Consider the following 72,089-nt stretch of genomic DNA (forward strand, 5'->3'; position numbering starts at 1 on the left):
CCAGGACCCTGGGATCATGACCTGAGCCGAAGGCAGACGCTTAACGAGTGAGCCACCCAGGCGCCCCGATCTTGTTTGTTTTTAATCTTAAATATGCAGGGACATGTATTAATAGGCAAGACACTAATAGTCTATTTCTTGAGATTTTGCCAGAAAGGAGATTTTCATTAAGGACAAATTGCACTATTTTGATACTATTGATTGGTCTCAGTTTAAGACTAAGTTGAAGCTCCCTTGTTCCTTTCAATTAAGCTGACAGCACTGTTCCAATAACTACAAAAGCCAGACATAAAGTGTAAAATTAAGATAAAAGCTGAGAAGTTGTAAAAAGATGTAAGTAATGTAGACAAAATTAACACAAATAGTGCAGGCCTACATAATGTAGACTGCCTTTAATGGCTTGTATTTTCCTTATTTGGTTACCTACAGAAGATAAACCTGACCTCATAAACCTCACAAGTAAGATCCACTGACTCATTCCATCACATCAAAAGGTCACTTTTTAGGAGCATTATTTTAAGTACTGCTTTTTTCTATTTTGGAAAAAATGCTGCAGAGTAAAATGAAAACTCATAATGCAAATTAAAGCAATCAAATAAGCAACCTCTCCCTAAGTTTATAGGAAAAATGTTTTATTTTTTGCATAATAATTTAGATTGACTTCATTCATTCTTTAAATTCATAAGATAATTGCTCAGTTCTTTTGGAAAGAAGTCAAATAAAAAAGTATTTATTGAAGAGGTTGAATACATATAATTGAATAATTCCATAATATGTAGGGGAAGACTGGATTGGGAAATAATCCCTATTATAAAATAATGCTTATTTTCTTGTAAGTAGAAAATATGCCTAGGCAGCTCTCCCTAGGAGAATACTGTAGTACCTAAAACACCAAAGAAAAATTGGGTTCATAGTTTAGATTGGTTCTTTTATACATAAATCATTAAAATTCTCATTCTAGTTAGCTAAATTCATGAGTTATTTTCCAAACAGGTACAATATGATAGGGCAGAAAGACCACTTAACTAGAAGGTTGCAGGTCTGTCTCTATGGAACAATCTTACCATAAGTGAATTGGGCACAGTTAGTTTATTGGGCAGAAGAGTAGTGAACAAGATAAACATAAACACTTAAATGATATTCTTATCTGTTGCCAAGTTGTTCTTTGGTTCCACGACTGAAAAAATAGCAACTTGGTATTTTGCCTATGACACATAATATGAATGGGCAAAAAGTTGAAGACTATGCGAGTATAGAAACAAGTTGTTATTAAGTCTACTATGATGGTATCATGGGAGAATAACTGTTGATCACGTTTAGTTAAAGAGATAGGAACAACATGAAACTGCTATATATTCTAACCCTCCAACTAAGAGATAGTCAACACCAATACAGCCATGTTTCTTAATAATTTTGATGCTATTCTCAGTTATTTTATCATTGTGTTTTACCTTTAGCCATTATTTATATTAGTCTTAATATTTTCAATACACTTCACAATTTCTCATTTAGTCTGTATTTGTTAAGGCAACAGGAAAATGGCAGTTCTCTCTCTGTATTCATGAGAAAACTATGCATAAGGATCATGAAGGAGCTTTGCATTAGAGCTGAACTAACTTGACTCAATTTCTTCTAGCCATTAAACAGTTTGGTGACCTAAAGAAGATATTTAATATCTCCCAGTTTCAGCTTCCTAAAATTCCAGGTGGGATTAATGCCAAATCTATTTCTAGAAGTTATCCTGAGTATACTGGGATACACTATATAAACTTTCGTAGAAAGAGTGAAGTATTACACAACAGAAGATCAAATTTATGTGAAGAAAATTAGCAAGGAAATCAGAACAAAACCATCAGGTTTTGACACTTTATGAAATATTTTCAAGGTTACTAATCTTTGGATCAGAATCTTATCATGTCAACACATATAAACTAAATTTTAAAGTGAAGATATTTCATAGAAGTGTAATTTGCATAGATAGCTCTGGACGGCCAGAGAAGGTGCTTTGCACGCATGTGTAGCAGTGAGGACTCAATCAACCAGAGTACTGAATGGCAACATTGAGAAAAAACCAGTATGTACTTAAGATAAACATGGCTTTCTCTCTTGTCCTCACAATGTCCTGCTGGTTATTTCTACATAGATGTAGTGATAGAGATGATGCCGATAAAAACAAGGATGCTTTTGAAAAATCAAAGTAAAACCCTATGCTGGGTCATTGCCAGTTCTTTTTTTTTTTTTCAGATTTATTTATTTATTTGAGAGAGAGAGAGTACAAGCAGGAGGGGCAGAGGGAGAGGAAGAGAGACTCTCAAGCTTACTCTGTGCTTAGTGTGGAGTCCCACATGGGGCTTGATCTCAGGACCATGAGACCACGACCTGAGCAGAAACCAAGAGTCAGACGTTGAACTGACTGCACCACCCAGACACCCTTAAAATATATGTAAAACAGGCTCTACTGTAATTAATGTCTACTACTGGAAATTTACTAAGACAAAAAAGTAGACTCTGCGTGTTTAACATGGAACAAAATTACCCCAAAACAATACTATTTAGGAGATTAATATGTGTTGTTGATGGAGAACACATTGTGATTACTAAAAATTAATATGTTTATTATGTTTTTGTATGTATGCTTCTTATGAATGTGAAATTAGACTAACCAGCTAACAGCTTGGTAAAGCTGTTGATAAATTATTATTGCTTAATTAAGTACAATTCTCAAAGGATTTTAATACAATTTGTTCAAAGCTCCATGTCAATTCTGTAACCATTTAAAGTGCCTTGATAGTAATAGTCCAAAGGTGAAAATAGAAAGCCCAATGCTGCGGTTGATTAATATGAGTAAGCCTGCTGTTATAAGTAGAGCCCTACTAAGAATATCTGATGAAGTAGTCAAGTTTCTTTGAAATTGGGTTCACCCATAAAGCTTTTGATTTTCAAAGAAAAATTTTTAATCATTTTTTAATTATACATATTTCCTTATATTACCTTAAAAAGCACATATTTCCATATGTAATAGTATTTGTGAATTTGTTTTACAGTATCTCTTTATACTGCTTTGGGAAGGAGACTCTCCCAAACATTTAATTCTTTTTCTTTTTCTTTTTTTTTTTAATGAGAGAGCACATGAGAGGGGTTAGGATCAGAGGGAGAAGCAGACTCCCTGCCGAGCAGGGAGCCCGATGCGGGACTCGATCCAGGGACTCGATCCAGGGACTCGATCCAGGGACTCCAGGACCATGACCTGAGCCGAAGGCAGTCGCTTAACCAACTGAGCCACCCAGGCGCCCTAATTGTTTTTCTTGTATGATGCCTCAGATGGTGTCCATCCTGTTACTTCATCATTTATTACACTTTGTTGTAATTTTGGGGAAGGGCTGTGTATTTGTTTCTTTTCTTTTAGACCCTGAGCTACTTTAAAGAGAAACTTTTATTCTTCTTTGCTTACTGTTAGTAATTTGTCTAGTGCCTAGAAACTGGAAGATGCTCAGTAATCTTTGAAATGTCTGCATGAATAAATGTATCAGGTACATATCTTTAACTTTTATAATAAATTAAGCCTATTTTCTGTTTTTCAAAAATGGTATTTCTTGAATGATTGAAGTTATTCAGTACTTTTACAGAGTTATCCAATGATGCTATATAAAATATCTCTCCTTTCTCTTCTCCCACTGTCCCTCTCTGCTTTCCATGTTAGAGGTATTTTCAAATGTCTGGTGTTCTTTGGATGTGCATTAATAATTAAACCTGGGACACAGAGGCTCTGTGTCCTACCCAAAAATGGGCTTCATTAAAGTTGATCCGTCAGTGAGCTATATATGCCATGGAAAGAGAATCTATTTTCTGGGGTTGTTCAATTCCTACCGAGAAGAATCTTCCAGTCTGTTTCAGAAGGCATTCTGGAAATAGTAAGGGGTAAGGGAACTGGGAAAACCAGGTTTTATTATGTAAATTTTGACTTAATCTTCCTGCATGGTGCCTTGCATCTCTTGTTTTCTGTACAGAACATCTCCGGTGTAATTTTCCTGGAGAATAAATCTCCAGTCTCTTTCCTGGAGTGAAGATAGAGAAATTATTGCCTGGCTATGATGTATGGTCATGGAACCTAGCCATAGCTTTCTGTTACGCTTACAAGACTTAACAACCAACACAACTGTTTTCAGTACTGTGCTTCATCCATCTCTAAGATGCCTTGTGCTCTCCAGTTCTGAGCCTTTCATGGGTGTGGAAGGGCCAGCCTCCAGTCATCTATCTGCTTTCAGTTTTCTCATCTTGTACTAAAATATGGAAATTTCATGTCTGCTTTCCTGTTGTTTTATTCCTTGTGGCTTATCGCCATTTTATTTCCTGTCATTTTAGCAGAGATGTTATGGATAAATGCACAAATACATGTGTTTAATTAACCTCTCAGAGTTAAAGGAGGATCTCTCTGTAAAATAGATAGGCAAATGTTTGGCACTGTTATATATTATTATATACTATACTATTTTACAATATGTTATTACAATATACAAAACTTATATGTCATTTTGCCCTTTTTATTGTCATGTTTTATTGCCTATTTGTCATAACTGAAACTGTCCATTTTTTAAGTTGATGGAATAATAATAAAGAATTATTTGTCCTCAGTTGCATATATTTTTCTTGTTCTTCTGCTTTTGGAGACTCCAATTTCTATTTGTCTCCTATTTTCTATACCTCTAGCTCTATTTTCCTTTCACTTTAACTTTCTTTTCTAAATGGTGATATCACAATGAGATAGTTATATTATTTGGTAATAATATACAGTTGGGTTTTAGATCAGTTGTTTTTGATTATTCTCTTTTCCCCTATGTTTTCTTCTATACAATGAAAAATATTTGCTATTCTATAACTGTTTGATATGTAATAGAAAAGTTTCTTTTGCCTACATCCTCCTGTAGAACCTAGAAACAATATTCTATTAAGTAACAACATTTAGACTATCCTATTGCTATAGTAGATAAATATAATAGAAATTTCAGTAGAATACAGCAAATTGGTAGTAATTGTCACTGAATGATGATGATTATACTACTTATTCTACTAAAAGCTACCATTTATGGAATCCAATACCATGCCAAGCAGAAACACACTATATGTACTGTACTGTAGTATTAAGAGAATGTATCAATGTACCTATTTCACAAATAGGGAAAATGAGGCTTAGAGAAGCTAAGTAACTTTAATAGGGTTAATCAGCTAGTAAGTGGCATGTATTGGATTGAATCCATTTTATGACTAATCCCAAAGAATGCTTTTCCTCTCAAAACACTATTATTAAAACACAGTTGTGTATATTGATTTAATTTTAAAGTCAAAGGTATTAAGAATGGTTTTGTGCTGCGATACAGTAAGTATTTTAAGGTCTGAGTTTTTGTTATATTATTGAGTTCTGGTTATTATTTGTTCTTATATATGGCACTTATATTATAATATACTTTATATTATTATAAAGTATGAGTTATTGTTATTATTATTTGATTATCTCTGAGGCAGTCCTACCAGCTTCAGCTCCAGCCTTTATCTTGTTGTTCAGTCCTGTCCCTAGGCCTCTTCTCTTCCTTTTATCCCTTCTCTGCTCCTTTGCTCTTTCACTAACACAAGCTCATACTTTATAGTCTTTTTTGTTTGACATTTTTATTGAGATACAATTCATATACCATAAAATTCACCCATATAAAGTCTACATTCAGTGGTTTTCAATATATTCAGAATTGTGCCACCATCACTATAATCAATCTTAGAACATATTCATCACCCCCAAAAGAAACGCCACATCTGGGGTGCTTGGGCGGTTCACTTGGTTAAGTGTCAGACTCCTGGTTTTGGCCAGGCCATGATCTCAGGGTCGTGGGATTGAGCCCTGAGCCAGGATCCATGTTCAGCCAAGAGTTTAATTGAGATTCTCCCTCTCTCTCTCTCTCTCCCCCTGTCCCTCCCCCCTCTCATGATCTCTCTCTTCACTCTCTTTCTGTCTCTAAAATAAATAAAAAATTCTTCTAAGAAAATGCCACATTCATAAGCCCTTACTCCTTATTTCCCCCATCCCACTCCCTTGTTCTAGGTAACCAGTAATCTATTTTCTAACTCTATAGATTTGCCTATTCCAAACATTCAATGTAAGTGGAATATACAATATGTGGTCTTTTGTGACTGACTTCTTTCACTTAACATTTTTTCCAAAGTTCATCCACGTTGCAACATGTATCAGTACTTCATTCCTTTTGATTGTAGAACAGTATTTCATTGCATGAGTTTACTACATTTTATTTATCCATTCATCAGGTGAAGACATCTGAGTTGTTTCCAGTTTTTAGCTGTTATAAATAATGATGCTATAAACACTCGTGTACAAGCATTTGCATAGTCATATGTTTTCGTTTCTTTCTAGATGTAGGAGAATTGCTGGCCATATGGTAATTCTACATTAACCTTTTCAGGACCTTCCAGATGCTTTTCCAAAGCATCTGCAGCATTTTCATTCAATATGAGGGTTCTAATTTCTCCATATCCTTGTCAACCCTAGTTATTATCTGCCTTTTTGATTATAACCAACCTACTGGGTACAATGTAGTACTTCATTGGAATTTTGATTTGCATTTTCCTAATGATTAATGGTGCTGAGCATATTTTCATGTGCTTATTAGCCATTTGTATATCTTTGGAGAAGTATTCATTCAGATCCTTTGCCAATTTTTATTTGTATTATTTGGTATTTTATTATTGAGTTGTAAGAGTTTTTATATATTTTAGATATAAGTTCCCTATCTGATGTATGATTTCTGAATATTTTCTCCCATTCTTTGGGTTGTTTTTTTAACTTTTTGGCTGGTATTCCCTAAAGTTTTAAATTTTGATAAAGTCCAAATTAAAAGACCTTTGACACTAACCCACATGAGCAATTTAACTCTCCAATAAATTGTGTATCACAATAAAACAAACAAATAAACAAACAAAAAACTCTTGCTGTTGGTGTCATATCTAAGAAGGCTTTATCTAATTCATGGTCTATGAAATTACTCCTCTATTTCTTACAGGAGTTTTAGGGTTGTAGCTCTTATAGTTAGGCATTTAATCCATTTTGATTAGTCTTTGTATATGGTGTGAGAAGAGAGTATACCTTCCTGTCTCCTCAATCAACATGAATATTTAACTAATTTTTGAACCAGAAAATGATTTAAAGTAAGGATGTTATTGTTCAAATATTAATCATTTAAGAAATTTTAGAGTGGGATACAAGAGAATATAATTTTGAATTTTTAGAAAACATGATTATAACTTCACAAGTGAAATAGCTACAGTTTCATTAGAATAAATTATTTCAGACTTGCTTTGATTTGTTTAATAAGATAACATTCAGCTAATTTTCTGAATAAAACATACAGAGAAACTCTTCTAAAGAGCAAAAACCCCACTAATTTCCAGTAAATTGCATATTACTAATTAAATAAAAACATAGCCATAAGATTTATTGAGTCATCCTTCATATAATACTATATAATTAAGAAAACATTTGATACACAGAGAAGTTGAATTTGTAGGACAATGTTTGTGATGAGCACGTACCATTTCAGATGATTAGCACATACCATTTCAATGGAAATATCAACCTTTTAATCTAGTCTGTGGCAACTACATACGCAATTTGGACTGATTTTAAATGAATGTAAAACTGCAGCGATGCTTTTCTATTTCAGACAAAAGTTATTTGCAATTAGCTTGAAGGCAAATAGCCATATCTTTGATATTCACCAGCTGCAGCATGGCTCTGACAGACTTCACCCCAGGTTTAATGTCTATATGATGCATATTAGAATTTAATAGGCAAGTATACACATAACCTTCCACACATTAATTTTTTATATGCATAATAATTTATACATAATAAAAGCCAAGAACACCCATTTAATATGGACAGTTTTAAAATTCATAATCATGTTAGCCATTAGGCAAATCAAAGTAGTCAATGAAAATCTGTCAAACTTTTGGATTAACTAAACTATTTACATATAAATTTGCATATGTATCTGATGATCATAATGATAAACTCAGGGGTAGTCATATACCTTCCAAAAATTTAGAGCATGATGAAATGGATTAATCACGTGCCAATGGATACCTGAGTTTAGTTTGACCTCTGTCACCCAGTTATATAGCTTTAAATCTTAGTTTGTTCTTCATTAAAATGAGGAGGGTAGATTCATTGTTCTCTAAGGTCTCATTCTGTTTTAAATTTTTATGATTCCATTCAATTTTCCATTACTTGACTGGTTTGTATTTGCATAGAATTATGATACTTATGGTGCTGTTTGTTTTCTCCTAATATTTGCCTTGCAACTAAAACAACTGCGCACTAGGAGGGCACTGTTCCATCAGTTTAACAAGTCTTTTCTTGTGTGGTTAAGAGTAATAGATTATGGGATTCTTTACAACTTTCTTTTTTTCCTATAAAAATTTAAATCTCTGAAAAGTAACTGCAAAAAAAAAGCTTCTCATTTGCACCTTTGACAAGGTTGTGGAGGTAGCTTGTTTTGAGAAGGAAAACGTTTATTTTTATCTATCATAGGCTCCTAGAGAGTTCAGAAGATGGTGTGAAACTTTCTTTACTTTTCCTATTGAGATTTTTCTTAGTTCAGTACTAGGTAGTCTAGGGGCCTTTTCTCAGTCTAAGCAATGACTCCCTTTTGTCAAACCTGGAAGGTTAATTAGAGGATTGGGCAATAAAATAAAGGATTTATAGGGAAAAGAAAATCCTTGCCTGCTTCATGCTATTTGGTACTGTTTAAAAAGATAGAAATATCATTCTGAGTATTATTTAAGGAGCTTTTAATGCCCCTATATAATTAAGATCCTTTCCATTATACTTTAACAATTATCAAAGACTATTTAATAGAATTCTGGTTTTATTTTAAACTTGAAAAGACACACCTAAATCAACTTAAACTTTTTTTTTTGTTTCTTTGTTTTCCAGAACTTTGGATGATGTTGCATTTCACTCTTGGACCTCTGGCTGCCATCCCAAACCTGACAATCTTTTGATAGCTTGAGTACTTCCTCTCTGTTCCTTTCCTTTTTTTTTTTTTTTCCTTGCATCCCCACTCCCTTTTCCCTTCCTTACTTGCTTCCATTTACTGTGAATATTTACTTTGTGGTTCATCCTTAATACAGTTAATATTTAAATAACTCAGCTTCTCCCTTTAAATTTCACATGGCTTTGCAGAAGTTAAAAATATGTAAGAAGAACAAACTAAGGCCAAGGTTAGTAAAGGAAGAACATATAGATCAGATTAATTTATGATGAGACAAGAACATAAAATGGGGAAAGATAATCTCTTCACTAAACAGTGTTGGAAAACAAGATAGCAACATGCAAAAGAATGAAATTAGACCCGTACCTTATACCATATACATAACTCAACTCAAAATGGATTAAAGACTTGAATGTAAGACTTGAAACCATAAAACTCCTAGAAGAAAACACAGGGGTTAAGTTCCTTGACGTGACTCTTGGTAATGATTATTTTGGGGGATTTGACACCAAAAGCAAAGGCAACAAAGCAAAAATAAACAAGTGAGACAATATTAAACTAAAATGTTCTACACAGCAAAGAAAACCATCAACAAAATGAAAAGGAATCTATAGCATGAGAGAAAATATTTGCAAATCATATATCTGATAAGGGGTTAATGTCCAAAATATATAAAGAACTCACACAGTTCATTAGCAAAAAATCAAATGATGTGATTAAAAAATGGAGAGGAAATGAAGATGTTTTTCCAAAGAAGACATACAAATGGTCAACAGGTACATGAAAAGATGTTCAACATCATGAATCATCAAGGAAATGCAAATCAAAACCACCATGAGATATCACCTCACACCTATTAGAATGGTATCAAAAAGACAAGAAATAAAGTGTTGGCAAGAATGAAGAGTAAAGGGAAAACTTGTGCAACATTGGTGAGAATGTAAATTGTTGCAGACACTATGGAAAATGATGTAGAGGTTCCTCAAAAAATTCAAAATAAAACCACCATATGAAAAGTGGGATTGCTGGCAATCCCACTTCTGGGTATATATCTGAAGGAAATGAAAAATAGGATCTTGAAGAGATATCTGCACTCGTATGTCTGTTGTAGCATTATTTACAACAGCAAGATATGGAAACAACCTAAGTGTCTGTGGATGGGTAAATGGATAAAGAAATTGTGACATATATACACAATGGAATATTATTCAGACATAAAAAAAGAAAGAAATCCTGCCATTTGCAACAACATGGATGGACCTTGATGGCATTATGCTAAGTGAAATAAGTCAAGCAGAGAAAGACAAGTATCACATGATTTCACTTATATGTGATAGAATCTGAAAAAGCTGAATTCATGGAAACAAACTAGAATGGTAGTTACCAGAGGTTACAGAGTGGGGGAAATGATCAAAGAGTGCAACTTTTTGAATAAGTTAAATAAGTTATAGGGATCTAGAGTTATTAGGCTACAGAGTTATTATGGTTAAGAATACTTAATATATACTTGAAAGTTGCTAAGAGAGTAAATCCTAAATGTTCTTACTACAAAAAAGAAATGGTAGCTATGTGACATGATGGAGATATTAGCTAATACTCTAGTGGCAATCACTTTGCCATATATAAGTGTATCAAATCAACATGTTGCACATCCTAAACTTACACAGTGTAAGTTACATCACAATAGAGCTGGAAAAAATAAATAAGAAGGACGTTAAAGACATGAGAGGATCACAACTACACATCATAAAATATATATTATTCAATATAATTTTAGTACTGAATGATGTTATGGCATTCAAGTTTTTGAAAATCCGTAATTCACATATGGCTTTAACTCATCCATTCATTTATTTATCCACCCATCCAATGTGTATTGCTTATCTGCTATGTCAGTTATTGTATCTGTATTGTAGTAAAATAGAGGAAATTGCAGTCCCTGCTCTTGAGGAGATTAGAGTTGTTACTACCTAAACTCCTTTTTTTAGCTAGAAAGTAAGGAAAAGCAAAATTGTATTGTCTAGATAATAGACTTTATTATGTACTCTGGCAGACATTGTTAGTTGTCTACCCCAAACCTGTCTTCTCCCTTTTTTTCTATGATTGTTCTTTGATTTTGTCTGAGACAACAGTGAGCACTACCCTTGGCAATGCATAATGTTTGGTTTAATCCAATTTCTAGAATACTGTTTTCTGCTTTCTTGATTTCTCTTGCAGCTAAGAGTGGCCAATGAGACCAAAATGATAGTATATGGAGGGACTTCTGCAAAGGCTTTTCCTTTCTTGAAATAAGGAACAGTGGTGGCCTGCATTTTTTGTCCCCATTTTTTTCTACCCTGAAAATAGACAGGTATCCGGACCTGAGGCAGGCATATTGCAATCATAATCATTATTCATGAGAAACAAATTAATACGCTAAAGATGGCACAGCAGAGAGATAGAAAGAGCAATTCCCTGCCAATGTTACTGAGCAGCTGACCCAACTACAGCTACTTCCTATTTTCAAACTTCTTATGTGAGAAAAATAAACCCCTATTAGTATAAATCATTATGTGGAACAAATTCCTAATAGATACACATATACAAAAGGATCAATAGGGATGTAACAGAGTTAACATATATTAGGGCCAACACTTACAGAACAAGTTTTGTATTCCTAACAACCATGTGAATTAAGTGAGTCGTTGGTAAGAGCTTAGAAATCATTATCACATTAATTTTTGGTTGTAATTGGATTTGAAATGTGGTACAAAATGTCAAGAATTTATTCTTAATAGAGGGTGTAATCTCTTCTGTAGAGGTCAATGGTAGTGTCTACACATTAACATTTTATTTCTTAATGTCTCCTCCCTCAGAACTAAAAACAAGTTTATCAACTAAGGATGAAAAAAGTTCTGTCACTTGAACTTTGAAGCTATTTGAGGTCTCTCTGAAATAGGATTTTCAAAAGTAAGCCATTTTATTCTTATTCACTGGGTCATGAACTATTCTTTGTTGATATGATTAGAGACATTTGGGGAAGAAAGAGCAGGAATGGTGATTGCAAGAGTGTGCTTAGCTGTATAAAGGGAAAGACCTGATTTGCATTTTAAATCATATTCTTTCATAGAGAATATTGGTTATGTGAGTCATTAGAGAACTCTTAACTATGGAACAGTTCTGATTTTATCATCAGTAGAAAGTATTCTATGAGATTTCTATATTTATTTATGCTTTGGGGAGACTAGTGGTCTATAACACTTAAGTTGTGGTGTTAACTCTGAAGTCTCATAACATAAGTACTTTCGCATTTTTGAAAGAGGTAACTGCAGATAAGCTGTTCCCATTTGGAGGGCCATTAGTCAGTGAAGATAGATGACAATGGTCATGGGTGTAGGTTGAATGCCTATGGAGTTGTTTGTATATTTATTTACAGCTATGATGGCAAGAAAGGTTAGTAAGAACTAGAAAGAAAACCTCACTATAACTTTGAAGTGTTTTATTTTATTTACTGACTCCTAAAGCCTCATGGAAATAAAGTGAGAACTAATTGAAGTTGATTGAAAATTCCTTTACCTGTGGAATATAGTCCTTTAAGTCAGGAATGCTCACTCCTGCTCTGGGAGCATCTGTTATTGACACACATTTGTTAAGCATGTAAATATTCCAGGCACTGTTCTCATCAGTGAACAGGTAATATGCACCACTGCTGGTTGCACACAGCTCAAGCTCGACAGGAAAAAGCACTTAAAAATAATCACAACATGGGTGCCTGGGTGGCTCAGTTGGTTGAGCCACTGCCTTCGGCTCAGGTCATGATCCTGGAGTCCCTGGATCGAGTCCCGCATCGGGCTCCCTGCTCGGCGGGGAGTCTGCTTCTCCCTCTGACCCTCCCCCCTCTCATGTGCTCTCTGTCTCTCTCATTCTCTGTCTCAAATACATAAATAAAATCTTTAAAAAAAAAAATAATCACAACAGTAAAATATAGGTGCGTGCGTGGCTCTGCAAGACCATGGAGCAGAGCCCCACACTCCATCTGGGGAGGCCAAAAATGGCCAACCACCTGCTTGTTTTCACACCCTCTTCATATTCAAGGCTGACTTCATCATTTGTGCTCTTGATTCAAACTTATCCCACCTCGTCTAGGACCTTGCAAGCATAATTACTGTTCCCCTTCTTATCTGTATTTTTAAATGTTTCTTTCTTGTGTTCTTTGTTCCAAAGCCTAAACATGATCATTATCATCTTACTATCAAAGACGGCCTGTGATTGGACACTCCACAACTAGTTACTCTTTCTGCCTGCTTCAAGACCATGCTTCTCAATGTTTCAGGCTACAGTGGAGGGATTTGCTTCCTTTCATTCCACTCAGTTTTCCACCTGGGCAATTTGAATTTTGCCTTGACCACTGACCTGAAACTGCTTTGTCCAAGGCAAGAAATGACTCACAGAGACTGTAAACTCCATGAAAGTATGTGTTTTATCTGCTTGCATTGTGTATCTCAGCACTCAGAACCCCACCTGATGCAAAGTCAGAGAGTGATAACGTTTGTGAATGAATGAGTGGTAACTTTTCTTACTTTCTGTGGTATTGCCAACACCTCTCCCATTCTCTTTTGGTCATTCTTTCCCTCTCTTTTTTTCTTTCTTTCTTTCCCTTTCCTTCCTCCATCCCTTCCTCCCCTCCACCCTTCTTCCTCCCCCTCCTCTTCCTCATTATTATTATTATTATTATCTATCTATCATCTAGCTTCTATCTATCTAAATTCCAGTAAGATTAATATACAGTGTTACAATAGTTTCAGGTATGCAATATAGTGATTCAACAATTTTATACATGTCTTCAACATGATTTGTGTACTCTTAATCCTCTTCACCTCTTTCACATATCCCCCCACCCACCTCCCCTCTGGTAACCATCACTTTGGTCTCTGTAGTTAAGAGTCTGTTTTTTGTCTCTTTCTTTGTTCTTTTGTTTTGTTTCTTAAGTTCCACATAATAAATGAAATGATATAGTAGTTGTCTTTCTCTGACTGACTTATTCACTTAACATTATACCCTTTAGGTCCATCCACGTTGTCTCAAATGGCAAGATTTCATTCTTTTTTATGGCTGAATAATATTCCACTGTATATATATGTACCACTTCTTTATCCATTCATCTATCAATGGACACTTAAGTTGCTTCCATATCTTGGGTATTGTAAATAATGCTGCAACAAACATAGGGGTGCATATATCTTTTTGAATTAGTGTTTTCATTTTCTTTGGGTAAATACCCAGTAATGGAATTACTGGATCATATGATAATTCTATTTTTAATTTTTTGAGGGACATCCATACTGTTTTCCACAGTAGCTACACCAGTTTGCATTACCAATAGTGCACGAGGGTTCCCTTTTCTCCACATCCACACCAACACCTGTTGTTTCTTGTGTTTTTGATTTTAGCCATTCTGGCATGTGTGAGGTGATATCTCATTGTGGTTTTGATTTGCATTTCCCTGCTAATGAGTGATTTGAGCAACTTTTCACGTGTCTGTGGGCCATCTGTATGTCTTTTTTGGAGAAATGTCTGTTCATGTCTTCTGCCCATTTTTAATTGGATTATTTATGGTTTTGGTGTTGAATTATATAAGTTCTTTATATATTTGGGATACTAACCCTTTACCAGATGTGTCATTTGCAAATGCCTTCTTCCATTCAGTAGGTTGCCTTTTAGTTTTGTTGATTGTTTCCTTTGCTGTGTAGAAGATTTTTATTTTAATTAAGTCCCAATAGTTTATTTTTGCTTTGCTTCCCTTGCCTCAGGAGACATGTCTAGAAAAATGTTACTACGGTTGATGTCAGAGAAATTATTTCCTCTTCTCTCTCTTAGGATTTTTATGGTTTCAGGTATCACATTTAAGCTCTTAATCTATTTTGAGTTTATTTTTGTGTATGGTGTAAGAAAGTAGTCCAGTTTTAATCTTTTGCATGTAAATATTGTTTACCCAACAAGATTTGTTGAAGAGACCATCTTTTTCCCATTGCATATTTTTACCTCCTTTGTCATAGATTAACTGACCATGTAACTGTGGGTTTATTTCTGGGTTTTCTATAGTGTTCTGTTGATCTGTGTATTTTTGTGCCAGTACCATTCTGTTTTGATTACTACAGCTTTGTAGTATATCTTGAAATCTGGGATTGTGATACCTGCAGCTTTGTTCTTCTTTTTCAAGGCTGCTTTGGCTCTTCAGGGTCTTTTGGGGTTCCATACAAATTTTAGGATTATTTTTTCTAGTTCTGTGAAAAATGCTATTGATATTTTGATAGGGATTACACTAAATCTGTAGAATGCTTAGGGTAATATGGACATTTTAACAATATTTGTTATTCTAATCCATAAGCATGGAATATCTATATACTTGTGTCATCTTCAATTTCTCTCATCAATGTTCTGTAGTTTTCAGAGTACAGGTCTTTCACCTCCTTGGGTAATTTTATTCCTAGGTATTTGATTATTACTGGTGCAATTATAAATGGGATTGTTTTCTTAATTTCTCTTTCTGCTTCTTCATTATTAGTGCACAGAAATGCAACAGATTTCTGTATATTGATTTTGTATCCTGCAACCTTACCTGAATTCATTTATCAGTTCTAGTAGTTTTTTGGTGGAATCTAGGGTTTTCTATATATAGTATGATGTCATCTGCAAATTGTGAAAAATGTCTTCATCCCCACCAGTTTGGATTCCTTTTATTTATTTTTCTTGCCTGATTGCTGTAGCTAGGACTTCCATTACTATGTTGAATAAAAGTGGTGAGAGTGGACATTCTTTTTTATTATTATTATTATTATGTTATGTTAATCAACATACATCACATTATTAGTTTTTGATGTAGTGTTCCATGATTCATTGTTTGCGTATAACACCCAGTGCTCCATGCAGTACGTGCCCTCTTTAATACCAGTCACCAGGCTAACCCATTCCCCTACTCCCCTCCCCTCTAGAATCCTCTTCTTGTCTTGTTCCTGACCTTAGGGGAAAAGCTCTCAGTTTTTTACTATTGAGTGTCATGTTAGCTGTGAGTTTTTCATATATGGCCTTTATTATGATGAGGTATGATCCCTCTAAACCTACTTTTGAGGGTTTTTATCATGAATGATTGTTGTACTTTCTCAAATGTTTTTTGTGCATTTACGGAAATGATCATATCGTTTTTATCCTTTCCTTGATGTGATGTGTCACATTGATTGATTTGCAAATATTAAACCACACTTGCATGCCTAGAATAAATCCCACTTGGTTATGGTGAATAATTTTTTTAATGCATTGTTGGATTCAGCTTTCTAATATTTTTTTGAGAATTTTTGCATCTAGGTTCATCAGAGGTGTTGGCTTATAGTTCTATCTTCTTTAAATGATGGGTAGAATTCACCTGCGAAGCCATCTGGTCCTGGATTTATGTTTGTTGGGAATTTTTTGATAACTGATTCAGTTTGTTCTAGTTTTCTGTTTCTTCCTGATTCACTTTGGGAGGTTATATGTTTCTAAGAACTCATCCATTTCTTCCTAGTTGTCCAATTTGTTGGCATATAATTTTTCATAATATTCTCTTATAGTCTTTTGTATTTCTGTAGTGTCAGTTGCTATTTCTCGTTTTTCATTTGTGATTTTATTTATTTGAGTCCTCCCTCTTTTTTTTGTTTTTGCTTTTTTTGTTTTTTGTTTTGTTGTTGTTGTTGATCTTTTCAAAGAACCAACTCCTGGTTTCACTGATATTTTCTATTTGTTGTTGTTGTTGTTTCTATTTCTTTTATTTCTGCCTTAATCTTTATTATGTTTTTCCTTCTGCTGGTTTTGGGTTTTCTTTGTTCTTCTTTCCCTAGCTCTTTTAGGCATAAGATTACGTTGTTTATTTGAGACTTTTCTTGCTTCTTGAGGTAGGCTTGTATTGCTATAAACTTCCTTCTCAGAACAGCTTTTGCTACTTCTAAAGATTTTGGACCATTGTGCTTTAATTTTCATTTGTCTCTCTTTTTATTTTTAAAGAATTTTTATTTGTCAGAGAGAGAGAGAGAGAGCACAAGCAGGGGAAGTGGCAGGCAGAGGGAGAAGAAGCCTCCCCATTGAGCAAGGAACCCAATGCGGAACTTGATCCCAGGAGCTTGGGATCGTGACCTGAGCCGAAGGCAGACGCTTAACCAACTGAGCCACGCAGGAGTCCCATTTGTCTATCTTTTTTTTAAATGTCCCCTTTGATTTCTTAGTTAACCCATTCACTGTTTAGTAGCATGTTATTTAACCTCCATGTATTTTTAAAAAAATATTTTACTTATTTGAGAGAGAGAGAGAGAGCACACAAGCAGGGGGAGCAGCAGGTAGAGGGAGAAGCAGGCTCCCCACTAAGCAAGGAGCCTGATATGGGACTCCATCCCAGGACCCTGGAATCATGACCTGAGCCAAAGACAGACACTTAACCAATTAAGCCACTGATGAGTATCTTTTTGCAAATCTAGGGAGTATCTTTATGATGATAACCTTAAATTCTTTATCTGGTATATTATTTATCTCTGTTTTGTCTAGCTCTCTTGCTGTGATTTTGTCCTCTTCTTTCATTTAGGACATACTCCTCTGTCTCCTCATTTTGACTAATTCCCTGTGTCTGTTTCTATGTGTTAGGAAGTCAGCCACATCTCCTGCTCTTGAAAGCGGTGGCCTTATGAAAAAGAGGTCCTATAGTGCCCTGCGTTTCAATGTCTCCTGTTCACAAGAACTCAGAGCTTCAGGAATGTCTCCTATGTGTGTTGCTTTTGCCTCAGTCCAATCATTTGTAATATTTCTAGGGGCATTGAGCTGCTTTTGCCTCAGTCCAATCATTTGCAATGGCTCTCTGGCTGTTGTGGGCAGGGTTTGGTCCCCCTCTTGTTAGTGGGCCATTCTGGAGCTGCCTTAGGCTTGAGTTGAGTCAGATGAGGCATTTGCCAGAGAGGCTGTAGCACCAAACTGCTAGACACTTTCCCTGTGTTGTCCCCTGAGAAGCTTTCATTGGTGAGCAGGGCCTGCAGTCAGACCAGATGTCTGCCACCAGCTCACTGCTGGGGCTGCAGTCAGACTGGTGTGTGTGGTTATCTTCCCCTGTCCCCATAATAGGAGTTCTTGTTGGGGCTTCTTGCACCATGCCAGGCTTATGGTACCACTTTGGACGGGTCTGGCCAAGGGCATATTGAAGGGGGGCAGATCTGCAGAAGCAGGTGGGGGAGGCATGTGCAGCATTAGCCAGGTTTGCTTGGGTTTGGTCTGGGAGGGAACTTGGAGCCGAGGCTTGGTTGGAGAGGATGTGTCTATAGGAGAGTGCAGGGGCAGGGCACACTGTTAGCAAGTTAGGTAGCCAGTGTTGTGGCTTGTGATTTTCAAATTCTTTCTACACACATGGCTTGAATGGTCTCTCTAAAACATAAAACTGGTGACATTATATCTCCAACTAAAATGTTTCAATGGCTCCAAGAGGGTGCTGTATCAGAAAATTTAACACTAACTCTGTCTCAGTGGTAAAGTAAATTGAGTGGATCATCTCACTAAAATTCAGGCTGTGTCTCATGCACTTTTTTACTGCTTTTCTTTTGATCCTCTCCTCTACTCCATTAGCTTCATTCTTAGGCTGACTTTGTTTAGCTGCAAATGAGACAAGGAGCTTCCTTCTTCAGAGGAAGGGTAGTTCCAGTCAGTTCTCATGAACTTTTAGAACATGGCTTTTAGCTTTGTGCTGATTGGGCCTTCTTTGAACAAATCCCTTAGGGAATTTCAGTACATTGACTCATTTAGACCTTGGTTAGTGTCTCTCACTGAACCAACCATAATAGCAAGGGGTGTGGAATGACCCTGATGGTTGAGATCGATCATGACCCACCTCTGAACTTGGACTGGAGTGAATCCCACTCAAACTACATAGCTGCCACATAATAGAGATGAGGTGGATGGGTGTAGGACAGGCAATCACAATGCCCCTAGAAATATCATAGGTCTTCTGTAAAGGGCATCCTGACTGCCTATCTATTTTTATCTCTTGTAGAATATTTGTCTGCACTGTCGTTACATGTTGATTTGACATTCCCTGAGCACATCAGTCTGTTTGCTACATCTGTACCTATAGTGACCTACTCTCTTTGCAGGGAATGCAAACTCCTATTATTTATTCAAAAGTAGGTAGAGGCATCACCTCCATGAAGCCATTTGTGATACCTCATTTCCTAGGTAGAATTTGTTGATTCCTTGCATACTTCTCCCTTCCCCTTTACCATATACCTGCCATATTGTGTGGCATTTATTGTTTTGCATGTTTAAATTGTAAGCTTTTGGGGGCAGAGAAGTTTTCTTGGTTGGGTTGCCTTGGAACCTCCAGTACTAGTACAATGTCTGGCACCATAGTGGACGGAGCTCATAAGAGCCATGAATAAGAAATGCCATTTCCTCTAAACACTTTGTGCATAAGTACCCAAAGAAGATAATGTTTTCCAGTGAAAAGCTTTCAAGTTTCAGGGTTCAAGTATATAATCGAGATCTGAAGAAAAGATCTACTTTTAGGTGAGGCAACAAAGACAGAAAAAAAATCTAAACTATTTTGGCAAATAAAGAAGAAAAGTCTATCTAAAACAGATGGAATCTTGGAATGAGTGGTTAGGAAGCTACTGATTTCTCACTCTCAGTTTCTCAGTTGTTGGGAAAGAACAAGAGAAATCCCAGTAAATGTTCTGGAGCTCAAGCTGACAGCAAATTTTCAGTAAGAAAATTGTGCAACAATGATCCTTACTTGTAGTAATAAATAAATATATTACCTCTATTTCTACTGGTAACCAAAGGCTTCTGATTCTCCTTATCTAAATGCTCTCATCTCCCTTGCCCCCAATACCAAGTAAGTCATTAGATCCCATCCACTCCTCCTTAGAACGGTTTCTCATATTTGTACTTGACAACCAAGGATCTCTGAAGGGATAGTAAAGACAGAAAGTAGTCTTTCTGCAGAGAAAGTAAATTATAAAAGGGGAGACGTTCTTAGAAAGGTATCGGGAGTCACAGGTGGACAAAGTAGGCAGGATTTTGGGTAGCAGTTAGAGTTTAAAGGGAAGAAAAGTAATAAATGTCTCATCAATAACTTCCTCAATTCACTGAAACCCTCTACTATTTATATCAAGAGAATAAGATCTTAGAATTTTTCCTGGAGAATGTAATATATCTATTTTCCATGGTATTTGAGAATTTGGGAAATATTATATTAGGAAGTCTAGAGCACTCCCTTCAAATTCTTATTGATGTCCTGCTGCTTACTGAAATGTAGTTTCTATGCAAAACGAACAAATCCACCACTACCAACAGAACTGGCATGTAGTCACTCCCCAAATGTCCTTTAGTGAGTGTTCACAAATAAAAACTAAGACGTGATCCATTTTAAAAAAATGCTTTTTTTTTTTTTATATATATATTTTATTTATTTGACAGAGAGAGACACAGCGAGAGAGGGAACACAAGCAGGGGGAGTGGGAGAGGGAGAAGCAGGCTTCCCGCCGAGCAGGGAGCCCGATGTGGGGCTTGATCCCAGGACCCTGGGATCATGACCTGAGCCGAAGGCAGACGCTTAACGACTGAGCCACCCAGGCGCCCCAAAAAAATGCTTTTGATTACATGCCTGGTTTGGTATTTTAGTTGGACATTTTTCAGCAAAATGATACAAAAATTACTTTGAGGTTCTGGAATTAAATCATGTACTCTTTATAAATATAATGAAAGAGTGGACACATAATTTCACCACTTTACTTTAGATGAAGAAATTGTTCTATTTCATACACTCAGGGAGCTAGGAAGACACAATTACAGTTCTCAATAATGAGGACCAAAAAATCATTAAAACAGGTGATTCCCTTAGTGGCTCTACCTAACGGACTGAGGAGGTGTGAGCGAAAAAATGCCTTCAGCTCTGTAAAAAGGATACTGCATAGAGATTATTAATAAGAACTTATCTTGCTACAAATGTTTAATAAAATAGTATTAGTTACCACTTTCAACATTGAAATTTTCCGTCTAAAAATAAATTTTTCTTGTGCTGCTGAGACAATCTGCAGGCAGGGAGCATCATTCAAATCTTTGCCTCTCCTCCTTACCAAGTCCATTTCCCCTTAACATGTCAGGGCTCAATCTGATCAATATACCCCTGAAATAGGAGTGAAAGCAGAGTTTAGGTCATTGTGATCTCAAAAGTTTTGCCATACCGGACAGTTTCTCAGATGTCACACTCATGGCAATTAGATGTTCTGTTTTAAGAAACATGATTATTAGCTTCTGAATGAATCTGAATAATCAGGAAGTAAAAATGAGATAATGGGCTCAAATGATGTGGCATACAATATCCATCTTTCTTCTTCTCCCCCCAGTTCCCCACCAAAGCTCCAACACAGTCCTTACACACTAATTTCATTCTTTGGCTATGTATCTGAAAAAAAAAATATCAGAATACACTTCATGCTTGGAGAATTAATTTGTGAAAATCTTTGTAGAGAGCCTTAGCTGGCTGTGAGCTGCAATAGTGCTTAGACCACATTGACTTCACTGTCAGGGACCTAACATATTCCAGAATCTCAGCTAGTGCTGGTGCTGTAGAACTGTCAATAGGAATCCCATTGTCGTTTAAAACAGCAGGGCTAGTGCTTAATAATAACTTGGAATACAAGTTGTTTCTACGAATAAATCTAATAATGTAGGGAATCTTATTGAAGATACAGTTGACCCTTGAACAACACAAGTTTGAATGGCACAGGTCCACTTAATGTGGATTTTTTTTTTAATAAATACAATATGGTACTGAAAATGCATTTTCTCTTATGATTTTTAAAAATTTTTTTATATTTTATTTTTTTTAAGATTTTTTTTTTATTTATTTGACGGAGACGCAGCAAGAGAGGACACAAGCAAGGGGAGTGGAAGAGGGAGAAGCAGGCTTCCTGTGGAGCAGGGAGCCCAATGCGGGGCTCGATGCCAGGACCCTGGGATCATGACCTGAGCCGAAGGCAGACGCTTAAAGACTGAGCCACCCAGGCACCCTCTTATGATTTTTTTTAAATAACATTTTCTTTTCTCTAGCTTACTTTATTGTAAAAATACAGTATATAACACATATAACATACTAAATATGTGTTAATTGACTGTGTATGTTATCAAGAAGTTTTCCAGTCAAAGGTAGGCTATTAGTAGTTAAGTTTTGGGGGAGTCAAAAGTTATACATGAATTTTGACTGTGTAGGGGTCAGTGCCCTTAACCCTTGTGTTCTTCAAGGGTCAACTGTATATTTAGATAGAGCCTTTGCCTAGGATAAACACATTTACTTATTTTTCACTTGAAAAGAAAAATAAAATTTGACCTATTTTTCTGATGTTATTTTTAAAAATAAGAGTTTATGTTTTTCAGATTTCAGAAGGATGTTGCCACATATCTGAAGCTCTAAATCTAAAAATCATGAGGCATGAATATTTTGACTATTCAGTATAACAGCACATTATGATATTTAATAACCTTAATAGTAATCCTGATTTATCAATATATGGTTAAATGTATTCTGAATATCTGTTAAAGAGGGTAAGAATATATGTAATGCATTTTTAAAAGATGATCCTTCCAAATCCTTAAAAAATAAATCTCAGTGCTCTTAAAAGGTATTTTAGTAATCCCACACGTTATTCAAAAAGACATTATTCTTTTAGAAATTTGAGGCATAGTAATGATCATTTAGTTCAAAGCCCTAATTTTTTAGGTCCAGGAATTTAAGTAACTTGCTGAAGCTTACACTGATAAAAAGTGATGGCATCTCAACTTATATCTAGATTTGTAGATTCCAAAGTCCAATTCATTTTCAGCACATCACATTGTATAGGCAAACCTGTTTTTTTTTTTTTTTCTCTTAGAGTCAGTAGCTTAGAGTCCCAAATAATAAATGATCAAAGAAAAATAATTTAAAAATTTCAATTGTATCATTAAAGATTTTAAGTGAAGCAAGGAAAAGAATTATCTGAACCTCTACTGTATGCTAGTAACTGTGCCAAATTTATGTAATTTGTCGACTTTGGTAATATTATCCATATTTTCAGAGATAAAACAAATCTAAAACACTGAAGTGTTCTAATTTTCTCGAGGTCATTCCATTGTTAAGTGGCACATCTGGAATTTGAAACCATGTCTTTCATAAAGACTGACTGCCAAACCTATATTCATGAATGGACACAATTAATGGTGACTTGCATTATGAGGAGTTTATGATGAGATATGAACAATCCTATGCTCTGGAGTTTAGTTTTCCAAATTTGTATCATATTTTCTGATGGAAGGAGTCTCATTGTAGGTAAAACTGCCCACTTAGTACTTATAAATCATGAATCAGCTATCTTTCTGGAAAGTTCCCCTAAGGAATTGAGAGTAGCCATTTTGAAAAGATCTCCACAATCTTCTGAGGGCTATATCAATTATCAGTTGAGTTTCCTTAAATACTTGAAGAAGGAAGGAAATTTAATGGCTTTTGCATAAGAAGTTCCATCAGGGCGTACATGTGAATCTTGGGAAGAAAGTATTGTTTACAATTGTATGAATCCCCCAAGTGGAAACAAAAGCAAAATTAAACTATTGAGTCCACACCTGCTTAGTGGGGAGTCTGCTTCTTCCCCCCTCCCCATGCTCTCCCTCTCTCTCTCAAATAAATAAATAAATAAAATATTTTTTTTTAAAAAAGAAGTGGTACATATATACAATGGAATATTACTCAGCCATAAAAAAGAAAGAAATCTTGCCATTTGAGACAATATGGATGGACCTAGGGTATAATGTTAAGTGAAATAAGTCAGTCAGAGAAAGCCAAATACCGTATAATTTCACTCATATGTTGAATTTAAGAACAAAGCCAATGAACAAAGAAAAATAGAGACAAACAAAAAACAGGCCCTTAAATATAGTGAACAAACTAGAGTTTGCCAGATGGAAGGTGGGGGGGGAGAGATAAGTGAATAGGTGAAGGGGATTAAGAGTACATTGATCATGATGAGCACTGGGTAATGTATAGAATGGTTGAATCATTTTATTGTACATCTGAAACTAATTAATTATACCTGAATTTTGAATAAAAACTTAAAAATTAAAAGAAATAATAATAATTATTATAATAATTATTATTATTTAATAAAAGACTCCTCCAGGTGGGACCTATGTTGGTCAGGGGACATACATTGACAGTGTTTCTAACAGCACCTCTCAGACAGCTGTTTTAGTTCCCAGTTCAGCCTGAATAGTTGAGTCTCATTCTTGTTTTTGGACAGACTGCCTGAAGGCAGTTTGGCTGATCTGTCTGGTTCTCACATGCCACCAGCTGGGGGATATTTATCTGTCCCAGGGAGCATCAGAGCAACAGCTACAAGAAGAAGGGTGGGAAAGACATCCAAAAGTATTGACAAGTGTTTTATTAGGGAGATGTGGGAGATGGGGCCTTCCCCTGCTATTTCCAATAGACTACTTGGATGGTTAAGGGGAATGGTGATCAAATCATTGCCAGGCCCTCTGGTAGGGGATAGAAAATTCAACAGCCAGTTAAATTCAAGGTGCTCGCAACCATCTGGGAACACTATGACAGGATATTTTCTTTCACAGATAAGGCTTCCAGGGCAATTCTGAAATGCAGAAATCATTAAGACCCCTCACTCTCTTGCACCTCCTGGGTCTAAGGTATACAAAATCTGTATATCCTATTACAGTAGTTATAATGTCACCTTTTCCCAACCATCCTCTATTGTCATCTACACCTTTCATCTAGAAGGTGCAAGAGGGATGAGGACATTCTTATGAAATCTTCAGAGACTCAGTATATCTCTTATTTTGACCAAGTAGGCCACTATAGGGGGTTTGTTGTACAGTATGCTTGTTGTTCAGTATACCAAAGAGTCTTTATTCTTACATTCTAAAACCATGTGCATTTAACAAGAGAGCTCAGGTGGCTGGGCCAGAATTCAGTTTGAATCCCTTAAGGCCTGTTTTGGTTCAGTTACCCCTCAGAGAATATACTAGCTCATCAAGCCTGTTTCTTTGCTGTTAAGGAAAAGAAAGGACTATGAGACTCAGGGTTCATCAGATTGGAATCCCAAATTTTCACCATACCCCTCCCACCCCCCGCCACCACCATTTTCATCCTGATCATTAGATGCTCTTTGAATGACCAACCTGCCTTACTTGGGTGGTGGGTGGATTAGGAGGCAGTGAGGGAAGTATAATTTTTAAGTTGATTTTTAGGAGACCTTTCCAGTGCTCAAAAATACTAGATGCCCTAGGATGGTAGGCAGTGTGGAAGATCCATCAAATACCTATCAGGGCATTGTCAAAATTGTTGAATGACTTTTGTGATAAAAGGAGCACCATTGTCAGACTACAAATGATTCAGAAAGCCAAACACCCAATAAAGATTAATTTCCAGCACCACAATGGTGTGACTGGAGTCAGCTGCCTGGATTGGGACAGCGATTCCATAACCTAAAAAATGTGCCCACAGTAGTGAGACAGGATTAGTAACCTCGATAAGAGTGTCAGGGGCTCATATAATCAATCTGTATGCACTGGGTGGGGGCCAAGTGCCATTTAATTTGGTCCCTCCCACTTTGAGACAACAAGCTGACTTTTGGCAAGGGTCTGGCATGTGCTGGTAGCCTCCCCATCAGGACCACAGAGTCCTTTACCCTGTGCCCAGCCCACGATGTTGGATAGATGGCTATTTACTGTGATGATGAATCTGTGCAGGGACTATGGCAGTCTGTGCAGGGCAGGCTCAATCAGCAGTGTGATTCTAGCCAAACTCATCAGAGAATAAACCTTTATCATGGCCATCTGGACAAGTGGCCCAGATAGTTTGATGAGCAGCCTCATTTTCACACTCCATGGCCCTAAAGAAAGGTGTCTTTGATCTAACAGTCTGTAGTTTATCATGTGGCTGACCAAACCTCTAGGCCTTTTGCAACGACTCAAGAGTCGGTGAAAACATAATAGAGTTCATCAAGGGAATATTTGTCTGAGTTATGAGAACAGTTTGAGATCTGCCCATGCAGTAGAATAAATACAGTCCTTTTCAGTTTGGCACAGCTGGTCAGGAGGCCGAACCCACAGCCGCCCTGTGCACACCATCAGGTTTCTGTTTAGCAGAGCCCTCAGGAAAGGAGGCCCATTCTGGGGAATCTCAGGGACAGGAGGACTCACTGAGCAGGCAGCTGTGCTTCGGGCAGTGGAGTGGGGGGATGAAGTGTCCTTCACAGGTGCAGTTGCTACTCTTTCATGGAAAGCTAAGATGTTGCCGGGGCCAGGATGCACATGCCATTCCGGCTTGACAAGTGAGACTTGTTGAGCATGCTCCATCACGTTAGTCAGGGCTGGTCTCTGTTTGATTTTCAGTTGATCAGAATCTAACTGAACCCTCCCCCCTTTACATTCTCTGCCCATAAATACAGCCCACCCCAAACCCTCAACGAACGGACTTGCCTGTAGTTCGCTGCAGTTGGCAATTCCTCTGCTGTTCCTGAATGAATTCGTTTTTTTGGAGCTTTCCTCAGTTTACCTCCTTATTTAGGTTGGCAAGTCTCACAAGACTGTCCTCCCTCTCCCCCGCTTCAGACACAAATTCACCCGTACTTCTGACTGACTGGCTATAAATCAGAGCTTTCCATGATCCACCCCGCCTGGATTTTGGTTAATTTGTTACAGTGGCTTACAGAACGCAGGGAACCTGTTCACTTACTGAATTACCAGTCTATTATAAAAGATTATAACTCAGGAACAGCTAGATGGAAGAGATGCGTAGGATAAGGTATGCGGAAGGGGCGTGGAGCTTCCTTGAACTCTACAAACGCACCACTCTCCCATCTCCATGTGTTCACCAACCCAGAAACTCTCCAAACCTCATCCTTTTGGGTTTTATGGGGGCTTCATTTCACAGGCATGATTGATTAAATCATTGATCATCGGTGATTGATTCAACCTTTAGCCTCTCCCCTCCTTGGAGGTCAGGGGGTGGGATGGAAAGTTCCAACCCTCCAACAACTTAGTTGGTTTCCTTGGCAACCAGCCCCCATCCTTAGATGCTTCCCAATGGCACTGCATTAACATAACAAAAGGCACTCTTTATCAGTCTCATCACTTAGAAAATTCCAAGCTTTTCAGGAGTACTGTGCCAGGAATGCAGACAAAGACCAAATACATATTTCTTACTATAAACCACACTGCCCCTTGACCCTGAACCCCTATGCTGCTCCTTGCTCTCCCCAGGATGACTGCTCCCACTCCTGAATTTACCCTTCCCAGGAGGTAACAGTGGGAAAGGCAGGTGATGTGAGTTAGACTCCTAGATGCACTACTATTTGCTCTGTGAACTGAACACTGCTCTGGTCCTTTCTGGGCCTAAATCTCCCCACCTGGCCTAAGAGGGCAATGAAGGGGGCATACAGTCCACCAGTTCCAAGCCCTGTTTGCTTGTCCTGTTCAGAATCCAAGGCACCAGCTCTATGTGGCCTACGTAAATGAGCCAACATATACCTGGTGGCCCAGGATTGCCCTACAGGGCTGATTTATTTAAAACATTATCCTTGCAACAAAAATTATAAGCAACATCTATAATAGAATGTGTTTTTAAAAATGTCTTTTCTCATGTTGACTTTAGCAACTTCGCTAAATGATTAACATTTGGCCACGTAAATTAGGCATAATTTTTATTGCTACTGATTTTCTTTAGAAGCCTATCATGAGGGCTTATTTTTTGATGTCTTCCGAGGCTCTGGATTTATGCATATAATGTATTCATATTATTCTATAATGACTAAAACCTGAAATAGGACTTTTGGTGCAAAATTGCAGTATTATAATAATTGGGCCATATTTGGAATTTTGTAGTAAAATGATTTCAGTTCAACACAGTTGAAAACCTTGCATGTGGTTCTGATATTTGATTCAGGAATTTCCACCGCCTAGTCAGAGGGGAGAGTGCCTCCTTTTCTATCACATAAGGAGTTATTTTCCACATCCACTAGCTTGAAGTCTGGCTTTAGCGGCTTTGGAGATCACAGTTTCCGGGAGGAAAAACAAATCTTTGAAGAGAGAAAGTATTTTTTTTGCAGCAAGATCTCCAAAGATGATGGCAAGGAGTATCTCCTGGTATCATACTCCTAACTGTGATCTTTCTGTCATGGTACTCATCAAGCTGTGGCACAGTGGCCATATATATATGACATATATAGCATATGCCATGTAGGAATATATGTACATATATGTGGCACGTGCATATCTGACATTTATGTGTATGTATATGCCACACATTTAGGACAACTGTGCCACAGCTCCACGAGTCACACTTACACACACACACACGCACACACACACATATACTTTTTAAGATATAATTAATACATAATAAGCTGCACATATTCAAAGGGTACAAAGTGGTAAGTTTTGACATCTGTACATACCTGTGAAACTCACAATCAAGGTAAGGAACTCATCCCTGACCCCTAAAAGTTTCTTCCTGCTCCTTGGGAATTTTACCCTATCCTCGTCTCTACTCCCTTCCCTGGCTACCATGAATCTGCTTTTTTTTTTTTTTTTTTTTTTTAATTTTTCTTGTTCTTTCTTTTTCTTTTTTTTTTAAAAGATTTTATTTATTTATTTGAGAGAGAGAGAATGAGAGACAGAGAGCATGAGAGGGAGGAGGGTCAGAGGGAGAAGCAGACTCCCCGCCGAGCAGGGAGCCCGACGTGGGACTCGATCCCGGGACTCCAGGATCATGACCTGAGCCGAAGGCAGTCGCTTAACCAACTGAGCCACCCAGGCGCCCATGAATCTGCTTTCTGTCACTATATATTCACCTCTATTTCCTAGAAAATAACAGGACGTTTTGTCCGGCTTATTTCACTCAGCATAATTATTTCAAGATATATCATGTTGTAGTGTGTATGACATTCACTTTATCGCTAAGTAGCATTCTACTATATGGATATACCACAACTTGTTATTCTTTGCTTATTCAATTGTTGATAGATGTTTAAATTGTTTCCAGGTTTTGGCTATCAAAAATAAAGCTTCCGTGAACATTCATGTGAGAGTCTTTATGTGGCCATATGATGCTTTCATTTCTTTTCTAGGATAAATACCTGAAAGGCTGAATCATAAGGTTAGGTGTGTTTCTGAACTTTTTAAGAAACTGCCATATTGTTTTTCAAAGTGGGTATACCATTTTGTGCTCCTACAGCAGTGTATGAAACTTCCTGTTGCACCACATCCTCATAACAATTGATACATCTGGCTTTTTAAAGATCTGTGCAATGACATCTCACTGTGGCCTAATTTTGCATTTATTTATTTGATATAGGTCTAGTCAGAGTTTATCTATTTCTCCTTCAGTTAATTGTGGTAATTTTTGTCTTTTAAGGAATTGTTCCATTTCATCTAAAATGTCTAATTTTTTGACATAAAGTTATGTATAATATTCCTTTTATCACTTTAACCTCCGTAGATTCTGAAGTAATGACAAGTCTCTCACTTCCCGTATTGTTAATTTGTGTCCTCTCTTTTATTCCTGACAAGTCTGGTGAGTAGTTTATGCGTCTTATTAATCTTCTCAAATAACCAGTTTTGGGGATCATCACTTTCTCTATTGTTTTTCTGTTTACTATTTCATTGATTTCTGCTTCAATCTTTATTATTGCTATTCTTCTTATTTTGCATATTTCCTCTTCATTTTCTAGTTTCCTAAAGTGGTTGTTGAAGTCATTGGCTTCTCTGTAAAAGCACTACTGAAAACTGAGTGGTAAATGATTTCCAAAGTCTGGAATTCAGACAGAAGACCTATACATGTTGAGGGCTAGTCCCAAAAATGTAAGTTTGAAAAAAAAAATCAAATTGCTAAAGACCCATCAAACCAATGTCATGTTCCCCAACACATTGCTTCCCTCTATTTTCTAAGAAATCCTCCCACTATGGGACATAAATATAATTGGAGTAAGTGTGTAAACATTTAAACTTTGCTCCATCAAGTCTGTAGGAATTCACCTTGATATTAGCATTCCTCTAAATCAAAAATAAAGTTCTTTTTCCAAAGATATCTTGTTATAAGCACATAATATTGCATAGAACAACTGTGATACAATTTATATAATTATTCTCTAATTCTTTCAAGAATTCTTTTGTTACCTCAGAAATATTTCTGCAAACATCTTTGTAAATATATTCTTAAGCATTTATTTTTATTTTTGAGTTATTTGGTTAAAGGATAATATATATTCTCCAAAAAAAGTGTATCAATTTGGTTTCCCACCACTAAGGCATGAGAAAGCAATTTTTATCCCATTCATTTGTCAGCATTAATGCAATTGCACTTTCATTTTTCTAAATTGATAACTGAAATATGATATACATTTGTTGTTTTAAGTTGCATTTCCCTGAATAATACCAACGTGGAGCATCTTGCCCTATGTTTATTATTAGTTGCTTGGGTTTTTATTTCTTGAGTGGCTCATTCTCTTTATAGATAAATCATAGTATCAGTTTGATTTTTTCTTATTAATATTGGTTTTTAAGATAGTGTTCCTTAATGTATAAGTACTTTGCTAATATTTTGCTATTTTTTTTCCTTGATGAGTGAAACAAAATGTAGTCCATCCACATACAATGGAATACTATTCTTTGGATAAATAAATAACCAAAAGTAGGATTGTCAGATCATGTGATGATTCTATTTTTAATTTTTTAAGGAAACTCCATGGTGTTTTCCATAATGGCTGCACCATTTTACATTCCTACCCGTAGGACACAAGGGTTTCAATTTCTCCACATCCTTGCCAACACTTTTTCTTTTCTCTTGGGCTTGTCAGATTTCCCGATGAAAATTTTCCCAATATTCTATGTGGAGACTGTTTGAACATTAGCCTTTTGAGAGTTAAGTTGTTGAAGGGATATAGACTCAAATATCATATGTTCACTAATTCTATTTTTGGTTTAGAACGCAGATCCTCAACTGTATCTAGCATAATTTACCACAAAGACTCTTCATTATATCTTCTATAATGAATAAATTTCCAGAAAAAATAGTGAGGGTGAAGGAACTGGGAGAGGGAGTCTTATCCAGGAGTATGAGATGGCAATCTAAATGCTACTCAAACAACTTTCACTGATTCCCCCTGACATTTTGCTTCCCTGCCTCCCCAGTTATAGAGGTATCTGGTGCTATAGATCCATGAAATTTTTGAGCACTCTGTGGTGTAAACTTTCTTCACTTGCTGAATTAAGGTTTGGTTTTCTTAGAAACTCTGTATCAATCATCTGTTCTCACCTTTGTCTTCTGTTGTCTCCTTTGCTGTCCCTCCATGCCTATCAGATTATGTCTTTAAAATCTCTTTACTGTAGATTTATTGGATTTTTAGGAGAAAGTACCATTATAATGTCATTTAGTGCAGAATTTCAAGGTTCAATTTAAATACCAGAGTGTTATCCAAGGAAATCTAGAGGACATTAGTTCCCTCCAATCTGCTCTGAAAAATGCCTGCAGCATGTTTCACAGTGTTGACTTTATTTCTCTTTCTGTATATCAAGAGTGTTCTCTTTTCACTTCATCTAAGCACTTAGTGACCCTGGCACTGCCTCTGCATTCTGCCCATGCTGTGGAGTCGGGCAGAACTGTGTTCTACCACTGTGCAGGAAGAGACTCCTGACTTAGCTTTGCCGAGAAAAGAATCCCTCTTTGAGCTAACATATGGCTGACATCACTCTTCCTCTGTAAGTCTTTTTTTTTTTTTTTTAAAGACTTTATTTATTTATTTGAGAGAGAGAATGAGAGAGAGAGCACATGAGAGGGGGGAGGGTCAGAGGGAGAAGCAGACTCCCTGCCGAGCAGGAAGCCCGATGTGGGACTCGATTCTGGGACTCCAGGATCATGACCTGAGCCGAAGGCAGTTGCTTAACCAACTGAACCACCCAGGCGCCCTATAAGTCTTTTAAATATCCCTCCTGGCCACAGTAGGTCAGGGTGCTCCTAATTAGTCATTTCATTTTCAATGTAACATGAGTGTACAAGCTTAGGACAGATCAATCTAAATGCTGAAACTTCAGACGTTAATTTGATGGAAATTGTGAGGTGAAAGTCATAGCAATATCTTTCAAATTATGAAATGCAAGTGACAACTGAGTCCTTTTATAAGAACATCTCTTTTGTGCGTGCGCGCGCACGCGTGTGTGTGTATGCAGGTGTGTAAATTTTTGCCTATGTGGGAGGGTTTCCCTTTCTACTTGTATGAGCTTTTGGATATCAATACAAATTTATTAGTTTTTTTTTTTAATCTGCTATATTAGTTTCATGCAATACCATGTCTCATACACACCACACATACATGCTGTATATCATATATAATATCATGTATATTTATATAAAATCTGCCTGATCAATTGAAGGTACATAAGGAAAATTATGGGTGATTATAAAAATGTATCTCAATAGTTTATTGGGACTATTGTAGTTTCTATTATTTAGATTTGTTTTCTGATTCACCCCCAACTGAGTTATATAAAGTGCAGAGGAATTATAACTAAAGCTCTCAAAAATTTTGAGGCATAAGCCTCAAGGTTTTGAGATCTTAGCAGAGTGGAAAACACAGTTCAGAGAGAAGTTGTCCCAAGATTGAGCACAGTCTTCTCGGTGTCTCTAGAAGTGTCCTTGCACAACTATGGCACAACTAGGGAGAGTAATGGCAGCAGCTAGCAGGAACTGGCTGGACTGCATAATGATAGTGAACCCTCTGGACACCACAGAATAACTGAGTTGGGGGATGGAATGTAGGATGAGCCATGTTTGAATTGCTGAAATTCTCATATTACCAGGTAGGGGTAAGAACCGGTAAAATTTGAATTACTATTAGAAATGTAATGTCATCTATATGAGTAGATTGAGGAAGTTCCAGTTACGCTAAAGGGAAATATGTTTATTAGTTATAAGAACCCTTTTCCTTGGATGACAATAATTCTTTCAATAGGGAATATCTTATACATAAGGTATTTTTATTTTTATCTTATTTTATTTTTTTAAAGATTTTATATATTTATTTGACAGAGAGAGAGACAGCGAGAGCAGGAACACAAGCAGGGGGAGTGGGAGAGGGAGAAGCAGGCTTCCCACAGAGCCGGGTGCCCGATGCAGGGCTCGATCCCAGGACCCTGGGATCATGAACCTGAGCCGAAGGCAGATGCTTAATGACTGAGCCACCCAGGCGCCCCTAGATAAGGTATTTTTAAAAAAATGTAATGTGGCTTAAAACCCAGCAATTTATAGTGATTTATTTACCTAAAGTCTCCTATTATGAGAAATTATGAACTCTATATTTGACTAATTTGGGAAATTTTGTAGAGACAGTCTAATGCTGTGTATTATTTGATAATTCAAATAAGAGGAATTTACAATGTATGTGGTAAAGTTTGATTTTTAATAACCAGACATATTATTTGCCATTCAGCTCAGTTCTTCAGCCTAATAAACACATCCTTTCCCAGCAGTTTCCAAGCTAACTGTGCATGAGCAGGACAGAAGTGATAAAACAACTGTGTTCTTCCTATATGGGATTATTTCTTTATTTCTTGATTCAAATATTCTGTATATTTACTCTTGATGCTTTGCCCTAACTTTTCCAAATAAGTGTATATATTACTTTGGGGGATGAGAAAAGGATTATCTTAAAAAGAAACAAAATGATGAAAAATTCCACTGATAGTTAAATTCATAACATATAATTTCTTTGGTTGGTTAGGATTCTGGAAGTTTTATTTTATTTCAGGAATACTTTATCAACAATGAAGAAAATACTGTTTAAAAGGTACTGATTCATTACTTAAACTTGAAGGAGAAAGCACAAGAGGAAACAGGAAAATTTTTTCAATCATTATATTCTGTATCAATTTTATATTAATTCTATATCACTATATAATTGCACTTAATTTTACTTGGTAAACAAAATCATATTCTTGCTATTTCATTGAGATGACTAACCATGCTATACTGGTATATTAATAGTATCAACATCTGTGGCCATTGTAAGCCCACCAGACAAATTCAATATCCAGATCTTTTTTCTCTTTAGGTCTTAGAATAAGCAAATGGTGAGGACTACAAATTGTCATAATAGTTATGACCTCAACATGTGAAGAATATCTTATAAATGCAAAACAACAGCATTTAATACTTTCAGTTTTAAATGTTTTTAGGTTTTTGAGAGATGAATTTGGAGGAGTGGATGGTCTTTAAAGAGAATTATATTGGAAAGGCAAACACATATTTTTATTATAGATATGTATACTGATTTAAAAAAAAAAGTAAATCTTGAGGAATCCCACTGTGTGTGGGTATAAGTACACAATGCATGCTAAGTACATTGTAAATCTCATGTTTAGTGAGTGCTTGATTAACAAATCTTCACTTCAAAAAGTGTGGAATGCATTTATAGAATATATTCTTGGGGCGCCTGGGTGGCTCAGTTGGTTAAGCGTCTGCCGACAGCTCTGGTCATGATCTCAGGGTCCTGGGATGGAGCCCCGCCTCAGGCTCCCTGCTCAGCGGGGAGTCTGCTACTCTCTCTCTGCCCCTCCCCCGCTCATGCTCTTTCTCTCTCCCTCTCTCTGTCTCGTTCTCAAATGAATAAATAAAATCTTTGGAAAAAAAGAATACATTCTTTTTTGGTCTCCTACATAGCTAAATGAAGGATCATAGATAACTTATACGAGTTTCTACTATAATACATTTATAGAATAAAAAGGTTATAATTGATATATATTAAACTTTCTAGCAAATGTATGTTAAACCCAGCTTTATGTAGCAGACACCAGAGTACAAACAGTGCATCTTAGATTTTACCTTCCTTTCAGCTCAGGCCAGCATATTGTGAGGACCTTGTCGATTTAAATTTTCCAACACTTCCTATACAAGAACTATGAGATTGTCTCTGATGAACTCAACCCCTCTTTTGTGAAAGTTAATCCTCCCAACCCAAGCACAATATGAGGGTATAGTTCTTCCCTCAGATATAGATAGAGGAAGTCCCAGATAATTTGGACTACTTTTATTTTGTAAATCTGAGCTGTTCTAGCCATAGCCTTTTAGGATCATATAATTCTTTCTAGAAGCACACAGGACAGAACAATCAGACTAAAAGTATCTGATTATGAAACTTCACAGAAGTATTACTCTTGTCCCAACTATTTTTTTTAAGGTTTATTTATTTGAGAGGGAGAGAGAGCGTGTGCACACACATGGTAGGGGAGTGGGGAGGAGCAGAGGGAGAGAGAGAGAGACAATTTCAATTAGACTCCCTGATGAGCACAGAGGCAGATGTGGGGCTCAATCTCAGGACCCTGAGATCATGACCTGACCTGAAATCGAGAGTTGGACGCCTAACCAACTGAGCCACCCAGACACCCTACTTGTCCCAATTTACATCAAACGAAGATTTTTCTGTCAAGTTTTTGGCCTCTTATCTGTGACTCAGTTTTAGTCTATCTCCCATGAGATCATTCATTAGAACCCTCTTCCTGTTTCTATCCCTATCTTAAACCTCCAACCTCTAATTCCCAGCCCCTTCATTGTCTGCCTCAGTCATGATACCAATTTAAGTTTCACTTTGCTACTCTCTCTGGATTTCTTTGCTAAGATAATTCATTAGAGAATGCAATGTGGCACTTGTTTATTTTTTTTATTTTTTCAGTCAGTCTGGTGTCTGGAAGAGATATTTCATCTCTGGCAGAATGTAGATCATTTGGAAAGCTGTTAAAAATCTTAGAAATTTTTTGGACAGCAAAGCCATACTTCATTGGCAGAGGAATCTAATCAAACTCCCAATACCTGTTAGATGAGGTCCTGGAGACTTGTTTCTGATTTCCAGGTATTAGGTTGACATTCCTGCATTCACTTAATTCCCTCTCTTCTTTTCTCAAAGAACATTACAGGGTGGAGTGTTTGGTTATTGCTGTGTTGGCAATTTTTAAGTGGAAAAATTGGAGGCACTGCATAAATTTTCCTTGAAAAGAACTGGGGAATATACAGAGATAAATGATATCTGTGACAATTTTCTCTCTATATAAATGTAGTGAAATCAGTTTAGTTCAGCTCCTCAACTGTGAGTTCTCAGCTAATGAAGATGACTGTAATTTGTAGAGAAATGAATTATTTTCAAATAAAAAGAGCAGATTTGAAGACATTCCATTTTAAGTGTTTATCTACAGTGCACTAAATGTAGGGTAAAAGCTTTTAGAATCACTGACGTCCAAAACTGGAAGGTTAATTAACTAATGTAATACTCCCAGTGACATACTCTGAGCCCGACTTTATAGATTCATGAACTCTATCTTCAACAGACTCAACAAGTAGTCATGTAGTTTTGTCCTGAGTACCTTCAGCAGAGGGAGACTTGTGTGTAATGCATGCTTTGCATAGAATATTATTCATGATATATGTACAACAATTTCTTTTAAGTGCAAGCTTGTCATTAGGAACTATCATCATGGTAAAGCTGTGGTTCTCAAACTTTAGCTTGCAAAATATCACCTATCCTTAACTTGGCCAGAATGTTGAGAAGCAATTGCAAATCACCTAACATATATAGAGCCCCAATGTTTCTGATTCAATAGTCCTCAAGTGGGGCTGATGATCTGAATTTCTAACAAGTACCCAAAAGATGCTGATCCTGCTGGCCCTGGACTAGACTTTGAGAACCACTACTCTGAAAGTAACTTCTGTATCTATACTCCCACATCAGACATTTCTATGCTATATCTGTTGTACTTTAAATAATTTACCTACTTTCTTCTTCTCCTCCTTCTTTTTTTGTGTGGTTTTGCTTTTGTTTTTTTGTTTGTTTGTTTGCTTTAATCACACTCTCCTGCACTCTAATCCTGGGTTATCCCAACCTCCAACTTTTGAGAATGCTATATTAGGATGAATAAATAACATTTATTCATTTAACAAATATTGTTTGTCTGGGCTTATAGCATGTACTAAATGTTGCTTTAGGCACTGGGGATATGTGGTGGGAAAGATAGACAAGGTATCTACTTTTCTAAATTATATAAATTAGTGATGGTGGAGAGATAGGAAACAAGTGAATTAACATGATAATCTCGAATACAGAGTGGGATAAAACAGGGTGATAGAAATCAGGGAGGTGGGGTGGTGAGTATGGAATGTAGTATTTTGTTTTATTTTATTTATTTATTTATAAAGATTTTATTTATTTATTTGAGAGCGAGAATGAGAGAGAGAGCGCGCATGAGAGGGGGAGGGTCAGAGGGAGAAGCAAACTCCCTGCCGAGCAGGGAGCCCGATGCGGGACTCGATCCCGGGACTCCAGGATCATGACCTGAGCCGAAGGCAGTCGCTTAACCAACTGAGCCACCCAGGCGCCCCTGGAATGTAGTATTTTAGAGGGTGATATTTTAAACCAGTACCTGAATTATAGGAACATAATTTCTTGTTTAGAGTAAAAAAATAATGTAAGTGAATCACAATTGGCCTCTTCTATTGCAAACATCTTTATTTTAAATTCTCTAAATTCCTCAATCTTGTAATGTTTACATTTTCACCTTTATCCTTTCCAAATGTCCTCCTGTTGCACTTTGTGAAGAATAGGACACCCTTTCAGATAAACAATCTTATTGGAAGTTTCGGTGTACCTTTTTCATCTGTATCTGTTACATGGTAAAGATGATCTGCGTCTTCACTTACTCACTTCTGCTTCCCTCCTATTACGGTGGGAGCATAAGCTGTCTTCCTTTCAGAGCTCAGCCAGCCACTCGTGTAACATATCTTCTTTCCTGTCTTTTTGAATACTACTCACCATCAAGTTCCCCTCCTAATATTTTCCTTTTCTCTCTCCTTCAGTTTACAAGCACACTTAGTTTCCTGTCTCTTCTCATCTATCTACCTATCTATCTAGTATTTCTATCCATCCTTCCCTTGAACTTGCTACATTTAGTTATCACTGTATCCCTCTTTCCCCCCCTTCCCCTAAAACATTTGGAAAATGGAAGAATAGAAAGAGAAAATTTTGGAGCCAGGAGGACCAGTGTTTAGAATCCCACCTCTAACACATATTAGCTGTAGGAATTTAGGCAAGAGGGTTTTTACATTAAACTTCGTAAGCCACAGAAATGATTATGTTTCTGCTCCATTAACTATTAATTAGCACGCCATGTCTTATAATAAATGTCCCTTGCACTTAGTTTCACCCTTCACTATTTGTCTGTAGCATATTTTCCCAATCTTATTTCCTTCTTTCCCATTCTCAAAAACTATGATGGAGCAATCAACTATTCTCTGTTTTATAGTCTTATAAGTCTCTATCTTAGTATAAATACTCAGTGATTCTTTACCCCAAGAATGCCTTTCCCCCCCAAATTCTAGTCGTCCAAATTCTACCCACAGTTTGTTATAAGCACATCAGCTCCTCTCCGAATTCCACTTCAACCTTTCAGCTGGAAGTCAGTTTATCTTTGTTTTTGAATACTGGTCGTATTATTTTGTCACTCACTCATTTCTGATGATCACTCTGTACTTTACACATATTTGTGTAGTCATTGTAGCTGCCCAACATAAGTGTAGGTTTCTAGAAGAAAGAAACAGTCCCTCATTCATCATTATAACCATCCAAATACCTAGTCTAATGCCTGACATCTTCAAAGTCAGTGGTTCTCAAGGTGCAGGTCTGGGACTAGCAGCATCAGCATCACCTGGGTACTTGTTAGAAATGTATAGCACCAGAAACTCTGGGGGTGGGGCCTAGCAATTTGTGTTTTAGCAAGTCCTCCAGGTGATTCTGATGCTGGTGAAATTTGTAGGACCCACTCTTGTAGGCATTCTGCAGACACTTGTTGAAAGGATGGATCAATAAACAAATGTGAATACATTTAGTTGACTATTAACTAAAACATCTGACAGTTACTATGATTATTTCTGCTGGTAAATGCATGCTGCTGAGATTTGGAAACTACATCATGAAACACATTTGAATTTTGGCTAGGACAGATCTGATATGCCTTATTTCCTAGCAATGCTCTCCAACATGCTGCTTCTCTCAAGCACTTTTCTTTAATTTTTACATTACTTATACACCTGAAAGTGTGAATGCTGGAATGTTTTTGTACATGTTTACAAGTAAGTCACTGATTTTAATTTGCTGGAGAGAGAAAGGATATCCATTGAGTCTCTTGAATTTTTTTCAATAACATAGAATGTTGTGTAGTGCTTTGTGAATTAAATATACATATGACTCAAGTGAGAAACATGTTAAAATGAAGATTTGATCCAATAGGTTTTAGGGTGTTGTCTGAGAATTACAAGCTCCCAAGTGCAGCCATTGTTACTGGTCCAAGGACCATCTTATATGGAGAAGGATTATAATATAATGTGACTTCACATTTAGCAGCCCAATTCAAATCGCTGTGTAGATGGGAAAGGGCTTGAGGATTTGGGTAGATTGTTTATCTCCTTTCGGCTTCACTTTATTCATCTATGAATCATAAATAACCATGTAAAACCTCTAGATGATGCCTGACACACAGTAAGACCTCAATAAAAGGTAATTATTATTATTATTCAAATAAAAATTAATGACAGAAATGAAAAGGAATATCAAAATATTATGGCTCTACCTGGTAGTAGTGTCTACAGGCTGGGATGCAACCAGTTAAACCCTATTCCTGTTATGTTCACTCTGGAATGTGAAAGCAATAAAATTGAGTTCTGCTGTCAACAGTTTTATAGCTTCTGCAATTTCAGCTGGAGTGTCTGCCATTGACCTGCAGCAGCTGAAATCACAGGTGCAACTTCCTGAAAATTGAGCCCTTCTTCTGGCACCGCCTGATTATCAGTTATTCCTAATAGAAACAAAGAAAGCTGCAACCCACTGAAGGAAACATTTTGATTTCTTTGTTGTATACTTAAGGACATTTTTTTTTTCATATGGCTAATCTATCTTGTTGCACATGAAAGCTAGTAACTGAGATTTAAATAACAAATCTATTGTCAAGAAATTTCTCATTAGCATCAGACATTAGTCGAAGATTTTGGCACACTTATCACACATACTAGTTAGCGTACTATTGGAAAACTAGTTATTTAAATTATAAAGCTTAACAGGACAGACTTTTTGGTTTGTAAAATCAAAAGCAATAAATCCAGTGGACTATTTTATTGTTCACTGAAGGAGAGTTACGAATCATGGTGATGAATTTCTAAGTGGTTGTCAAATTAGATCATATCCGAAGGAGCTCTTTAGAACTTCTTTAGGAAATTATAGATATTTAAATATAACAGCTAAATACTTATTTTAAGCTAGAGTGATTCATCCAAAAAATATACACTTCAGATCCAAAGAAGAATAGATTTATCCTCAAAGGTGAATTTGAAAGACATTACATTAAATATTTAAGGAAAGATGCGTCATCTAATGTAATCTTATTATTTTATGAAAATGGAGAAAGAACAGAAAAACAAATACTTTTTCTGGATTTGGGGTAGAGATGGTGTTTAGGAACAGAGGATAAATAGAATTTTTTTTTTTTTTTAAAGATTTTATTTATTTATTTGAGAGAGAGAATGAGAGAGAGCACATGAGAGGGGGGAGGGTCAGAGGGAGAAGCAGACTCCCCGCCGAGCAGGGAGCCCGATGCGGGACTCGATCCCGGGACTCCAGGATCATGACCTGAGCCGAAGGCAGTCGCCTAACCGACTGAGCCACCCAGGCGCCCCGATAAATAGAATTTTTAAAAATGATTTTAGGTTTGATACTTATTGTCAAATTTTCACTGATTATTATGGAATGGTTTGACTGTGTATTGAATTTTCCAGATTTTTATTGTGAGATTTTAAATTTGTTTTTCTATTAAAAGATTATTAATAATTAAGTCCTGATGTTAGGCTTAATTAAGACAGGTTCTGATAAGTTTGGTTGAAGTTCAGCAACAATTCCATAACCAGTTCGTGCCTCCCATGTCTAGATTAATAAGAGCTAATTTATCACATTGCTGGTAGATTATCACCTTCAGATGTTAGGTCAGCAGATAATGGTTTTCTGATAGCAGGACAATTGGTGACATTTAAAAAAAACAGGGCACATTTCAACCTTTTGTATAACTTATTGAAATAAAAAAAGGAAAGTTAAATTAATAGTTTTGTTCTTCACTTTTAATCACTTCACTTGACTTTAGCAACATGAGAATTAAAATGAGAGTTCGAAGTTTTTCTTTTGTCATTGCATCTCCTTAACTCTGTGTCACTCATATTGAGAATATTTTTATTCTTGAGTTTTCATGTATTTCCCACATGTTTTTAAATTAATTCTTCAAGTTTTCAGAAAGGGAGTATATTTCAAAAGGCAGTGAGGGTTTAAAAGCTCATTATGATTTCCCGAAGATAAACTTGATTTTCATACCAACTGATTGTTCCCTTTTAAAAAAAGTCTTACCCCAGATCCTTTCCTTACTTTTTATTCTCTCCCTGGCTCTCTCTCCCCTAATCTATCCTTTCTATCCTCAACTGGACTTTTCTGACATACGCTTCCTATTTAGCAGAAGTGAAGATGGAAACATCACAGGCTACATTACCAAGGGAAAGAGTACGTGGCTTTGGTGCCGAACAACTTTTAATGTAGTCATAGAGCTCACTGGCAGTGTCCAGGGCAGCGCTTGACAAATTGGCTCTTCTTTTAGCTCCCCGTCACCCATGAGTGAGGCCATCAGCTATTTACTGGGCCAAGATTTAGCTTTGCTCAGTTAGGTTCTGCACCTTCATTTCCCTGAAGCTACAACCAGGAAGCTCAAAGCCCTCATTCTTGACAGAGTATGAATGTGGCTGTCTGGGAGGCAGAGACAGATTCAGAAGCTTATAAAATTTTGAGGGCCTTCTTTAAGAAAAAAAGAATAGAATTTTTTTCTCGCAAAATATTACAAAAAGCATTTGACCAAAAGAACACATTGCTCGGGCCTCTCCTATGGGGCTGTTGCAAATAAGGAGCCCTGAGTCATCATAAGCTTTGTTAGCTTCATTGTAAATGATTTTGGAGGAAGTGGGTAGAAAATACAATTCCTGATTCTGACTGTCTCAAAGAGAATACCCAAATATTTTCTGATGACCTATGGTTGGCCAGCCTGATTCCATAAACACAGTTTATAGTTAGGCATTTACTCATTCACCCACTGATTTCCCCTTTAATTCAATGTTCAGTCGATGAGGACGCAAATATCTCTTCTAGGATTAAGTTGAATTGTTGTGTAAATTCCCTACAACCAATTACAACTGTGCTCTTTGAAATTGCTCAGCAAAAGCCAATACAAGGCAGTGTGTCCAGTGAATTTTGCTTTTCCTTTTTCTTACTCCGGAATGCCATGTTTACCAGTTAGTTCTCAAGCGTGCTTCCAGTGGCAAGAAGGCAAGATGGAAAGTTTGAAGTGGGGCAGAGGAATTTCTAAATCCCAACTCCTTCAGTTTGTATGGTCTTTGCAGTTGTTACTCTACCATTTCTAATTATAAAGGAGCATTTCAAGCTAATGGAAGGGAAGCTAGAGAAATGAGGGACTAATAATCCTTATTTGGAACCACTGAGAAACTTCACACATGCTCACTTTTTTTTTTTTTTCTCTTAGAATACTAATTTCCCTTCTGGCTCCAATTTTTATATTAGATTCAACAGTCAATTTCAGACTAGGCTTCCACAGATTATCAGCAGCAAAGTCTGCCTTACAATAAATGTCCTTTTTTTTTTTAAAGATTATTTATTTATTTGTCAGAGAGAGTGTGCATAAGCAGGGGGAGTGGCAGGCAGAGGGAGAAGCAGGCTCCCCGCTGAGCAAGGAGCCAGATGTGGGACTCGATCCCAGGACCCTGGGATCATGACCTGAGCCAAAGGCAGAGGCTTAACTGACTGAGCCACCCAGGCATCCCAATAAATGTCCTTTTTTTTTAATTTTAAAGATTTTATTTATTTATTGGACAGAGAGAGAGCACAAGTAGGGGGAGCAACAGAGGAAGAGGGAGAAGCAGACTTCGCACTGAGCAGGGAGCCCGACGCGGGGCTCGATCCTAGGACCCTAGGATCATGACTTGAGCTGAAGGCAGATGCATAACTGACTGAGCACCCAGGTGCCCCAATAAATGTCCTTCTTATATAAAGATGAATACAGGGGCGCCTGGGTGGCTCAGTCGTTAAGCGTCTGCCTTCGGCTCAGGTCATGATCTCAGGGTCCTGGGATCGAGCCCCACATCGGGCTCCCTGTTCAGCAGGAAGCCTGCTTCTCCCTCTCCCATTCCCCCTGCTTGTGTTCCCTCTCTCGCTGTGTCTCTCTCTGTCAAATAAATAAATACAAAATCTTTAAAAAAAAAAAAAAAGATGAATACAAGTTAAATTTTGCATTTTTGTTTGCTCTTGCTGTTCTGACAAAGGACCAAAACTGAATGGCCGAAGCAACAGAAATTTATTGTCTCAGAGTTCTAGAGGCTATAAGTCTGAGTTCAAAGTGTTGCAAGATTGGTTCCTTCTGAGGACTATGCCTCTCTGCTACATTCTGGTGGTTCCTTGGCTTGTGGCCATAGAACTCCACGTGACTTTTCCACATGGAAGATTTTCACACGTCTTCTTCCCTTTGTGTGTTTCTCTGTGCCCATTTCCTTTACTTATTTATTTTTAAAAATATTTTACTTATTTATTTGACAGAGAGAGAGAGAGCGAGAGCAGGAACACAAGCAGGGGGAGTGGGAGAGGGAGAAGCAGGCTTCCGGCTGAGCAGGGAGCCTGATGTGGGACTCGATCCCAGGACCTGGGATCATGACCTGAGCCGAAGGTAGACGCTTAACGACTGAGCCGCCCAGGCGCCCCCCATTTCCCTTTTTAGAAGGATGGCAAGTCATGTTGGATTAGAGGCCCACCCTTCTCCAGTAAGACCTCATCTTAACTAATTATATCTGCCATGGCCCTGTCTCCAAATAAGGCCACATTCTAAGGTGCTGAGGGTTAGGACTTTAACATATGGATTTGGGGAAGAGGCACAACTAATAAAGGAAGTCTGAGCTCAAGATGCTAATGGGATTAGCTTCCTGTGAGGCCTCTCCCCTTGGTGAGCAGATGGCTACCCTCTAACTGCTTTGTCCTCACATGGTTGTCCCTTTGTGTGCACACATCACTGGTGTCTCTTTCATTTCTTATTAAAAAACACCAGTCCTACTAGATTAGAGCTCACCCTTGTGACTTCATTTAACCTTAATTATCTCTTTATTTTATTTTATTTTTTTTTTAAGATTTTATTTATTTATTTGAGAGAGAGAATGAGAGGGGGGAGGGTCAGAGGGAGAAGCAGACTCCCTGCTGAGCAGGGAGCCCGATGCGGGACTCGATCCCGGGACTCCAGGATCATGACCTGAGCCGAAGGCAGTCGCTTAACCAACTGAGCCACCCATGCGCCCCCTTAATTATCTCTTTAAAGGCCCTACCTTGAAACACAGTCCCATTCTGAGGTATTGAGGAATAGCACTTCAACATATGAATATTTGGGGAACACAATTCAGTCCATAACAGACGGCCTGACATGTTTTTTTTTCCCTTATTAAAACCTGCTCCCTACCAGTGAAAATTTGGTTCTGCTAGTGTTGTTTTCAGTTGCTATTCCTGAAAGTCAATCATGTTAATTATACTAAGCATAAAACAGTCTTACTTACAAGATTTTGTCCACTAAATGACAGCTCATTATTATCAGAAATACAAAAATGAGATAGGAAGTAACCGTTGACCCCAAGGAATTTTCTAATCAAGTTAGGAGATAAAAGGGAAGAGAAGGCTGAATGAAACCATTGAATGACTATATTTTTTTCCCAATGGGTTAGGAATGACATTGTGCTACTGATAGTGGTTGGGGTGGATGTTGGGGTTGAAAGCATAAAGACTCATGGAAGGGGTGGGCGCCTGGGTGGCTCAGTCGTTAAGACTCATGGAAGGGGTAGCATGTAGATGCACCCTGAAGGGTATGTGGGGTTTAAATAGGCAAAGCTCATGTCTTAATGAAACCAAATATCATAGGAATAGTCATAGCATGGAAAGTAAAGCGAAAATCCTATGAAACTGAGAGACCACAAAATAATTACAAGTATTTCAATGAAAAGTCCATACAGTTGCTTATATGCATTTCAAAATGTGGAACTTTGGGATCTACTTAATGAACATTTAATACAACATTATAAATTGTAGCTAATGTTTATGGAAAAAAGTTACTATGTGTCCAACACTGTTTTGAGTACTTTATAGTGATTAACTTAATCCTTATAATAAGCATATGAAGTAGGTACCATTATTGTTCCCATTTTGCAGAATGTACACATACACACCTACACATAATTTCTTTTGGATCCCAATGAACAGCTTCTTGCATATAGAGTGATATTTGTAACTTAACAGGTTGGATAAATAATTCTTAACTGCTCATTTATGAAGAAAACAAATGGTTGTCTGTGGACTGGAATTAAAAGTATTTACTTTTAGAAGTATTAGTAATAGTAAAAGTAATTTACTGTTTTGTTGTGGATTTAAGTTTGGTTCCAATAGCTTTTCTTTTCTTTGGATATCTGTGGATCTTTTTCTCAATTATGTGCCACTTCTGAAACATTATAACATGATGTTATTACTTTACTAATTATGGTGGTAAAGTCCACTTAGGGGAAAATTCCAATCTATGGATTTAATCAGCTTATTCTACAGTATGTTCTAGCTGCAACAGGATATTCTCTATACCTTAACTGAAACACTTTGCTGTTTTCAAAATGTTTTCTTAGTTTTTTGCCAACATCTGGAATATTCTTCCCCAAATCTGACTATTGCTATTGACACCACAAGCATCATCATCCTATACCTTCCATGAATGTGCCAGGTACAGTCTTTGGGATGAATAGACTAGGCAGGGAGAAAAGCACTCCACAGATATTATCTTGTTTTAATCCTCAAAACAAGTCTATGATGTAGGTATTATCATCTTCATTTAACAAAATGAATGCTTTAAACACTATGCATACTACTTCTGTAATGAAAAACTCCAATTAGTAGCCACCTCCTCCATGAAGCTTTCCTAATTCTTCCTTTTGTATGCTACCATAATTTTTTGATTACATAAACATTTTTTTTATTTGAGTATAGTTGACAAACAATGTTACATTAGTTTTAGGTGTACAACATAATTGTTCAACATATACATTATGCTTTGCTCACAAGTTTCTACCATCTGTTACCACACAATGCTGTTACAATATCATTGATTGTATCCCCTGTGCTGTCCCTTTTATTCCCATGACCTATCATTCCATAACTGGAAGACTGTATCTTCCACTCCTTTTCATACAGTTTTGCCCATATCATCCCCCTTCCCTCTGGCAACCAGTAGTTTGTTCTCTGTATGTATAAGTCTGGTTCTGCTTTTTGTTTATTTGTTTTGTTTTTTTAGATTCCACATATGAGGTGAAATCATATAGTATTTGTCTTTTTAGTCTAACCTATCCCACTTAACATAATACCCTCTAGGTCCATTCGTGTCACAAATGGCAAGATCTCATCTAGATATGTGTCCTAAGGCAAGAAAAACAAAAGCAAAATAAACTATTGGGACTACATAAAAATAAAAAGTTTCTGCGCAGCAAAGGAAACAATCAACAAAACAAAAAGGCAACCTACTGAATGGGAGAATATATTTGCAAATGACCTATCTGAAAAAGGGTTAGGTTCCAAAATATATAAAGAACTTATACAACGCAACACCAAAAAAACAATCTGATTAAAAAATGGGCAAAGGACCTGGATAGACGTTTTTCCAAAGAAGACCTACAGATGACTAACAGACACATGAAAAGATGCTCAACATCATTCATCATCAGGGAAATGCAAATCAAAACCACAATGAGATATCACCATACACCTGTCAGAATGGATAAAATGAAAAAGACAAGAGATAACAAGTGTTGGTGAGGATGTGAAAAAAAAGGACTATTATGCACTATTGGTGGGAATATAAATTGGTATGGCCACTGTGGAAAATAGTATGGGGGTTCCTCAAAAAGTTAAAATAGAAATACCATGTAATCCAATAATTCCACTGCTGGGGATTGACCCAAAGAAAATAAAAACACTAATTGAAAAAGATATATGCACCCTTACGTTTGTTGCAGCATTATTTACAATACCCAAGATATGGAAACAACCTAGGTGTCCATTGATAGATGGATGAGTAAGGAGATGTGGTGTACACACACACACGCACATGCACATGCACAATGAAATGATTACATAGTTTTGTGGGTTTTATTTTTGTTTTGTTTTGTTTTAATATTTTATTTATTTATTTGACAGAGAGACAGAGAGAGAGTACAAGCAGGGGGAGAAACAGAGGGAGAAAGAGAAGCAGGCTCTCTGCTGAGCAGGGAGCCCGACGTGGGACTCGATCCCAGGATCCTGGGACCATGACCTGAGCCGAAGGCAGAGGCTTAATAACTGAGCCACCCAGGCGCCCTGATTACATAGTTTTAAAACCAGATTCACATTGCAATTTTTATTAATTAAATACATTGATATGTTTGATTCCACAGCAATATTTGGGAATAATCAAGAAGGATATCGAAACAAAAAGAAATTTGTGCCCCACTTTTTATTAAAATATAGTTTATTTTGCCCAGAATATATTGGTAGCAAAGTAATGGCAGAGAAGGGCAAATGAGAATAATTGGAGTGGAGAAGAGATTGCTATAAGCTTACAGATGAATGATAGGGAATCTTTTATGTAGAATAAGAGCCATGAGAGGCATAATAAAAACAAAACACAATACAACAAAACCCATCTAAGAAGAATAAACCTAATCTCTAAATAGTAGAATGAAGGTTTCATTCAACTTTCAAAGGCAAGTTAACCAGCCAAAATGGGAATGCAAATTTGTGGAATGGGTTAATCAACTTTTTCCCTAAAAAAATGGAATAAAGAGAAAGATTAACTTGACTTTAAAAGAATATCAATCGAGAGAGACTGGGATATGCATAACTCAAAATGTTGATTTCAGAGAGGCTAGCTAGCCAGTCTTCTGTTTCCAACAGTGTTAAAAAAATAGCAAGATTATTTTCAATTATACTTCAGTTATTATGAGAGGTAAAGATACAAATAACGAATAATAAAAGACCCTTGCTTTCAAGAAATCGTGCTCTACTGATAGATATGAGAGTAAATCAATATGACAATTTCCTTATTCTTATAGGGAACTAACATTCATTTGTTATTTTTCTAAAAAAACACTGAAGTTGAAAACAATTTTCAAAACATAGATTAGCTTAGTAATTAGGGTTGTTTTAATTGCTTATTTTTGAATTTCTCTGAATGTGTTTTTGATGTTCTTTAGGAGATAGTTTTTTCACTGTTTAGTTTTATATGCTTAAATATTTTGTTTGACATCTTTTTAACTGTACCTCTTAATTTAAATCTTTAAACAGTCATTGATTTTAGTTTACTTTTATTCTTTTTAAATGATTACATTACAAAAGTGTTCATCATTCTCCAAAAACTTAATTAATAGTTTAATGTTCTAATTTTTCTCCAGCAACATAGTTATTAATTCCAAACTCATTTGTTTGTTGAAACTCCTGTTTTGGTAGAATTTCTTTATATTATTTCCATGTTTATCATCAGAAAGACTGCTGCTAGACTTTCTGTGCATCTACTGATAAAAATATGGATTTAAAATACATTAATGTACATAATTTTAAACATTGCAACCTACTTCAGGCTTTAGATCCAAAGGCATATAATGAGAACACAGACATGACAAAAATGGAATGAATGTCAGTAACAATCAGCAAATACATTCTGCTCTTACCCAGTCATTATTCAAGGGATGATTTATAAGTGCCTGAATGAAATGATCTCATATTAGGTTACTATGATCAGTGTCTTCTCTTCAGTTTAATTACTTTTATGAGGTCTCTTGTAATTATATTCACACAGAATGGGAAACAACAGTTATAGCAAAACCCATAGCATCAGCACAAGAACCAAATATTAAGAGAAGAGAAAAATACTGCTAATTCCAGTAATCTAAAAGATAAATTTGAGGGTAGGTTGTTAGCACACTGCTCTCACTCTTGTCAGCTCACTAGGGCTTAGAATCCATAGAACCACTTCCATTAAAAGTAATGATTTGTTCATGGGGGTATAACATCCAAACAGAGTAGAGACCCTTTCATGTGAGGAGTGGATAGATTTTTATCCTTGAACAGTGGCGAGCTACTTGCACTGTGATAGGTATTATGTCAGGCTATTTAGGACAGAAGTGCTCTATATCTTTAAATATTAGGCATCTTTCACATCCTTTTTGGTAATCATCTAAATGTATGAGCCATCTTCTGAAAATGTTATTGTTAGGCCCCAAAATAATATCCTGTTCCAAGAATAAATCAAAACATAAAGTATTTTTTACATTGGAAAGATAGATTTGATTAATAATTTAATATTTATAACAATGTTCTGGTTTACATAGTATAGCAATATTTAAACTTAACATAAATGGCCTGTTGGATTTTTAAGTATGTGTGTGTATAGTTTATATTTTCCTGAGTTTATCTGTTGTTATATGATGTCTGACCTCTTTGACCATTACAGATAGGATGTCAATAGAAAAGAAATTACATCATTGCAGAGTAGTGCCAGTTGACTCTTCTTATATCATGTTCAATCTGAAAGTTTAATTTTACTGTAGAAATCCATGCTTAAGGCTTAACATCTTAGTTCTCCATTGTCCCTCACACCTACTGACAACCACCCACCCAACCAAATCAATCAATAAATAAACACACTCTAACTTTTGGTGTCAAGTAACAAGACAAAATAGGCCTAGGGAAATTATGGGTACAGGCTGAGGAAGTAACAGAAATTTGCAGTATGAAGTCAAAACTACTTTTACCTTCTATTAAAAATTTTTGACAGGATTCCTTTTACACATGGTTTTTATCACTAGGAAGCAGGATCCTATACTAATGAAAACTGGTTCCAGGGGCACCTGAGTGGCTCAGATGGTTAAACGTCTGCCTTCGGCTCAGGTCATGATCCCAGGGTCCTGGGATCGAGTCCCACATCAGGCTCCCTGATCCTTGGGAGCCTGCTTCTCCCTCTGCCTCTCTCTCTCTCTCTCTCTGTCTCTCATGAATAAATAAATAAAAAAAAATTAAAAAAAACAAAAAAACCCAAAAAACTGGTTCCTGTGTCATTTCAGGATATTTATAGCCCATGTCATAAGAAGTATCCTCTCTTTTGAAATGACTACATCTTATATCTGGAACAATCAATCTCTAAGTGCAGAAAAAAATAGTTCTTAGATGAATTTCAAGTACATAATTAAGATTTTCCTAGTTAATAGGTTGAAAAACATACATTTTTTTATTGAGCTCTTTGAATTTTAGTTTTAAACTCTTTTGTGCTAGGATTAAGTCCTTATTTGTTGTTTGGTACTAAATGAGCTTTTACAAGGAATTGAAAGTGGTAGTCATGGTTAGTCTGTAAAGAATTAATTCACTGATTTGCTCATTCAACAAATAATTTTTAGCATCTACCATATGTGAATTATTCCCAAGACAAAAGGAGTACAACGATGACGATATCAGATTGATTTCTTCCTTCATGGAAGGAAGAATTTAAATAATTTAAAGTAAGAAAAAGATATTATCTAATTTCTCGTGCGCACGCGCGCACACACACACACACACACACACACACACACACACACTATACTGTGCTAAAATGCTATGAAGGAAGAGTAGATGGTATTATCACAACACATAATAAAGGAAGCCTGACTGATCTGAGCAGAGATGTGGTAACTTCTAGAAGTGATATTTCAGCTCTATGAAGAAGTGATATTTAAAGTGGACTCTGGAGAATGTGGCAAAAGAAGGGAAGCACATTTTCATGTGGAGGCCTTGGCATGTGCACAGATCTTGAGCAGAAGTGAAGAGAACAATGAGTGGTATGGATGGAGATGGTCTGGGATGCCAACCAGGGCCACATCCTGCAGGACCTGTGAGGTCATATTAAGTATTTGAGACTTCATCTTAGTGGAATGAATGCCAATGAGCAAGAGTATTAAATGACAAATTTGCATTCTTGAAAATAAAATATCTCAATTGGCAAAATAAAAAATTGACCAAACCTATGCTTACTCTCCATGTTTTCTCTTCCCAGCAATCTCATTCCAAGACTGTGCATCCCAAATGTCTTCAACTATATTCCAGTACCACAGGGAGTTTTCAGAAGCATAGATTCAGTGATGGAGGATGATCCTACCTTAATCATCTACACACATAATAAGCATTCGTTTCATGATAGAAAGGTCCCACTGGGGGATCTGATGCTCTCTGTAGGTCACAAAGATCAGAAAAAGCCAATCATATATGATATTTTCTAGGAATCAGTTTTATCAACCGAGTGGTGGCAGAGGCAGTGGAGTGGCTTACAATGTAACAGTATTTGGGGTTACAGCAAATTAAAGTTGGGGAGCATTTGTTTGGCTCCTGAGCTTGACAGGTGGTCATCACTGGAGAGCAAATGAGCAATTCTGTCCAAACAGGCAATGAGAGAATCTCAAGAAGGATGCCTGGATTTGGAAACTGAAGGAATCTGGCCTAGAGTCTGGAGATTTTGATGCATGACAAGAGAAGGAAACGGCCTTCTTTGATGGACCAGGGCAAGAAGATCTGTAGCTCCTCATGCATTTATAAACCTGGGGAATCATGATTTTTCTAGAGCTGGTATTTATCTTTCTTTCCTCAAACATAGTTTTCTTCCAGTTCTATATCTAGTTCTTTCTCCTTCCAGTCATCCGATTATTTTCCTTCTCTCATTTTCTTTTCTCTCTCTTTTTAATCTCTCATGCTTCCTTTTTCAATTTAATCTCCTCATCTCTCATACCCATGACTCCTTCCTTTTCTTTTTCTCAACTGACTATGATATGGGAACAGTGGTGAGTGCTTTAAGTATTTACTATATTTATTAAAAACAAGTTTTGTAATTTCTATATGTCATTTATAATTCATCAAAAACTATACTACCACATAATTAACATTGATTATAAATTTCTGTTGGGTAAACATTTGGGTCAAATTTATTTTTCTTATAAGTCAGGGTTCCTTGATAGAAAAACATAGAAGGTCTTTTTCTGGAACAGAGTGATATTCTGTTGAAATTTAAACAACAGGAGATGCTCTGTGATGTCATTTCACAATAATAAAAACTTGGATTAACACTGTCTTCTATTTAGAGTGGAGATTTCTAGTTGTTATCCGTGTAGTAGGTGAATGATAATACTGATTGATGAATCCTTAGAAGAAACAAGTTGACCAAGGGTGGTGGGAAATTACACTGATTATATTAATAATAGTGCATGCCTAAAAAAGTACTGGGTTTAGGGTTTTGCATGGGTTATCCTCATTAATTCCTCACAATAATCTTACAAGAGAGGAACTGGCATTTGCAACGTTACAAGCTGTCAAACTAAAGCTTAAAAAGGTCAAGTGAATTATTTGTTTCTGGACAGGCAGTTGGGGAGCTAGGATTCATACTCAGGTGGTCTTCCTCTAGAGCTGGAGCCAAATTTCTCTGCTAATCTGGCTCAACTGCCTCTTACTACTAATACATTTATAATATTGCATCAACTCTGCAAAAGATGTCAGTAATTCATAGATTAAAAAAATTCTTAAGTTATAAACTACATTGCCCTTTCTTTGGAATAACTACAATATTCATTCCTAAACAATCCTTCTCTGTTTTTATTTTTTAGCAAAAAATAGTCTTTGTACATTATATAAAAGTTTGGAAACATGAACCTCTAGCCAAAAACAATGTTTTTAAAACAATGTTTTAAATTAAATAAATAGTTTGAGAAGAAAGATGGAAAGCAAAGCAACATTCAAATTTGATGTTGCATTGTCACATTTCTGTGGAATTTCCTGAGATATACAAAGTGGTTGTAAATCTTTTTATATGTATTTGTAGTAAACAAAGCAGAACCTGCTCTTGGTAATGTCCTTCTCATTTATTTATTATAGTCCTCCTCTTAGCATAAGGTGTGCTGTTAGTTTACATGATTGGTAATGTCAGGATCGAGCCAGTTCTCACTCAAAACCTGCCAAACCATCTAAACCGGCAATGGAATTTTTGGGTTTCTAAAAGCTTCAATACCTTGAAGATGGGCTGCTGCCCAATACCGCTGCAGAGGTTGAATTAAAATAACCAATATGCCTGCAAAGAAACATGGGCTCTGTTGTGGAGAAATTTGACCAGCCTGCAGGCCAAAGAAGGTAGGGGGTCTTTTATCTCTTGCTCCTAATCAGCAGGTGTGCTGGCCTGGGATGGCTCAGGCTGCTAGCAGCGAACTCTCATTTTGCCATTCTATTTTGAGTTCTTTCTCATCTTTAGATATCATCTGTTCTATGGGTTTTCACATATCTACCATAATCTTGTAAGAAACATCAAAAAGTAAAGAGAAGTAATTAAACTCAAGAATAATTTGATTCTAATTCCACTTCAGTTTACTAACATCGATGAGCTAGTGCTATAATCCCTCTGATTTTCAGCTACCACATTTATAAAATAGGGCTTGTAGGTGGTTCTTCAGAGCAAAAAATAAATGAAATATACCTTACTATGAATCCCTTTATCACTCAAAAAAAAAGTATCTGAGACATTTATAAAATAAACACATAATAGATCAGAATAGCAATTGACAAAGTCATCTTATGAAAACAGAATGATTTGGACCCAATTGAAATACTAAGTAATCAATAGAAGTAATGTGTCATCAGTAAGGAATGTGGACAGCTATAGAATAAGAAAAAAGGGAAAGATCACAGAGGTACACTTAGCAAAGTTGTGCATTTTTACAGGTGGGTGGGAAAAGTGACTTAAAGTAGATATATCAAACACTCCCTTTTTTCCACCCCAAATGCGTGGTTTGAAAGAAGCAATCTGAGCTGAAATAAAGAGTCTGTATGTAGCTCTGCCCCATGACCAATAGGAAGAGTTGCTCTGACATGCTATAACAGAAATTTTGGGGTCTACCTGAATGAACCCTGCAAACTTGCCTATCTAGGGAGCACTAACAGGGCAGCATGAATGCATGATCTTTCATCCCATTTTAAATTATTGATTGAAAGTTTGGATTTATCTATCAACCTATGATTATTTGGGTTAGCCCCAGTCAGCATCTTGAAGCCCAATAATGCATCATTAAAGTGTTAGATAAAGGATAATACCGGGCACATAGATGATTTATAAATATTTGTTGAATGAATGAGTTAATCTAGTTTAGTAGATTAAATAAAGGCTATAGAATATGGCTGCTAAAAAATCTTTATAGTAATGGTTTATCTCAAAGTACTTGAAAAGACACAGTATTTTATTTATTTATTTATTTTAAAGATTTTATTTATTTGTCAGAGAGAGAGAGAGAGAGAAAGCACAAGCAGGGGGAGCGGCAGGCAGAGGGAGAAGCAGGCTTCCTGCTGAGCAAGGAGCCCAATGCAGGACTTGATCCCAGGACCCTGAGATCATGACCTGAGCTGAAGGCAGATGCTTAACCAACTGAGCCACCCAGGCATCCCAAGACACAGTATTTTAAAGTAAGGAATTAATGCCTTAGAGGTTAGAGTTGTTTTTTTTTCAAAGATTCTATTTATTTATTTGTCAGAGAGAGAGAGAGAGAGAGACAGTGAGTGCACACAAGGAGGGGAGCGGCAGGCAGAGGGAAAGGGAGAAGCAGACTCCGCGCTGAGCAAGGAGCCCCATGTGGGACTCGATCCCAGGACCCTGGGATCATGACCTGAGCCGAAGGCAGCCTCTTTATCGACTGAGCCACCCAGGTGTCCCGAAGTTAGAACTGTAAATACAAGTATATTCTTTTTCTTGCGTGAGTGATCTAAAAAACATACCCAGTCTTGAAGAAATTTTGTGTGAACAATTTATAGCTAGAAAATAGTGCTAAAAAATGGGTACTTCTAAAATGAACTTCTAGCTCATTTTTTCTTCTGTATTTCTTTTAAAAAATAAAATATTATTCATCTATTTCCCCCCATATTTTCTCATAGAAGAAAGCAGTATATATTAGCACTGAAATTTAGATGTGCTATTAAGCAACTCTTCACATCTAAATGTTCCCCAAGTTTTTTGCTCTCATATTGTTATATTTGTGCTTTCATTTTTGATGAAAACGTGAGTTCAGAGCATAAAGCATTTTTTGGAAGAGCTCAGAGTGTCAATATATCAAAACGACGGAAATGTCTGCCTAAACATTATGATATTTTAGTAGTAGGAGAAAAATCACAATTTAGCCACTAAAGTATTAAAATACTAAGTTGTGGGGCACCTGGGTGGCTCAGGTGTTAAGCGTCTGCCTTCGGCTCAGGTCGTGATCCCAGGGTTCTGGGATCGAGGCCCACATCCGGCTCCCTGCTCCGTGGGGAGGCCTGCTTCTTCCTCTCCTACTCCCCCTGCTTGTGTTCCCTCTCTCGCTATGTCTCTCTCTGTCAAATAAAAATAAATAAAATCTTTAAAAAAAAATAAATAAAATACTAAGTTGTTTACTATGTATCTATATTTATCTGACTCCTTGGAATGTGCACTATTGCAATTCATGACATGAGGCAAAATGAGGCTATTTCGTTGTTTATTGTGCTCTAACAAAAATAAATGTGTAAATGATTGAATCCTGTGTTTAATGTGGCAGGCCAGGGTTTTTATTTTGCTTTCGAGGCCTGGGCACTAACCAAGTTAGGATAAAAGAAGGGGCTTGTTTTAAATTTAACTCACAACGGAGAAAGGAGAGGTTCTTTTAATATAATAATTTATAGTAATTCTGCAAGAAAGAGTCATGTTACATAGGGCAAAACAGATTCTGGAGATATCGGACTTAGAGCCACGCTGATGCATGTGGCCACTGTTGCTTTCTCTCATCTTTTTTTTTTTTTTTTAAAGATTTTATTTATTTGATAGATAGCAAGAGCAGGAACACAAGCAGAAGTGGGAGAGGGAGAAGCAGGCTTCCCGCCGAGCAGGGAGCCCGATGCAGGGCTCGATCCCAGGCCCCCGGGGATCATGACCCGAGCGGAAGGCAGACGCTCAACGACTGAGCCACCCAGGCGCCCCTCTCTCATCTCTTGAAACTGGAAACCACGGAATAACAGTAGGCAGCTGGAGATAACCTGTGGAAAAGGGATGCGGGGAAGGGGTGTTCACCAGATGGACTTAGCTCTCTGATAAAGCTGGAGAGTGGGGATCTGCGTTGTAAGGAATGATTGTGTTACTTAAACATGGGGTTGTTTGATGACCAGTCCGGGGCAGACAGGAAATAACACCAGGGAGTAGCCATGAAAGTGAAACAGATTAATTATACTCGTCTGTCCTAGAAGAGGGTAGTGCAGCACGCCATGTGGGGGGCCGTATGGGAGGGACGTCAAGGAGCCCAAAAGAGAACGGGAGACCCATGGGCAAGTGCTGTTGTGGGTGTCAGGGTGGATTACAAAAGCAAAATGCATGAGGGGATTTTACTGGTGTATCTGAATGTCCCTAGGACACAGGGGACGGCAAGAAGGGGAACAAGCCTTATCACCTTGCTGTCCCTGGTCATCTCTTGCGGGGGGAGTTGCTCCCAGCCTGCTTGTGGGGATGTTGAGACCTCGTGTACTATGAAGTTTTAAAAAATTTGCAGTACAGGATCATACAGCTAGATTCCTGACATATTATTCTCATATTTTAAGAAAAAGGTCTGTGTGCCTGTGAGGAGTGGATGCTAATTTTGCACCCAAAGTAGATCTATACAAAACAAAATAGGCCATTTGAGCTTGAAGGACAGAATGTTCTGCATATACCTCTGATCACCAAGTGTGACTGATAGGCAAACTGTAGGATTTGTTTTCATAAAGGAAAGAACCTCCCACATGTCTGATTTTTTGTTGTTGTTTAAGCAAAAGAAGATAATAGCAAATTCTTCTTCCAGCTAAAATATTCTTTATATATTTACTCCAAGATACAGACAAATCTATGATTAAGTTAGACACTAAAGACTGAGCCTGTAAAGTATTTTTTTCCTAAGAAATAATAAAACCTGAAGATGAACTCCCTATGGACTCTGCCTACAGAAAAAAGAACCACAGCAACCAAGGTGTCTTTAATGCCTTAGAGCTCTGAGTTGGGCAATATCTTATGGAATTTCAAACTTGTTAGCAATTTCTTAAAAGTTTTATTTCTTATTTGTTTTTTTGGTCTTTTTATCCCCAAGGAAGGAGCAGACTTAGAGAAATGTTCAAGGTAATAAAAGGAGGTGGCCAAAACTACAAAAAGGTCAAAGCTATGTTTTTAGTGGAATTCTTCAGTCCTCTGGATTTTATTCTAATTTTGGATTCCTCCATTGCAGACAATACATTTTCTTGATTAACATGCTGCTCTACCCCAATTCTATCTCCTTGCCTACTTTGAAGGCCTATTTTGGTAATCTTTCTCTTTTAGAACTAATTCCTGGGACCCAGGACTTATGTCTTACATAGCCCTGGTAGCTTGGCATCTGCTATATATACACATACAAATGTCGCACTCCTAAACTCCCCATCATTCTTATGCTCCTTGTGTTCTGCTGCTGCAATAGCTCATCTTTCTATCTTATTTCCTTCCTACCAGTCATTGACTTGGGGAATTTTGATCTTAGACTTCTCCAAATTCCTTTGATACTGACCTATATTTGTCTGGTTGGATTTCCACTGTTATCCCAAACCAACCTTGGGGTCTTGTTGTACGTTGTCTGTCATGTAATGTTTACTATTGGTCCATAAGTTGGCTAACTAATTGGAGGACATAGTGGTATCCTCTATTATTAGTTTTGATGGTCCAGAAAATACTAGAAAATATACTCAGGAAGCTGGATGGTAAAAAAAAAAAAAAAAAAAAAGCCAAAATGGGTCCGCTATCTATTTTAAAGGATCCATTATATATTTTAAACGTCCTGCATAGTCAGATGAACTATTGAAAGAGAAAAGTAAGGCTCACCTTATAACAGTAAAGAAAGCCTAAAACCTATAGCTCCAGGTCAAAGTTTGCTTCTCTGAGAGACAAGCCAATCCTCGTCTAGAGAGATGAGGAGACAAGATTCTTCAAATTTTCTAGTGGTAGCTGTCATTTGTTGCACTTAATCTGTCAAGGTATCATGACCAGAATGGAGTTCAGGAGTTCTTAAGTTGTGCTTAGGTTCACCAAGGAGCTTTTGAAAACACTGATGACAGGGACTCACTTCTAAAGATCCTGATTTAACAGTTCTGTGAGATGGGACACAGACATCAGCGTTGTTTTTAAAATCTTCCCAGGTGATTCTATTCTCCAGCTATAGTTGAAAACATGTAATGAGCCCTTGGCAGAATTTTGAAGAAGTCCAGTGTGTTTTGTATCCCGCCCCCGTCTTCCTCGTGTCCCTCTCTGATGTGTGGCAATCTGCCTGCTGGGGTCAAGTTGCTCCAGGAGCCCCAGGTTTCCGGTCCTTCCTGTGCCTGGCCACTTTTCAATCTCAGCCCCCTCTCAGCTCATGGCACTTGTGAATGGCAGGAAAACTGCTTCCTGACCCAAGTTGTCTAAGTTGTGAATAGGTAATTGTAATTTAGCATGATTAGTAGTGTTGTAGGAGATTCTTCTCTTCATCACAACTAAAAAGCCTCTTTACTGGAATTGAGCAGATTCGGAGACAGGAGTGATTGTTTAGTGCTTCTCTATTCTTATGTCATGATTGGCTTCTTCTTTGTTCAAAAATCTGTCTCTGAACCTTGGGACTGGATTGCCTGGTTCTCCCCAGAGGGCTTACTTACTTCTGATATCAATAACTGAGCAAAAGCAGTTTTGCACTTGATGCTTCTGTGGTTGCATTTATTAGAAAGGAATATAAAAACAGCAACGATGAAACTGTTTATGATTTGGAAAAATACCAAACAGAATATATGCTCCATATAGAAATTTTCCCTTATGTCAAAGAAAGCGAGATAATATCTACAGTCTTAGGACACTGGATGAATTTTTGAAACATGTATCATTAGATAAAAGACAATTTTTTGAGACTCTAAAGATTAAAGCTTTAACTATTATTTTATTCTGTTTATAGTTGGGAACTAATAAAACTAATCATCTTGGGATTCAATAGAGGATCTATGTTAATAATCAGTACTCTTGAAACATCTAAGAGAAAATAAAATCTGAGGGGAGGTTGTTTGCTGTTTGTTTTAAGCAAATAGAATTACTTTTGACAAAACCTTGTGTTAAGATGAATCTGCTATGAGTGAGCATATATGTTTACAGTCGTGGGGGAAGATGTCTTTTTAAAGCTATCAATTCAACATTGATCTCATAGGAGATAGTTGTAATATTGATATTGTAGAAGATAAAATTCATAAAATAGACATTTAACCGGGAAACTGAAAGGTAGGCAGAACTGTTAAGAATACATGATATTAGTAATATAGTAAATATTAGTAATATACTATAGTAATATAGTAAATACAGTAAAAAATAGTAAAATACTCCACAGTTGAGTGAAAAATACAAAAACCTAGGAATCTGGGGCATCTGTGTGGCTCAGTTAGTTAAGTATCTGCCTTCAGCTCAGGTCATGATCCCAGGGTCCTGGGATTGAGCTCGGTCTCGGGATCCCTGATGAGCAGGGAGTCTGCTTCTCTCTCTCCCTCTGCCCCTCCCCCTGCTCCTGCTCTTTCACTCACTCATGCTCTCTCTCTCAAAATAAAATAAATAAATAAAATCTTAAAAAAAAAAGACCTAGGAATTCAAAGGTTTGACATAAGGTGGCTTTATGACCTTTAGCAAAATGACTTCTCTGTTCTCTATTCCTTTAAAAGTGGCATTGGAAGAAATCATGCATTAAAAAAAAATTGAAGTTCTCTTATGAAATAAAGAATATAGAAACTATTTGAGGAATTATAATAAATTTTATAACATTTTTTGTTAAATGGAAACTTAAAACCATAATGACAATATATTTAGAAACCTGTTTTATTTAGCTTGAGTCAGAGATCAAGTCTTAACCTTTCTTTTATAATTCCATAAAAAATGGAAACATAAACTAAATGATTTCAACTCAGGATTAGAAACAAAAAAGGAGCAAAATCAGCCAAATAGAGACATAAGAAATTAATCTAGAAGCAGAACTCATGAAACAGAATTGTAAATACCATGCAACAACAAAGTAACTGCCCCTCACCCTGGTAGAATTTATGAATATAAGAATGGATTCTTTCAAGAGTATCATACAGATACAAACCTCTGAACACTCTGCTCAAAGAGTAAAGGATAAGCCCTAACATTAGGAAGGAGAAAGGGGGAGAAAAGAGATATTGCTCTAGATATATAGAAATATAGATATATAGATATATAGGAATATAGATATATAGATATATAGGAATACAACAACAAAAGGATAACAAATGAGATAAAGACATATCATAGAAATATACCCCCAAAAATGGAAATAAATGACAAGACCAACAGTACATATCAGAATTTATGAGTCCAAAGCAATACTAAGAGGGAAACCAGTAATTTTAACACCTATGGTAAGTCTCATCTTGAAACAAGGAGGGTAAACACAGACAAATAATTTTAAAAATAAGGAGGGGAACATGCTCATCCTTAGCATATTCAATTAAACAAGAATGAATCGTGTATAGCTTTTCACACACACACAAATTAAAATTCTAAGTGGAATGTGAGTTTTTCCAGGAAATAAGTAAAGAACATTGGAACACTGATCAAATGGAACTAAAAGAAGAATTGAACTCTTCATGCTCTACTTCAGCTGGGGGAGTGGGGCCTCTTCCCACTTCACTGCTATCCACAAGACATGCAAATGAAGGTAGACTAAAATTAGAGGCCGAACTGCATTTAGTCTAATTAACTCTGGGGGGAAAATTATGGATGATTTTGGGAGGGGTTTATAAATATTGACCAAGGAAAATAATTTCAATCAGATAGGAAAGGATTGGCTTGGGTCTGTCAATCATGGTTACTGGGCCTTATAGTTCTGGTGCTCTGACATCTCTGATCAGGTGGGTTTGGGAAATAAACATAGGTATGATGTTTCACCCACTATACTCATCAAAAGTGCTGCTTTGAGAAAACAGAAAACAAGTAGGAAACAACAGAATTTCACTCCTCAGGTATCCTCTTTAGGAAGGTTTGGGTTCAGAGAAATCTAGGGTATGTGTGATACAGATCGCTCTCTGTACATTACCATCACTTTAGTCCTTGATACTGACACTGATTACTGAAATCCCTTAAGAAATGTAGTATTGCTATTGGTTAAATGTTTGTTAGCTAGAGGCAGTTCTAGTGGCATCCACTGGACTTTTCACACCGTAATAGCTCTTCTTGCATTGGTCAGGAAGCCAACATCGGAATTCTATCAGGAGCTGAGTATGCCGATTCCAATTTCGCATTCCAAATCAGAGGAGAGAACCACATGATGGTTTTGAGGACACACTGGGTTTATTGAACCAAAACTCCATTGATCACCTGATCTCAGTCCTTATTTTGACTATTGGACCACAACAGTGTTTTGAGTTCCCAGGAATTAGTGTCATTTCAGAACCAGTGACCACTAAGCTGAAAATGTTGATTATTCCATCTCTCTAATGTGCAGTACCCTGGTGATTTTGGGAGTGTCACCAAAGAAAATTTATAGTACAAATTTTTGTCATTGTAGTGGGATATCCTCAAGCAGACCCTGGCTCCCTTTCATTTAAAGGTCTCTATGTCTGTAAACTGCTGAAGTCTGTGGGAACTGTGGAAGGGCCGTGACTTTCTAGTGTGGTGATACAAGTCTGTTCGCCAGATCTAGATCTTTTCTATATATATAAATTAAATAAGACTTTAGTAGATTGTCCATCTATTTCAGTTCTAGAGACGTTATGATCAATTGGTCAAAGCTAAAGATCTATACAGGTCAAAACATTCTGATGCTGGCCTCAATTCTGGTGTTCCTTATGGTAACTATGCTCATTTTTTTTTTTTTTTTTTTGGCAGTTCTGTGTTGCCACTAAGTTCTTGCCATCCTGGAATCTCATTATCCGCACCTCAATTCAGGGAGTGTATTTTGATAACAGCAGCTCCCTTTATCATTTCTGGTATACAGAAAATAAATAGCCACCACGGAGCTTTTCAAGGATACTGGGGTTTCCCTCACTAATGTATTTCTCATAATTGTAAGTAGCAAAGAGAGTTTCTTCTGGACCCTTCCAGGGCATAGACTTAGGGAATGGGTGAACAGGCCTTCCATGATAAATCCAGTGTCTAACATTCCAATCTCCTTAAGCCTTTGGATAACTTCCATTACAGCAGAGTTTCTCAACTTTGACACTATTGGAATTTTGGATTCCTAAGATTTAAGATGCCTAAATTCTTTATTCCCACAGAAGCTATATCTGTGGAAAACAACTTTGAGAAAGAATAAAGTGGAACAGTTTTCTATGCTGAAGTTCCTAAAAATAAAATGGTAGTCTGAACTATATGTCCAAAATGATGGCCTAATAGACTGAATTAAAAAACACTTTGATTTTTAATTGTGTGCAAATAAAATAACATTATTCAATTACTCTTTCACTATTATTTACTCCTTAATGTGCATATAAAGCTTCAAAGGAGTTATTGGACAAAGTTGGAATACTAGAATTCTACAGATAGCTCCAGGATAGCTCTCAAAATTTTAATAAGTTTACATTTTTTATAATTGTGATCAAACATTTTCTGTAAATAAGCTGAATAACATTAAATATTGCTCATATTTATAAAGAACATACAGATTTGAAAGAAAATATAAAGTTGTCTCTGTCACATATGATAAGATTGCTTACATGGCAATCAAAAAATTAACTACCAGCAATTTTTAGAACTAATAAGTATTTAGCAAGGTCTCAAGATACAAGATGAATATATAAGATCAAGTTTATTTTTAAGAAGGAAACAATTGAAAAATGAAAAAAAATTATAAAAGCTAAAATTATAAAGCTTTAAGGGGGAAACAGGAAATTTTTTTTTTTTCAATTTGGTAAAGATTTCTTAAACACGACACAGAAAAATTAAAAAAAAAAAAACTTCCTTAAAGTTATATGTCTGATTGTTAAAAGATACCATTAAGAGAAAAATGAATAGGCTAGCTAAAGACTGAAAGAAAATGTTTGCAAAACATATCTGATGAAGGACCTGTATCCAACAATACACATATTAAAAATTCTTTAGCTCAATGATATTGTAATAGAAAAATACAAATAAAATGGGCAAATATTTGAACAGATATTTCCCAAAGGAAGATACAAATGGCAAAAATCATGAGAAAAATTGCATACCATTGGTTAAGAAAATGCAAACTAAGATCACAATGAAATACCACTATATGCCTATCAAAATGGCTAAAAGTAAAAAGACTAACCACACTAAATGTTGGTGAAAATGTGGAAAAGCCAGTATCTCATGCATTACAAATAAAATGACATAATAACTTCAGAAAAAGATTTGGTAGTTTCATAATAAGTTAAGTACACACCTACTTTTGACCCAACAATTCCATTTTTAATTATCTATCCAAGAAAAATAAAAACATGTGTCCACAGAAAGACTGGTTCAAGAATGTTCATAGCAGTTTTATACACAGCTGAAAACTGGTAACAATCCAAATAGCCATCAATAAAGGAAGGAATTAAATACATTTTTGTGTATTTATAAAATGGAATATTACTCAGCAATGACAAAGAATGAAGTAGTGATACACACATCAACATAGAGGCATCTCACAGAAAAAAATGCTAGGGAAAAAGCCATAAACAAAAGAATACATAATGTATAATTCCATTTATGTGAAGTCCTGGAATAGACAATAATAATCTAATTTGAAAAAAATTCAAAGAGTGGTTGCCTCTGATGGCTAGATTGACTGGGAAGGGACATGGGAAATTTCTGGGAAGACAGAAATGCAATAGACCTATGTCCTTTATGGGGCAACCATTTTTCAAAATTGTGCATTTAAGATTTGTGTATTTCAATGGTTGTAAATGCTAGCCACCACCCCCCCAATCACTGTAATCATCATCATCATTACCAATTGTTGCCATGTTAGGGAGTGGGATGTGGGAGGGGTCATAGATAAACAAGAACTGTAAACAGAGATAATTTTTGCATTTGGGGGAAGGATACACAGGGATTTGTTATGCTATCTAATTTACTCTACACCTGCTTAAATTCTCTATAACAGAATATAAAATACAAAGCCAAACAATATAAAATCCTTAAGAGAGGTATAAACTTGGAAGCAATCTCAATGGTAAAAGAAATATGCTTGAGGAAGTAATGGAAAAATACCAGTGCAAAACATTAACCTGAAAAATAATTTTGGTTGTCTTGTTTTTTCCTTATGTCGTTAAGAAAATCAAAGAGTAATTCTTTCATACAATTAACTTATCCCTGAGGCACATGTTGTTCCTTGATATAGGTATTTATTGCAAAATAAGGTTTATTTCCTAACTACCAAGTCAAAAAAATACCATTCATTGTCTAAAATATAGAAGAAGCTCAGACTATCCCAGAAACAAATATTTGTGTTTCACAAAAATATTAGTGTTTACATGAAAGACAAATTGCTAATAATTCTCTTGTAAAATATTAATAAAATTGAGCACTGAGGTAAACAGATCCAACTGTATTTTGAAAAGAAACTTAATGATAAATAGATCTTAAATTTACCAATTTTCTACAGATTCCTATTAAATAAAAGGTTGTTTTTAATTTATAAGCAGCTGGCTCTTACCTACTGTTTAAATTTGGTTATGAATAGTAAGTCAATACTTTCTTCAAAAAAGATGGACAAAGTTGTACACATTATTTTGCAGCCCTCACACAAACTAAAATCAAACTATGAAAGACAGAAGTCTGAGGATTCAAATTTTTATAACGATTATGATATAATGAAACATCTTGGCAATACTCTTTAAGGTAATGGCCTTGAACATTATCATGACACCTACGTGGTATTAATTACTAAAGTAAGATGCAGAACTATGTACATTTTAGGATACCAGACGGGGAAATAATTACTTCATTATAAAAATCAATAAAATACAATTAAAGTTAAATTACATTTCATATCTTTTTGAAAATTCATCCTTAAATAATAACAACAAAATCATGGTATACTCTCTAAACGTTGAAATGGATTTGTGTGTGTGTGTGTGTGTTTTAGGCATTGTGCTTGTATATATATTTTTGTAATTCTAAAATATTGAGCCTAGGTGACTCAGTCGGTTAAGCATCTGCCTTCAGCTCAGGTCATGATCCCAGAGTCCTGGGATCGAGCCCCACTTGGGGCTCCCTGCTTGGTGGGGAGCCTGCTTCTCCCTCTCCCACTCCCCCTGCTTGTGTGCTCTCTCTCTGTCAAATAAATAAAATCTTAAAAAAATATTGATTTATAACATAAATATCAATGTCATTGGCAAGTTGGAAAATAATGCTAAAATGCTCTAATGACAATTGCTAGAATGGGTGTCTGTTTTTTTTGTAAACTCAGCATATGGAATATACATTGGGATTTTCTTCTTACCAACTTTTCTTTTTTATTTTTGGGTTATGTTCCTATTCCTTACTTTGTTATCCTTCATTATACTTCTTGTACTTTATTTAAATCATGGACTCATGTTATAGAGAAAAATACTCTACTCTTGGCCTTACTTTCAAGTAAATGCTTTTCATTCAAATCAATTTAATTCAATTTAATAAATACATACCATGAGGCAGATATTTCACTGTGTTTGGAAAACAATGGTGAACATTTTTAGACCTACGCCTTACTTTAAGAACTCATAGGGTTGCAGGGAAGACAGATTTTTTAATGGTAAGTATGTATTGTGGAAAGTACAATAAAAGGATGTGGCAAAAGAAATGGACTAATCAAATGGATTAGGGATGACCACACTGAAAAAAAAGTTTTTCAAACTGATTTGGAACTTGCTGGAGGAGGAGGAGGATGGCTGGTTTAGATGTGTCTGTGTAATTTAAGGTGCTCTGTGACATCGACGACGTGGAGAGGTTAGCAGACAATTACACATGTATTTTGAGATCAGAAGAGAGGTCTATCTAAAGATATTAACGTACTGATCAAAAGAATAAAATCTGGCTAAAAGGGAGATGTTAAATATGATGCCTCTTCAATTCTTAACTCAGTCTCTCTTATGTTCATTGCTCATTTTCTGACACTGTCCCAAAAGTGCTTGAATGTATTCATATTTTGCCTAGTTTTCATATGCCTAGCAGATCCCTAAACTTCTGGTTTAATATGTTTCATCTTGGTTAATGGTACACACCAAAGATCTCCAAAATATTGTGTCACACCCTGATGCCTCTTACAAATCCGCTTAATAGTTTAATAATTTCTATTTTATTACCTTTTCCTCCTAATTAGCACTAGCCATTATATACTAGAAAGACAACCAAAATGGTTAAAATAACTGTAAGAGTTAAAATTGGTTGATTTAAATATTCTGTAAAATTAATGTTATTTAATATTTCATTTACTTGAAAAAAATAGACTAAAATGGTATTCTACTTAGAAGGATAAAGTAATAAGACATACATCCATGAAACAATTGGATGACAGATGTAGCACTCAAAATCTAATGATTTGTTAAATGTCTTTTTCTAATATGTTCAAGTGTCTTAGAAAATTATTTTTGTAATTTCTCTATTTCACAAAAGGTAGTCATTTTGTATCTAATAGAGAGGGGAAAAAATCACATTGTTGTAAGACTCAATGCTGTTATTATCTATTTTAAAATTCCAGCCAAACCAGCTGGAAGATATTAAAATTAAATTACCAGCATGCAATTACCATAGGTAGATATTGGGTTGTCACCAAAAAATAATGGGTGAATGGCAGATGAAATGCATGGTTGATGAGGTGCTATTCATCAACCAGAACACTATTCCTGATATATCATAAACTGTATAATTAAGACAACAGAAATACACACATTGAGAGGCAGGCTTGTCTAATATTCATCATGTGAGGATGGAAACTATTTGGTTTATCATGCTTTTACTAAACAATTAAACTATTACAGTTTTAAATAACACTTGTACCTTTTAATGAGGGCAGTGGAATATATTGTTATGCTTCCAGTTGTGGAAGCAGCTATGGGATTGTGTGCAGACGGTATTTGGTGAGGTTGAGGCTATGCCAACCCAATTCTCTGCCATCTCCACCACCTCTGACTTCACCTTCCTGGCCATGTGCATCATATTCCTTTATTAGACATCATTTCTGTGCCTCTATAGGAGTACAACTGGAAGTTTTCCAGCTCTGTTTTTAAAACTCAAATTCTGATAGAATTATTTTTCTAAAATTTTTCTTTCTCAAATCTCATTAGAAATAATATAGTTTCATAAAATTGTATTATTCTTGTCTCCTTTCTCAAAGCTGGATTCTTGGGAATCCAGACCAGAATAATTTTTTTTAAAGATTTATTTATTTCAGAGAGAGAGAGAGAGAAAGAGAGAGAGCACATGTGCTTGTGTGCAGGGGGGAGGGGCGGAAGGAGAGAGAATCGCAAGCAGACTCTGTGCTGAGCATGGAGCCTGATCTCAAGACCCTGAGATCAGACCTGAGCCAAAACCAAGAGTTGGGTGCTCAACCTACTGCACCACACAAGCGCCCCCAGAATAATTTTTTTTTAAAGATTTTATTTGGAAGAGAAAGAGAGAGAGCACATGAGCGGTGGGGGAGGGGCAGAGGGAGAGGAAGAGGGACAAACAGACTCCCCAGTAGCGGGGAGCCCAACATGGGACTCAATCCCAGGCCCCTGAGCTCATGACCTGAGCCAAAGGCAGACACTTAACCAACTGAGCCACCCAGGCGTCCTGAGACCAGAATAATTTTTAATGTCAGATCCTAGTAGTTGTCCTGCTTTAAGTTTGCAATAAAAAATATAGTGAATCACATGAAATATTTTTCAGTCCACTTATCTGAGAATATTGACCCAACAGGAATGGTGATGCTATGCAATTCCTTTCCTCCACCTTCTCTTTGTGCCTTCCCCCACTGAAACTGACTAATCTCAAAGGCAAACCTGGCAATGCCTATGCTCCCACTAGATTATCTGTAGTATAAAAGGATACAAAAATGTGTAGGAAGGAATTCTGAGTATCCCAGCTTTCTTATGTTTGTAGTCTTTTGAAAGATAGGGTGCTGGCAGGTATTGGTCAATTCAGGCTTTTGATTTACAGTTCCCAGCTTTCTACTAGGTTGAGATTCCAACCTAATGGAACAGAACAACTGACAGTTCTTACTATTAAACTTCCTAGAAAACATAAGTCTTATATTTTGTTCAAAGGTCTATATGCTTTAATTATCAAAATTTGTTTTAAACATAACAACTTAGAATAAGTTCACTGCAATTCATACACACACACACACACACAAAATGTCAAAACTGGGTAAGGCCAACATATTTTAGTTGACTGTATCTGACATCTTCTCTGTTCTTTATTAAAATGATGAATGGTGTAGTGTAGCCCCTTTGCACAAATATTCCATTTTGACCACCTTGAAAATGACCTCAAAATCATGTGGGACTATTGTTAAAAATGCACGTATCTTATTGCCTCTTCCGTCTTTCTGACTCACAAATGTTCAGGGTGGAACACAGGCATCTATTTTTAGTAAAATTTCTCTGTAATTTTCTAGTATTTCTTAGTATTTCCAAATCTTTAGTCACCCTCTCTAAAGTCCAGACTTGCATCATCATTTGCACACTAGGAAATATATAGCTTAAGAATGGGATCAGAATTTTCCTAGTCATCCAGTTCATTCAACACAAATAATAGGTGTCTTCTAATTGTGGGCACATGTCCCATACACATAATCAAATGAAGGGCCCAGCTCTTGGGGTGAGGCAGTGTCTTAGGTGTATAGGATAGAAAGGCATTAATGAGTTATTTTGACAACTTAACATGATTTATATAAGCAAATATAATTACTGCATGGCATACTTTGTGAGGTTCTGAAAATTGAGATAATATATATATCCAGGTGAATTACAAATTTATATACTTCTAAAGCTCTAGGGTATACAGGTTAAAGTTGCTGTTGTTTAGATTGAAACCCTAACTGGACAAATAGTACATCTTTATCTGCTTTGTACAATTTCCAGTTCAACTCACCAATGAGTGAGCCTTTTTAAGATTTTATTTATTTTTTTGAGAGAGAAAGAGAGAGAGCGTGAGCACAAATGAGGGAAGGGGCAGAGGGGAAGGAAGAGGGAGAGACAGAATCTCAAGCAGACTCTGCTGAGCTCGGAGCCTATGCAGGGCTTGATCTCATGACCCTGAGATCATGACCTCGGTTACTTAAGGATGCTTAAGTAACCGAGCCACCCAGGTGCCCCAATGAGTGTGCATTTTTATTGTTCATATGTCAGGCTACCAATATATTCTATTTTATTTTGATGACAAAGCAACTTGATCCCAACTACTGAACTGCTAAATTTGCCTCTGCCATTTTCATTTCCTCTGCAATTTAGGGATTGTGAATAATAATCAGAGCAAAGTTTCTCTGAGGGCCCAGATGTATTGTTTGGTCAGATTTTTTTTTTCTTAATTCTGGAGATAGAGTTTCTCTATCATAGCAAAACATATCTTAGGTATTTCTAATTTTAAATATTTGCCTTTAGAGGAAAAATAAAAAAATAAAGCAAAGTAAAACATACTTTTTTCTATGTTGTCTTATACTTAATATCTGAAGTTCTTTGTGAAAACAGGAAATTTTCACTATAAAACTATTGATTATAGTATTTATGTATAGGCACATGCACATATATATATATATATATATATACAAGTTATAAAAGCCCAAATAAACTACATATCTATATCCATACTACAACTTAAATGAAAGAATATTGAAAGTAGAATGTTTCTTTGAGTAGAAAAGTTTGGCAAATTCCATGACCTTCAAATTCTGTGTTGTGTTTTTTTTTTTTCTTCTGATTTCCTTTTTAAACTTCTCTCTCAAATAGCTATTTTCTGTGGAGATTGATTTAGAATCAGTTCAGCATTGTCCACTTACTGCCAGCCAGTCACTTGTGCCATGAATACCAAGAAAAGTAAATGTCTCTTTATTTATATACACACTACCCGATATTTACTAATATCTGATATTAGTATACAATTAATGTTTTCTTAAAAAAGCAAATCAAATTATATGAAATGTTTAAAAATGTTGCTTGCCACTATAGTTTAATTTATATCTTTCAGAAATGTTTTTGAGGATGAAGACTTTATGTCAGGTCACACATTTCAATAAATATTATACCATTTGGTATCAACCTAAAAAAATGGATATCTCATTCTTTTATATGGACCACGTTATTATAACATCTACTACAAGGAGGGTTAATATATTTTGTAAGTATTAAAGTTTGCATTGTTGATCACCGTGGGAATAATTTTATAATATAAATTCAGAAATCTGATCTCTTTAGAACATTTTAGCTTATATAAACCACCTTCTTTTTTAGACCTCAGCAAATGAATATGTATTCATTATATGTATTCAAAACACATGTATATTTATGTCTTATACAAATATATTTTATAAACATATAACACAAATACATATAATTGGATATATAATATGTATCATTACTTTTAACCCAAAAGGTAAATTTTTCTTTCATTTTAAAATATATCAACTCTTATTCTTTTGAGTTTATGCAAAATTATATAGAGAAAATTCAATCATAATATTAAACACAGCCTACTGGTTTTAGAATATATGAAGACATCTTACGATTCTAGTTCCACACAAGAAAAATGAAGTACCCTTATTTCTTTTAAGTGATAAAATATTAAATTTCAAATTTTTTAGGATCTTACCAAACTTAGGTTCCTCTGCTTTCTTGTTTAAACTTGAAGTCACAGAATGAAACATTTTCATAAAAAATGTTTTCAGTGTACTTGGTATGCTTTTGAAGTACTCTCCGGGTCTGCAGACCGCTAGATATTACTCAGCAGGTGTTTGCATTTGTCTTTAAGAGGTAGCAGCAACTTGACAAGGGCTCTGAGGCAAAGGGGAAAAAAACCCCAAACTTTTCTATTGAAAATAGTCTTGAATAAAACAATAAAATGCACCAAATAATTCTGTATGAATCTTGACATCAAAAGGTATTGCTTTCTTTGTTTGGACCTATAAGTGTTCTTGGGGTAAGGAGAAGGGGGTGAAGCTATTTCAATCTTTTTTCAGTCTTAAAAATTCTCCGTCAAATCTTTTTTTTCCTTGTGACATACATTCTTTTAAATGGACTGTATAGGCAAGCATTGAAGAAACAGTTCAATTTGTGGCATAAATTCTACCAAGGAATATTTTTATTTTCAATTGTTTCTGGCAGAGATGCTTTATTTGAGAACTGGAGGTTTATTTAACACCTCCTTTATATTCTGATTTTGAAAAGCTCTTTCCCCAGGAAGCAAATGATTATGGATTAAGAGTAATTTTCTGTGTTTCTAGAAAAGTTTGAGAGAAGCCGCTAAATCATTGAGTAATCAGCAAACCTACTTTTACATTTACATTTGGTTTCTCTCCTCTAAAATCAGTATCGGTGGGAAAAACTCTTAAACTTTCTTGATAAAAATTAAAAAAATATACTCTAATACAATACTAAAATTAATAAAAAGCAGACACTTCTCTGCTTGTGTGCCACTTCCTTGGGAGCTTCCCAGGTGAAATATGAAACTGGTCCCATACTCAGAAGACAGGGAGAGACCTAAGAAAGAAGAAAGCCCCTCCAGATTTTTAGGTGGCAGTTTTCACAAGCAGGGAACTTACGAGGCTTGTCTTGAGCAGCCGCGAAACAAGTAGATCTCATCTGCCGG

This window comes from Leptonychotes weddellii, chromosome 1, assembly GCF_054177405.1.
Source record: "Leptonychotes weddellii isolate Sample4059 chromosome 1, ASM5417740v2, whole genome shotgun sequence".
Lineage (NCBI taxonomy): Eukaryota > Metazoa > Chordata > Mammalia > Carnivora > Phocidae > Leptonychotes > Leptonychotes weddellii.